The 72,089-nt window shown below is 43.8% G+C and overlaps 3 protein-coding genes and 4 long non-coding RNA genes across 7 annotated transcripts in view; 5 read left to right on the top strand and 2 right to left on the bottom strand.

The window, feature by feature from the left end:
• Nucleotides 1–5,520, top strand: part of LOC106589416 (glutamate dehydrogenase, mitochondrial-like) — a 10,826-nt gene extending 5,306 nt beyond the window's left edge. Inside the window, exons 4-6 of the mRNA XM_014179393.3 lie at nucleotides 3,345–3,413; nucleotides 3,623–3,756; nucleotides 3,920–5,520. The gene's annotated coding sequence lies outside the window, so the exon portion shown is untranslated. The remainder of the gene's footprint in view (nucleotides 1–3,344; nucleotides 3,414–3,622; nucleotides 3,757–3,919) is intronic.
• A 15,478-nt stretch (nucleotides 5,521–20,998) lies between these two features.
• On the bottom strand, nucleotides 20,999–22,514 carry LOC145865547 (uncharacterized). The gene is made up of 2 exons (XR_014383026.1): nucleotides 22,128–22,514; nucleotides 20,999–21,981 (listed from the first exon to the last, which is right to left on the bottom strand). It is a non-coding gene; the product is annotated as an uncharacterized LOC145865547 (long non-coding RNA).
• LOC145865546 (glutamate dehydrogenase, mitochondrial-like) lies at nucleotides 22,475–23,379 on the top strand. The gene is made up of 3 exons (XM_082970464.1): nucleotides 22,475–22,685; nucleotides 22,799–22,861; nucleotides 23,126–23,379. Exons 1-3 carry the CDS (start codon nucleotides 22,482–22,484, stop codon nucleotides 23,243–23,245), a joined length of 387 nt encoding a protein of 128 aa, XP_082826590.1. The 5' UTR covers nucleotides 22,475–22,481; the 3' UTR covers nucleotides 23,246–23,379.
• A 2,237-nt stretch (nucleotides 23,380–25,616) lies between these two features.
• LOC106589419 (uncharacterized) lies at nucleotides 25,617–33,288 on the top strand. Its single transcript, XR_001324841.3, has 3 exons — nucleotides 25,617–31,179; nucleotides 31,389–31,522; nucleotides 31,686–33,288. It is a non-coding gene; the product is annotated as an uncharacterized LOC106589419 (long non-coding RNA).
• Nucleotides 33,289–48,460: 15,172 nt separating this feature from the next.
• Nucleotides 48,461–49,976, bottom strand: LOC145865544 (uncharacterized). Its single transcript, XR_014383024.1, has 2 exons — nucleotides 49,590–49,976; nucleotides 48,461–49,443 (listed from the first exon to the last, which is right to left on the bottom strand). It is a non-coding gene; the product is annotated as an uncharacterized LOC145865544 (long non-coding RNA).
• Nucleotides 49,937–50,839, top strand: LOC145865543 (glutamate dehydrogenase, mitochondrial-like). The gene is made up of 3 exons (XM_082970463.1): nucleotides 49,937–50,147; nucleotides 50,259–50,321; nucleotides 50,586–50,839. Exons 1-3 carry the CDS (start codon nucleotides 49,944–49,946, stop codon nucleotides 50,703–50,705), a joined length of 387 nt encoding a protein of 128 aa, XP_082826589.1. The 5' UTR covers nucleotides 49,937–49,943; the 3' UTR covers nucleotides 50,706–50,839.
• A 2,237-nt stretch (nucleotides 50,840–53,076) lies between these two features.
• LOC145865545 (uncharacterized) lies at nucleotides 53,077–60,756 on the top strand. Its single transcript, XR_014383025.1, has 3 exons — nucleotides 53,077–58,639; nucleotides 58,849–58,982; nucleotides 59,146–60,756. It is a non-coding gene; the product is annotated as an uncharacterized LOC145865545 (long non-coding RNA).
• Nucleotides 60,757–72,089: the final 11,333 nt, after the last annotated feature.

Below are 72,089 nucleotides of genomic sequence, written 5' to 3'. Positions count from 1 at the left end.
AGTTATACTAAAACTAAATCTTTAATAGTGAGAGCTTTGCAATAGCAATGGCTTGTCGACGAATCACCATTTCTAATGATCCGTTGAGGGCGGCGAGACAAAAGTACAAAGGTCTTTTATACCCAAGATACACCCCTTTTAACCTACATGACGAACAACAGATATATAGAATGGGTCACAAGGTTAAGATTTGTATGAAAGATACCTATAATACATAGCAGACATTAGAGGTCGACCGATTAATCAGAATGGCCGATTAATTAGGGCCGATTTCAAGTTTTCATGACAATCGGTAATCGGTATTTTTGGCCACCGATTTGCCGATTTAAAAAAAGAATAATAATTTTACACCTTTATTTAACTAGGCAAGTCAGATTAAGGACACATTCTTATTTTCAATGACGGCCTAGGAACGGGGGTTAACTGCCTTGTTCAGGGGCAGAACAACAGATTTTTACCTTGTCACCTCGGGGATTCGTTTTTGCAACCTTCCGCCAACGCTCTAATCACCTGACTTACATTGCACTCCACGAGGAGCCTGCGTGGCAGGCTGACTACCTGTTACGTGAGGGCGCAAGAAGCCAAGGTAAGTTGCTAGCTAGCATTAAACTTATCTTATAAAAAACCATCAATCTTAACATAATCACTAGTTAACTACACATGGTTGATAATATTACTAGTTTATCTAACATGTCCTGCATTGCATATAATCGATGCGGTGCCTGTTAATTTCTCATCGAATCACAGCCTACTTCGACAAACAGGTGATGATTTAACAAGCGCATTTGCGAATAAAGCACTGTCGTTGCACCAATGTACCTAACCATAAACATCAATGCCTTTCTTTAAAATCAATACACAAGTACAGTATATATTTTTAAGCCTACATATTTAGTTAATATTGCCTGCTAACAGGAATTTCTTATAACTAGGGGAGTTGTGTCACTTCCCTTGCGTTCCGTGCAAGCAGTCAGGGTATATATTGCAGTTTGGGCCGCCTGGCTCATTGCAAACTGTGAAGTCCATTTATTCCTAACAAAGGCCATAATTAATTTGCCAGAATTGTACATAATTATGACATAACATTGAAGGTTGTGCAATGTAACAGGAATATTTAGACTTAGGGATGCCACACGTTAGATAAAATATGGAACGGTTCCGTATTTCACTGAAATAAATAACGTTTAGTTTTCAAAATGATAGTTTCCGGATTCGACCATATTAATGACCAAAGGCTCGTATTTCTGTGTGTTATTATATTATAATTAAGTCTATGATTTGATATTTGATAGAGCAGTCTGACTGAGCGATGGTAGGCAGCAGCAGGCTCGTAAGCATTCATTCAAACAGCCCCTTCGTGCGTTTGCCAGCAGCTCTTAGCAATTCTTCAAGCATTGTGCTGTTTATGACTTCAAGCCTATCAACCCCAGAGATTAGGCTGGTGTAACCGATGTGAAATGGCTAGCTAGTTAGCCGGGTACGCGCTAATAGCGTTTCAAACGTCACCCGCTCTGAGACTTGGGAGTGGTTGTTCCCCTTGCTCTACATGGGTAACACTGTTTCGAGGGTGGCTGTTGTCGATGTGGTCCTGATTCTAGCCCAGGTTGGAGCGAGGAGAGGGACGGAAGCTATACTGTTACACTGGCAATACTAAAGTGCCTATAAGAACATCCAATAGTCAAAGGTATATGAAATACAAATCGTATAGAGAGAAATAGTCCTATAATTCCTATAATAACTACAACCTAAAACTTCTTACCTGGGAATATTGAAGACTCATGTTAAAAGGAACCACCAGCTTTCATATGTTCTTATGTTCTGAGCAAGGAACTTAAACATTAGCGTTTTTACATGGCACACTGCACTTTTACTTTATTCTCCAACACTTTGTTTTTGCATTATTTAAACCAAATTGAACATGTTTCATTATTTATTTGAGGCTAAATTGATAGAATTTATGTATTATATTAAGTTAAAATAAGTGTTAATTCAGTATTGTTGTAATTGTCATTATTACAAATAAATAAATAAAAGAAAAAAAAATACCCATTAATCGTCCGATTAATGGGTATCAGCTTTTTTTGGTCCTACAATAATCGGCATGTTCGTTGAAAAATCATAATCGGTCGACCGCTAGCAGACATTCTCTGCTGTGTCAACAGTTTTCATTGTATAGACCAGTGTCTGGCCCTCCGACTCCAAACTGAAACCATCTCTCTGGTACCATATAGAACAGAAACATTAACTCATGCTCTGGAATGCTCTTTAGGTTTTATCACCCAAAAGACATCGTAAATCTCCTGTCAGTGTTATCTCCCAGAGGCCCATCCTCAGTAGAACACACACAATAGCTATAAGAATACTCTATTCTGTCAAATAAAATAACCATTTGATGTAATAAAAGTATTACAACATAATCTTGCAATTTTCCTCTGACATGCCTCAGGAACCCGGGATTCGTCGGACCAGACAATGTTTTTCCACTCCTCAATTGTCCAGTGTTGGTGATCACGTGCCCACTGGAGCTGCTTCTTGTTTTTAGCTGATAAGAGTGGAACCTGGTGTTGTCATCTGCTGCAATAGCCCATCCATGATGAGTTGTGCATTCCCAGATGCTGTTCTGCACACCACTGTTGTACTTCGCCGTTATATGCCGGTTTGTGGCCCGCCTATTAGCTTGCACAATTCTTGCCATTCTCCTTTGACCTCTGTCATCTACAAGCTGTTTTCGCCCACAGGATTGCCGCTGACTGGATGTTTTTGTTTGTCGCACCATTCTCGGGTAAACCCTAGGCACTGTCGTGCGTGAAAACCCAAAGAGGCCAGATGTTGTTGAGATACGGCGCGCCTGGCACCGACGATCATACCACGCGCAGTCGCTTAGGTCATTAATTTTCCCCATTCTAACGTTCAATCAAACAGTAACTGAATGCCTCGATGCCTGTCTGCCTACTTTATATAGCAAGCCACGGTCACGTGACTCACTGTCTGTAGGAGCGAACCATTATTGTGTATAATGATATAAACAATATGGCTGTATTTAAAATGTGTAAATAGTGTTATTAACTTAATATAATGTATATAATATTGTTTTATGTGTACTGTAGCTCTGTTTACTGTATTTAGTAATAATATGCTATTATAATGTTGTATTAGGGGTTGTGTTGACTGTGACTCTTCCCTCTGAGGCCAGAACAGACAGTAAAATGTGTCCAGTTCTCACTAGGTTGTGTTTATAGAGGAATATGTCAAATTCTAACTAGCAGAGCTGGCTCTGGCCCTCGACCACCTGCACCATCTTGGCATAGTTTACAGAGACCTCAAACCAGAGATGTATTTTGCAGGACGAAGCAAGGGGACAAGATGAGAGGGAAAGTTCCGCTAACAAGGGCAACTACTAGGAGCTTTCAGAGGTAATTTTACATTATTATGCTTTACTTGCTGAGCATATGGACGTTTCTGCTGTCTTCTCTGGGATGTCGAAATAAATTCTGAATGATTTGATAGCTTCCATCACATCATCCACTAAAAGTGAGATTAAAAGACAAATTGACCCAGTACATTTTTTTTCACGTGGCAAACGGATGAAACCACAGACATCAGCTGGAATTTGTATTTACAGCTAAATGCCCTCCTGTTCCCTGATTAAGAGTGGATGACTACTCCACTACCAGTGTCAACTCTTTACTGAACTGAAGCCATGTCTCATGTGCCCTCTCATCCACTGGCTCACTGAATATTTCCTCTCCAAGCACTGTGAGTAGCCCTGTCAATTTTCTCTGCATGTGGAGTCAATCACATACACAAACACAATCACATTATTACACATCAATGAGATTGTAATCCTTGCTTGGACTAACCCATTCTTAGCTCTTTTGTCTAACTGTGTTTTAAGTTATTGTTTTTTTGGTCTTCCCAGTCAAATCTTGTCCTCATTGGAAGAGTTGAGCTCTTCTGCAACACCATCCATCCATGATAAGCTTGTCCTGCACTGGAAGAGTTGAGCTCTTCTGCAACACCATCCATCCATGATAAGCTTGTCCTGCACTGTATCCTCTGAACATCTCAACCCAGGTCCTGCACCGAAGTCAAGCCTCTGAACACCTTAACTCATGCTTCATACCCTCATTCAAATCACTGCTGTGATCTCTTCTCAAAATGGCGTAAGTAGCCCTCTCATTCCCATGACTAATTATATTTGACTATAAATGTCTTTATTAAATGTTTAAGGTAAAAATGTGTCTTTGATGATTTCTGAAATATTCTTTGACGTCTCTGTGCGGTCTGCACCTATACCGTGGGTCTCTCGTCCTCCTAAATATTTCAAGTCTCCAGCCTCCACTGCTGCTAACTTAGGGTAGGCGTAACACTCTAGCGGCCTGCCTCAGCTAGCACACTGCTTGCTTGACTCTCTGGCACAGTGCACATAACATTTGGTAGTTTTTGTGCTTACTTACCCAAGAGCCCTCCAAGTTAAAACTCTCTCCCATTAAGGTTAGGGTAAGGGCTAGGGTTAGGGGATAGTTAGTTGAAATGTTACAGATAGTCCATCTGTAGATGTTCTACAGACTATCCAAATAAAGTGTTACCCATCTATGTAACCAGCATGTTTCCTTCTTACTTTTAGCTACACCGGTTGATGGTTTACACCATTCCGTTGGTCGCTCTCTCGTGGAAAGCCCTGTTCGGTGACACAGAATAGCAGATGCTGTACTATCGCCACTTTCTAGGGGCGCGGTCCAAGAGAATCAAGCATGCTTTGCAAGAAACACTATGCTCATATGCCTCGGACAGTTAACTGTCACACTCTCTGCTCCCCTAGCAGTGCAGTGTTCATGACTCGTGTGCTCTGGCACATTACCAACTTCTGAGAGCCTGCTTTCTGCATCTATCCAGACTGAATCAAGAGACAAACTGTTAGAACCAACAACCCTATGAGTGTTTTTGATGATAAATGCACCACTAGGGATGGAAGCGCTGGCTCACCCTGTCAAGGGTGATGCCCTACGCTTTTTCTCTCCCCTATGCCTGGTACCCCTCACTCTAAGCAGAGTGATGTAACAGGCTTATCCCTCATCTTCGAGCCCCTCGATGACCAGGGGTGCCCTGTTAGCAGAGATCCCTTTTCTGCTTTACATCCAGTCCTGGTAGCCACCGTTATGCAGGGGTCTTCTGACCCTAGCGTACGCAGAGATTTGCCATCCTCACCCAGTAGCCATGGCCCTCTGGGAATGGCCCTTGGGAGGATGAATCTGAATGCGACACTCAAGATCATTGACGATCTGCCTGAATGACTATCACCCCGTAGAAGTCACATCTGTAATCATGAAGTGTTTTAAAAGGCTGGTCATGGCACAAATTGACACCATGGACCCACCGTAATTCGCATACCGCCCCAACAGATTCACAGATGACGCAAACTCAACTGCGCTTCACACTGCTACAACAGGAGTTCCCTGATCCTGGTGTCCTGTATACAACAGGAGTTCCCTGACCCTGGTGTCCTGTATAGAACAGGAGTTCCCTGATCCTGGTGTCCTGTATACAACAGGAGTTCCCTGACCCTGGTGTCCTGTATACAACAGGAGTTCCCTGACCCTGGTGTCCTGTATACAACAGGAGTTCCCTGACCCTGGTGTCCTGTATACAACAGGAGTTCCCTGACCCTGGTGTCCTGTATACAACAGGAGTTCTCTGATCCTGGTGTCCTGTATACAACAGGAGTTCCCTGATCCTGGTGTCCTGTATACAACAGGAGTTCCCTGATCCTGGTGTCCTGTATACAACAGGAGTTCCCTGACCCTGGTGTCCTGTATACAACAGGAGTTCCCTGACCCTGGTGTCCTGTATACAACAGGAGTTCCCAGACCCTGGTGTCCTGTATACAACAGGAGTTCCCTGACCCTGGTGTCCTGTATACAACAGGAGTTCCCTGACCCTGGTGTCCTGTATACAACAAGAGTTCTCTGATCCTGGTGTCCTGTATACAACAGGAGTTCCCTGATCCTGGTGTCCTGTATACAACAGGAGTTCCCTGATCCTGGTGTCCTGTATACAACAGGAGTTCCCTGATCCTGGTGTCCTGTATACAACAAGAGTTCCCTGGCCCTGGTGTCCTGTATACAACAGGAGTTCCCTGGCCCTGGTGTCCTGTATACAACAGGAGTTCCCTGACCCTGGTGTCCTGTATACAACAGGAGTTCCCTGACCCTGGTGTCCTGTATACAACAGGAGTTCCCTGACCCTGGTGCAGAATACTCAGGGTTTCTCTCTCTCCATTTTGACTAATACCATTCAATTCAATAATACAAAAAATTTAAAAGTTGTGTCTAGTAATATGTTATTGACAGGTGCCAGGTATCTCTCCATTTAGAGACATCAATATGAAGCCTGTCTGTCAGTCTGGACTCCATCTTGCAAGTCTCCAAGTGCTGGCTCCGGAGATGCATCTGTGAACACATACACACACAGTCCCTGTTCTATTCCAGTTAGGATGGGTGATATCTGACAAACAAACATATACTATGTTGAACTTTGAACAGGTCAGACTAAACTTACCTAATTCTGGTCTCCCCATCGACGACCATTGGTGAGCAGGCAAGAGGTGAGACTGGAGGTAAGGTCTTTGCCAGCGCCCTATTGATGGGCATGGCAGCATAGATAACCTTCTGGCCCCTGATCAAAGATACTGGTCGTTCACACACAAACACACACACAGAGCACTGATTACATTATCAATGGTGTTTATGATTAGCCTGGTGGAACTAACCTGATCTATTGATAAAATAATTTATATGTTTAAAGATAATAATTCTACCCTGAAACGTAACTAATTAGTACTTAGTTGTTTATGTAGCATGTATAATGAATAATTAAAGTATTAAACATAAGTCCAACTAGGTTAGACTGGGAGAGAGATAAATGTGTGTATGTGTGTGCCGAAGAAAATACCGAGAACAATTACATTGTGTTTGACTCGACCTGGCTAGAACTCTGAGATAGGACAGGGAGTATTTCTCAAGGTTTCTCTAATCTCGGGGGAATGGAACGGACAGCGCTGGGTAGGGATAAACAGTGGTGAGAACTCTGGGGAGAGATACAAACCTACGGTTTGTGTGGATGTACAGTGGGGAGAACAAGTATTTGATACACTGCCAATTTTGCAGGTTTTCCTACTTACAAAGCATGTAGAGGTCTGTAATTTTTATCATAGGTACACTTCAACTGTGAGAGACGGAATCTAAAACAAAAATCCAGAAAATCACATTGTATGATTTTTAAGTAATTCATTTGCATTTTATTGCATGACATAAGTATTTGATTCATCAGAAAATCAGAACTTAATATTTGGTACAGAAACCTTCGTTTGCAATTACAGATTACAATTATCATCCGTTTCCTGTAGTTCTTGACCAGGTTTGTACACACTGCAGCAGGGATTTTGGCCCACTCCTCCATACAGACCTTCTCCAGATCCTTCAGGTTTTGGGGCTGTCGCTAGGCAATACGGACTTTCAGCTCCCTCCAAAGATGTTCTATTGGGTTCAGGTCTGGAGACTGGCTAGGCCACTCCAGGATCTTGAGATGCTTCTTACGGAGCCACTCCTTAGTTGCCCTGGCTGTGTGTTTCGGGTCGTTGTCATGCTGGAAGACCCAGCCACAACCCATCTTCAATGCTCTTACTGAGGGAAGAAGGTTGTTGGCCAAGATCCCGCGATACATGGCCCCATCCATCCTCCCCTCAATACGGTGCAGTCATCCTGTCCTCTTTGCAGAAAAGCATCCCCAAAGAATGATGTTTCCACCTCCATGCTTCACGGTTGGGATGGTGTTCTTGGGGTTGTACTCATCCTTCTTCTTCCTCCAAACACGGCGAGTGGAGTTTAGACCAAAAAGCTCTATTTTGTCTCATCATACCACATGACCTTATCCCATTCGTCCTCTGGATCATCGAGATGGTCATTGGCAAACTTCAGACGGGCCTGGACATGCGCTGGCTTGAGCAGGGGGACCTTGCGTGCGCTGCAGGATTTTAATCCATGACGGAGTAGTGTGTTACTAATGGTTTTCTTTGAGACTGTGGTCCCAGCTCTCTTCAGGTCATTGACCAGGTCCTGCCGTGTAGTTCTGGGCTGATCCCTCACCTTCCTCATGATCATTGATGCCCCACGAGGTGAGATCTTGCATGGAGCCCCAGACCGAGGGTGATTGACCGTCATCTTGAACTTCTTCCATTTTCTAATAATTGCGCCAACAGTTGTTGCCTTCTCACCAAGCTGCTTGCCTATTGTCCTGTAGCCCATCCCAGCCTTGTGCAGGTCTACCATTTTATCCCTGATGTCTTTACACAGCTCTCTGGTCTTGGCCATTGTGGAGAGGTTGGAGGCTGTTTGATTGAGTGTGTGGACAGGTGTCTTTTATACAGGTAACGAGTTCAAACAGGTGCAGTTAATACAGGTAATGAGTGGAGAACAGGAGGGCTTCTTAAAGAAAAACAAACAGGTTTGTGAGAGCCGGAATTCTTACTGGTTGGTAGGTAATCAAATACTTATGTCATGCAATAAAATGCAAATGAATTACTTAAAAATCATACAATTGGATTTTTGTTTTAGATTCCGTCTCTCAAAATTGAAGTGTACCTATGATAAAAATTACAGACCTCTACATGCTTTGTAAGTAGGAAAACCTGCAAAATCGGCAGTGTATCAAATACTTGTTCTCCCCACTGTATGTGCGTAAGTAGGAAGTGAACTATAAAATGGATGTCTTTGTATAATGAACTTCAGAGTACCCTCGTGAATAAACATTTGGACTATTGTAAACTGGGACTCTCGTCTGTTTCATTCAACCAGAATCTTACAAACTCTGGGTTGCAGACTGAGTAGATTAATTGAAGTTTATGAACATTGATAACGAAATTCACATAACATCTATGCATTCACCTTTCTATTTCACTTCAGATGTCATGATATGTGAAGTGAAATAAAATGAGAAACGTAGTTAGACCAGGCTAGATTATGAAGGTAAATTGGAACAAAACTCGAAACTGTTTTGACCTTTGACCAGGTCAAATGTCACCAACCTGATTCAAGTGTCCTCACTGTTCCATTTATAGGAATGCTCACAGAGAGGGCATGTCTGCGTGATGCTGAGGGTTCACTTGCTGGTCTTCTCTATGTTGCATGTTAGACTGCAAACTGGACATCTCTCGAACAGCTGCAGCAGGCAATCCTTGTAAGCAATATACTTCCTCATCTTATGAGGTGGTGTTGACTGGGTGGGCCTGTGACAGGGTGATATAATAGACAGCCAAGTGGTGAATTGCATTTTGTTATAAAGAAAGGACAAAGCTTTTTGATAATGCGCTTTACAACCAAAATGACTACTACTTGTATCTGTTAGGCTGTGTAATTAACCTACTAGTTTATCAAACCGGGTATAACATACATTACCATTGTTGATGAAACTCTCTGTGTCATCAGGACAGTAGCTTGGGTCAAGCTAATTCTCGGTCGTCACTAGTTACCACAGCCACAAAGTCGTAAAGCCTGTCTATTTCTACAATTTCTCTTCTTAAAATGTGATTTTAAACCTACCCCTAATCTTAAACACACTGCTACCCTAATGCCTAACCTTAATTTAAGACCAAAAAGCAAATTGTTGGTTTCATACATTTTTTAGCTATAGACAATTCTGACTTTATAGGTGTGGTAACTAATGGAAATACTAATTCTATGCTTTACAGATGTTGACCGACTGTAAGTTCCAGATTGGATTAGATTCAGGCTGGTGACACCGTTCCGGGTTGTTGCTCCTAGTTCACTGTATCAGTCAGACGCAGGCATAAGTTAGCTACCACCATAGCTGCATCCATTATTTTGTTTTGCACTAAACGATAATATATTTAAGTAATAATATTTCAGTATCTCTGGTTGTACTGACCACTACCGGTCGTTGCAGACCAAGCTAGCGTTACTGCTGCATAATTGGGAGACGACAACCTCCAAGCACCTGTTCTGCATACTAGCTAGGGTCCTTCAGCAGGGCATGTCAACCATAGAACTTTGACTGTGGAGGCATGGCCAATCTGTATAGGGCCCGTGATCCTTTGAATGCTTTGGGGGCTATGAAACGATGGAGCCCCATTCAATGAAGGGAAGCCAAGTGGGCGGAGGGGTGATTTGCACGTGGAGCTTGGCAAAAGGGGGCATGATTTGTTGACATAATTGTAATCCAAACCCAACTTTAATTTATTCTGACACACTGAGGTTCTAAACTCAGTTTTAGACGAGACTGACTTTATGACCAAAATGTTCCCATTTACATTTGTATTTTAGATTTTTTATTATTAGTACTTTTTACCCCCAATTGGTAGACAGTATTGTCCCATCGCTGCAACTCACGTATGGCCTCGGGAGAGGCAAATGTCGAGAGCCATGCGTCCTCTGAATCACAACCCTGCCAAGCCACACTACTTCTTGACACACTGCTCACTTAACCCAGAAGACAGCCACATCAATGAGTCAGAGGAAACACCGTACAACTGGCAACACAAGTCAGTGTGCAAGGAGCCCGCCACAAGGAGTCGCTAGAGTGCGATGGGAGAAGAACATTTCGGCCGGCCAAACCCTCCCCTAACCCAGACGATGCTGGGCCAATTGTGCAACTAAGTAGCTATGGGATGTAGTGGGTCTCCCTGTCGCGGCCGGCTGCGACAGTCCGGGATCAAACCCGGGTCTGTAGTGACGCCTATAGCACTGTGATGCAGTGCCTTACACCACTGCGCCACTCGGGAGGCCCCTTTGTAGTCAATTTTGACATTAGAATAATGTTTGACTCATATCGATGCCACATAAGCCATTTTCAAAGAGTTACTTGCTTTTTAGGGACATAAATATACATATTTTGTCAGTCATAGCAGTGATATTCACCTTTGGTCGTAATGTATATGCTTTAAACCAAATTCTCACTTAGTAAACACAAAATTGTGTTCTAGACAATACTTCAGCATTGAGAGCAAATGTATGCTGAAATGCCAACCTGAGCATTGTTCCCCTTTGTAAGGAGACATGCTTACATGTCCCGGCTTGTAAGTAAGCATTTCATTCTAAAGTCTATACCTGTTTTTTTTCGGCACATGTGACAACCCCAATTTGATTTGATCTGATCCAGAGTGCCAATGCCCCTTCGACACTCACTGTTTGGAAAAACAGTCGATGCGCTTTTGAGAAGTAGTGTGACCTACACAGATAATTCCTTAATAAGGCAGGAAAATTAAGTTGAGTTGACATGTAGAATCAGTGGCGGATTTAGGCATGGCGACATGGGCAGCCACCGAGGGCGGCATGGGGTGCCCGCACAAAAAAATAAAAAATACTAAATACAAAATACACAACAAAAATATATTTGATTTTTTATTCCGAATGGTGACATTTGCGCGATCGGTTTTCGGAGAGGATGCCCTGATTCTAGTTTGTGAGCTAGACAGGCTACTGCCTGGGAAGGTCTCCCACTCAGAAGTACAAGATGGGGAGGGGGCGGAGGTAGGTTGACCTCAGGTCTCCCCACTGGAAGCCCGAGGTAGGGGGAAACGGGGGAATCTATCAAATAGCACACCACTAACTTTGTACAGTACTGATGCAATTAGTAATGCAATTAGTTGTGCAATTTAGTTTGTATGTTTTTTGTTTGAAGTGCAATAATCAGGTTCTCTTCTTTATAAGTGTGTTATTCTATTTGTATGATATAGGATTTGTGCAATTTAGTTGTATTTGTGTGTTTGTCAGCAATAGGGCAATAGTGTAATAATTTGATTTCTCTTTATTTGCATTTATATACTACAATTTATTTATATTTGGCTTTGTTACTTTGTATATATATTTATATAGTTTTAAATGTTATTATTTATTTGTGTTGTTCCAAATGTCTGAATAAAAAGAACAGTTCGTGCAGAATGGGGCTTTGTGTAGAATAACCAGCCTGGCTGCTACCTAGTCATTTGGCTCACAGTCAAATGGTGTACAGTACATGAGAGATGGGTTCGCCAGTCATAGGGGATGTCATGCAGTTCAAATCCTGTCAGACCAGTCTCATTCTAAAAAAGCTAGGTACAGAGGGAGTGTGACTGTGAGGACCAACCAAGTTCTGTCACATCCCAAAGGGTCTGACTGTTAGCTACCCAAACATCACCCAAAGGGTCTGACTGTTAGCTACCCAAACATCACCCAAAGGGTCTGTTAGCTACCCAGAAACCAAATCAGATCATCTGTTTATCATTTACCGTCACTGAACAGACCAACTGGACAGCATTTCTACCCTCAGAATGTTCCAGAGTACCAACTCCACACATGAAAATATACAATAGTGTAATAGTATTGTCACAGGGGTCGTTGAAAGGGGACCAAGGCGCAGCGTGTAAAGTGCTCAGGTTTCTTTTATTAAATGATAACACTTCAACAAAATAACAAAAACGACAGCCAACAGTTCCGTCAGGTACGTAGACAAAACGGAAAACAACTACCCACAAACCCCAAAGGTAAAACAGGCTGCCTAAGTATGGCTTCCAATCAGAGACAACGAAAGACACCTGCCTCTGATTGGAAACCATACCCGGCCAATACCTGGAAAACAAAACAGAAATAGAATACTACAAAAACCCTACCTATAAACAGAAAACCCAAAACCACCCAACACAACCACCTGTCACGCCCTGACCGCTCTACTATGGAAAAGACCTCTTACAATTGTGAGGACGTGACAAGTATACACTGTAGTGTTTTTGCAGACATTACTGTAGTATTCACTGTAGTGTTTTTGCAGACATTACTATAGTATTCACTGTAGTGTTTTTGCAGACATTACTGTGGTATTCACTGTAGTGTTTTTGCAGACATTACTGTGGTATTCACTGTAGTGTTTTTGCAGACATTACTATAGTATTCACTGTAGTGTTTTTGCAGACATTACTATAGTATTCACTGTAGTGTTTTTGCAGACATTACTGTGGTATTCACTGTAGTGTTTTTGCAGACATTACTGTAGTATTCACTGTAGTGTTCTGGCTCGTGATGGCCCAATGACCTATTAAGACACTTCATGTTGGTATTTCCTTCACTTTGGCAGTTACCTGTATGTGTGGTTCACATATTGGTCCTATGATGGAAATAGTTCTGCTGCAGGATAGCACTGACCTGACAGAGAAAGGGTCATATGTCTAGAGAGACAATAGCCCTCTCTCTCCTTTAGACGTCATTCAATCTTGCCCTAAAAACACATAATTGGGTAAGCCTTTGTAGGGGGTCTGTGTTTGTTTACTGTGTACTGACTGTTTGAGTTGGACTACTTCCAGTTCCCATAGCTACTTAGTTGTATCAGGCTCCTAGTGCCAAACACCAGGGTTGTTTAACTCACCGGTGAGAGACAGTGACGATAAGGGGTTGTAAACCGCAGTAGGGATTATTCATCATCAGTGATCAGTGTTTCATCCAACGGTCCCAGTTGTTATTCCAGAGTTTGTATCTGCTCTGTGGGTGTTTCTGGCGATTGAAATTGATCTCATTGGTCGGTCTCTCAGGCCATAACCAGCCGGAGCTCCGGGAGGGGAAAACAATGGTCCTACCCAGGCTGAGGGGTAATCTCAGAGCTAACAGCACTGACAGTGTAAAACTGTTTTTACAGCAGTATCAGGCACCTAATCATACCTAAATAATGTGGGGTGGTACAGAGAAGGACTGCCACCCGCAGTTAGCCAAGATGGTTGTTAGTGCCTGTCCTTCCTGCTGGATCCAAACCCTGTAGATGAGTTGCCCAGCTGGCACAGGTGTACAAAGGTTGGCTCTGTGTGCACGCCCAGAGGTTGGCATGGTGTGTGAATGAATCTTAAGAGAGGGAGGGCCACCCTCCATGATATATTAGGCAGGGAGATAACCTGTGTGTGTGTGTGTGTGTGTGTGTGTGTGTGTGTGTGTGTCTATAAGTGATTGAGACACAGGCATGCATGAATTTGAGCCAATAGACTTGCCATTTGGATTATATGTAATATGCTGTATGATATTTGATTTCACTCTATTTCAATGTAACAGAACGTGTTTGAGTATGAAGTGAGTTAGACCGGCTGGATTCTAACGGAGTAGAAAGGGATGAAGGAGAGGGAAAGGAGAGTGGAGATGTAAGGAGGAGAAAGGGGGAAGGGAGGAGGGCAGTGGAGAATTGAGGGGACCTGTTTTTTCACCACTCTATAGGCTCAGAGGTATTTCTGCTAGATGTCCTGTTCCTTGTCTGACCCTCTGAGCTGTTCTACTAGAGTGTGTGTGTGTGTGTGTGTTACATATTGAAAGCCACAGAAAGAAATCAGAGACACTAACCTTTTCCTCCATCCATTCACCATAAATCCCCCTGGACATAAGAGAAGAGTGGTTGGTTCAGGGAAAATAAATTGGGGAAAAGAGAGATAGCTCTGTGTCTCTGTTCATAAAATGTGCTACACTCTCAGAAATAAAGGTTTAGATTTGTTCTTACAAGGGGTACAAATGCTTGTCACTGTAGTGGTACCATGTAAGGGACGTTCTTTGTACCTTTAATTATAGGTACATTATTGTACCCGTCCAGTTCGTATCTTAAAGTGGCGCTCCAGTCTCCTTTTCACCTCATTTAACACCTGATTTACTTAACAAAAGGCACATCTTAATAGGTCATCCAAGTAGGTTATGACATGGCATTCCTCTTTTGTTCTCTATTGCTCCTCTAGTGTTCATCAAGCAAGGTGGAGTCTGACGACTTCAATTCAGACCAACTCCTTGAATGCCCTACTCCTTGAAGTTTGCAGTTGTCCCCCGCCCCCCAAAAAGTTTTTTAATTCAATCGTAAAACATTTTTTTAACCTTTAGTGTTTGTACTTGACTATATTTACACTTGAGGTATAACTTTTCAACAGGAAAAAAGTTACCAAATCACTGGAGGACGTCTTTAAAAAAAGAGCCAAGTGCACCTTGGGGGACAAGATAGTACAGGTACAAAAGAGTACATTTAGTTTGCTCTTTTTAAGTGGCAGAAATGCTAATTGAAAAAGTTTTAGGGGTGTTGTTTTAACACTAAGGTGTAAAGCCTTATTTAGATATTTCCCAGGGAGTCTTTGAAGTGAATTTTAGAGTTACCAGTACCACTCGTGTTTGCTAGTGACAGAGACATGGTAGTTACATTCAATGGCTTCCAATCCTGTAGCCTTCTGCAAGTGTGGGTGGCAGGTAGCCTAGTAGTTAAGAGCTTCGGGCCAGTAACTAAAAGGTCTCTGGTTTGAATCCTGAGCTGACTGGATGAAAAAATCTGTGGTTGTGCCCTTGAGCAAGACACATAACCCTAATTGCTAATAATGGCTGATGCATGGCCGTGACCCAACTCACTGAGTGGGATATGAAGAAAAAAATTAAAAACGCATATCCAATTCACATGTGTATAATACACACTTGTACATGTGTGAAATAGGAATGATGTAAACACCCAATGATATTATAAGTGAGTGCCTAAGTGAATATTGTCATTGAAATTAAACACTGTGACAATATATTATATAAATCGTAAGGCCACACTTTAACAGCCTAGTTTTATACTAACACAGTGGTCTGAAACTCCTGGTTTGCAGGCCATATCAGGCAAGTCACATTATGCTGGCTTGCAAAATAATACAGTGCCTTCGGAAAGTATTCAGACCCCTTGACTTTTTCCACATTTTGTTATGTTACAGCCTTATTCTGAAATGGATTAAATAAAAGCAATACTCAGCAATCTACACACAATACCCTATAATGATAAAGCGAAAACAGGTTTTTAGAATGTAATTTTTTTTTTTTAAATAAACAGAAACCTCAGGGAGGTTACCAAGAACCCGATAGTCACTCTGACAGAACTCCAAAGTTCCTCTGTGGAGATGTTAGAACCTTCCAGAAGGACAACCATCTCTGTAGCACTCCACCATTCAGGCCTTTATGGTAGAGTGGCCAGACAGAAGCCACTCCTCTGTGGAAGGCACATGACAGCCTGCTTGGAGTTTGCCAAAAGGCACCTAAAGACTCTCAGACCATGAGAAACAAGATTCTCTGGTCTGATGAAACCAAGATTGAACTCTTTGGCCAGAATGCCAAGCGTCACAGTCTGGAGGAAACCTGGCACCATCCCTACGGTGAAGCATGGTGGTGGCAGCATCATGCTGTGGGGATGTTTTTCAGCAGCATGAACTAGGAGACTAGTCACGATCGAGGGAAAGATGAACAGAGGAAAGTACAGAGAGCTCCTTAATGAAAACCTGCTACAGAGCACTCAGGACCTGACAGGGGCGAAGTTTCACCTGCCAACAGGACAACGACCCTAAGCACCCAGCCAAGACAACGCAGTAGTGGCTTCGGGACAAGTCTCTGAATGTCCTTGAGTGGCCCAGCCAGAGCCCAGACTTGAACTCAATCGAACATCTCTGGAGAGACCTGAAAATAGCTGTGCAGTAATGCTCCCCATCCAACCTGACAGAGTTTGGGAGGATCTGCAGAGAAGAATGGGAGAAACTCCCCAAATACAGGTGTGCCAAGCTTGTGGCGTCATACCCAAGAAGACTCGAGGCTGTAATCACTGCTAAAGGTGCTTCAACAAAGTACTGAGTGAAGGGTCTGAATACTAATGTGATGTGAAATAAAAAAACGTTTTTGCTTTGTCATTATAGGGTATTGTGTGTAGGTTAATATTTTTTTGAATCAATTTTAGAATAAATCTGTAACCTAACAAAATGTGTAAAAAGTCAAGGGGTCTGAATACTTTCCGAAGGCACTGTATGTAATTGGAATCCAGCCAGTTCAGATAGTCAAAAATGTGCGCTTTTAATCACCTGCATCCTACATTTAAAAGGACTGCCAAGGTAGGAAGAAACTATAAATGAAACCATCTCAACTGGAACAACCATCTCAGTAACATTGTCCAACTACAAACAGATTGGATTAGCTTTGAAAAATGTGTTATTTATCTTTGTGTAGCATAAGATCAATCAATCAATCAATGTACATATGCAAAAACACATATTGAATCTACCTGTGTCATAGCATGCTGGGAAATATGATAATGATCGGTGTGACATTTGAGTGTGATGGTTGTACATTTTTAAACAAAATATTGGGGACAAAAATGTACCATTATACTAAATCATAGCCTTTTTGTGAGAGTGTAGACAGCGCGTGCGTGTGTGTGTAGGGGCGTGTCTGCGCATGTATGTGTGTGTGTGTGTGTGTGTGTGTGTGTGTGTGTGTGTGTGTGTGTGTGTGTAACCTGATTGTGACTGTACTATAGATCTCTACAAACGGTCAAACGATCCATCGACGACCATTGGTGAGCAGGCAAGAGGTGAGACTGGAGGTAAGGTCTTTGCCAGCGCCCTATTGATGGGCATGGCAGCATAGATAACCTTCTGGCCCCTGATCAAAGATACTGGTCGTTCACACACAAACACACACACAGAGCACTGATTACATTATCAATGGTGTTTATGATTAGCCTGGTGGAACCAACCTGATCTATGCGTTCACCTTTCTATTTCACTTCAGATATCATGATATGTGAAGTGAAATAAAATGGGAAACTTAGCAATCAGGCTGGTTAGACCAGGCTAGATTATGGAGGTAAATTAGAACAAAACTCAAAACTGTTTTGACCTTTGACCAGGTCAAATGTCACTAACCTGATTCAAGTGTCCTCCCTGTTCCATTTATAGGAATGCTCACAGAGAGGGCATGTCTGATGCTGAGGGTCCTCTTGCTGGTCTTCTCTATATTGCATGTTTGGCTGCAAACTAGACATCACTCGAACAACAGCAGGAGGCAATCCTCATAACATTGTACTTCCTCATCTTATGAGGTGGGGTTGACTGTGACAGGGTGATAGAATAGACAGCCAAGTGATGAACTGCATTTTGTTATAAAGAAAGGACAAAGCTTTTTGATAATGCACTTCACAACCAAAATGACTACTGCTTGTATCTGTTAGGCTGTGTAATTAACCAACTAGTTTATCAAACCGGGTATAACATACATTACCATTGTTGATGAAACTCTCTGTGTAATCAGGGCAGTAACTAGGGTCAAGCTAATTCTAGGTTGTCACTAGTTACCACAGCCAGAAAGTCATAAAGCCTGCCTATTTCTACAATTTCTCTTCTTGATTAGGGCTAGGCCCCTATTTTCTCCACTTCCTGTCTGACTGACATGCCCAAAGTAAACTGCCTGTTAGTAAGTTTGTAGAAATGTTTTTAAAAAATGCATGAGACTATAACACAATTCCCATGCTCTTCCATTTCAACGTATAGGGACGATGTTAAATCCGGCTCCCAGATTGCAATTTCTATGGCTTCCACTAGATGTCAACAGTCTTGGTTCAAGGTTTCAGTCTTGTTTCTTCCCAAAGGAGGAAGAATTTGGAGTTTTGGAACCGGGAGTAACAGTTGGAAATCAGTCTGTGGGCGCACGATGAAGAGGACTCGCACTTGCTAATTTTACTTTTCTATTGAACATACTTCTTTCTGTATGAAATATTATAGTTTAGTTACATTTTAGGGTACCTGAGGCTTAAATAGAAACATAGTTTGACTTGTTTTAACAAAGTTTAGCGGTAGCTTTTTGGATTCCTTTGTCTGCATGTTGAACGAGTGGATTACTCAAATCGATGGCGCCAACTAAACTGAGTTTTTGTGATATAAAGAAGGATTTTATCTAACAAAATGACCATGCATGTTGTAGCTGGGACCCTTTTGGATTGCAAACAGGAAGATTTTCAAAAAGTACGTTTTTAACAAGAATTTAACCGATATAAGATACTTGTATGTACCAAAATGTTTAATATCCATCATGTTTATGATTATTTATTTGAATTGCGCGCCCTACAATTTCACAGGAAGTTGTCGACAGGTGTCCCGCTAGCGGGTTGCCTATCCCAGAGAGGTTTTATAATGTGATTTTAAACCTAACCTTAATCTTAAAACACACTGCTAACCTAATCCCAAACCTTAATTCAATTTATAAAAAATGTTCATACATTTTTAAGCTATAGACAATTCTGACTTTATAGGTGTGGTAACAAATGAAACCCTAAGTCTATGCTTTACAGAGGTTGACTGACTGTAAACTCCAGATTGGATTAGATTCAGGCTGGTGACACCGTTACGGGTTGTTGCTCCTAGTTCGCTGTATCAGTCAGACTCAGACATAAGTAGCTGCATACATTATTTTGTTTTGCACTAAACGATAAAGACAACACTTGTATGAGCTATGAACTAACTTGGAAATCTGACTTGTAGGCTAACGTTAGCTAGCCTGCCTCACTTTATAAAAATAGGGTTACCTCCATAACCAGCAATAACGTTATTTAACGGCGTTAGCTAAGTTATACCAGAAGTCATTATATTTCAGGATCTCTGGTTGTACTGACCACTACCGGTCGTTGCAGACCAAGCTAACATTACTGCTGCATAATTGGGAGACGACGACCTCCAAGCACCTGTTCTGCATACTAGCTAGGGTCCTTCAGCAGGGCATGTCAACCATAGAACTTTGGCTGTGGAGGCATGGTCAATCTGTATAGGGCTTGTGATCCTTTGAATGCTTTGGGGGCTATGAAACAATGGAGCCCCATTCAATGAAGGGAAGCCAAGTGGGCGAAGGGGTGATTTGCACGCGGAGCTTGGCAAAATGGGGCATGATTTGTTGACATAATTGTAATCCAAACCCAACTTTAATTTACTCTGACACACTGAGGTTCTAAACTCAGTTTTAGACGAGACTGACTTTATGACCAAAATGTTCCCATTTACATTTTAACCGCCAATTGGTAGTTAAAGTCTTGTCCCATCGCTGTAACTCCCATACGGACTCGGGAGAGGCAAAGGTCAAGAGCCATGTGTCCTCTGAAACACGACCCTGCCAAGCCACACCAATGTGTCAGAGGAAACACCATACAACCCCAGTCAGTGTGCATGTGCCCGCCACAAAGAGTCGCTAGAGTGCGATGAGAGAAGAACATTTAGGCCGGCCAAATCCTCACCTAACCCAGACGACGCTGGGCCAATTGTGCGCTGCCTCATGGGTCTCCCGGTCATGGCCGGCTGTGACAGCCCAGGATCGAACCCAGGTTTGTAGTGACACCTATAGCACTGCGATGCAGTGCCTTACACCACTGCGCCACTCAGGAGGCCCCTTTGTAGTCAAAATGTTTCTGACTCATATCGATGCCACATAAGCTGTTTTCAATGAGTTACTTGCTTTTTAGGGACTGTCACTCTTTAATCAAATGGTTTCCCGGCTTGTAGGTAAGCATTTCACTCTAAAGTCTGTTTTTTTGGCACGTGACAACCACAATTTGATTTGATCTGATCCAGAGTGCCAGTGCCCCTTCTACACTCACTGTTTGGAAAAACAGTCGATGCGTTTTTGAGAAGTAGTGTGACCTACACAGATAATTCCTTAATAAGGCAGCAAAATGTGCAGACTGTGCAAGGTGTGTGTAGACTTTCACTAGCGACTGGAAAAAGAGTAATCCAGGGACTCACCTCTCAGGCAGGGGGACACTCATTTTTCTCTGTTCTCCATTTTACTGTAGTGTTTTTGTGGACTGGAGTCTGCAGAAACACTACAGTGAATACTGTAGTATTTACTGCAGTATACTATAGTATAAATACTGTGTAAAAAAGAGTAGTGTGTGTATATATACACTATATTAATTACTGTAGTGTTTTTGTGGACTGTGGTATACCGTAGTTTTTACTGTTGTCGTTTTGGGGACATTACTGTAGTATTTACGAAAGTGTTTTTGTTGCATTATCTTTGACATAGAAGTGGGAAGCCTTCTCCTTGAGGAAACATACTGCAGAAATACTAAAAGAGCAAATGTTCCATAACCTGTAGTTAGGTAGGTAGGTAGGTCTGAGTTCTGAACATCGGGGCAGGGTACTGTATATATAGTACGTCCTGACTCCTGACACTTTTTAAATCAAACTTTATTAGAATTGCGTTTCAACAATCTTGATACATTTTAGAGCACACATTTTGAAACAAAATATAACACATATTGCTGGGGAAATTCACAGGGACCACCACCTTTTGCTTTAAGCGCCTTTATCATTGGGAAAGTGCTAAACTATAACCAAAGCAAGATCATGATGATTGTGAGCACTTACGAATGCATTTTTCATACAAGCTCAATTAAAAACACAAACATTAACAGGTAGAAGATACAACATTAAAATTATAAGGTGAGAGGAACAGCAAGCTATAGCATAATTGTTCATCAAATTATACATCCTGTAAAATAATGTTTCTGTTCTGATCTGCCCTGGAATGTTCAGTGCTACCCCTTACCTCCTCCCACCTCTTCCTTTATTTCCCCCTTTATGTCTTCCTTTTTTATGTCCTCGCTCTCTCTTTTCCTCTGCTCTCCTCTTTCCTCCTCCTTCTCCCCAATGTCTAGCGCTGCCATTTTCTCCTCGACAGGCTCACTCTCCTCGACACGTTCTGTCTTCTTGACACTCTTTCTCACTCTCTCGCGCAGGGCTGGGAAATCATTTGGGAATATCTTTAACGTCTCACTATTATCCTGCACCATGATTGTCCCAGTAGTATAATACACATTTATAGTGCCTGCCTTCGTTTTCAGTTGTTTGAAATATTCCTTAGATCTTCTTTCCCACTGTTTTCCCTCAGGATAGTGTTTCAGTATTTCCTCTTCCCATGTAGGACAATTTGCTGTGTAGAAAATGAGGTTGCACGGAGCCTTTTTTTTTTCATCACGATATAAAGTCTCTGGATTTTTCTGCAGAAATCTTTTTTTAAATTCTTTCTTTTCTTTTTCATCTGTCATCCCCTCAGGGTAGGGGATGAGGGGGGGCAAATTGTTCAGTTGTTCTACCTCTGCCATTTCTAGGTGCGGCAACTAGATTTCCTTTGACTGTTTGTTTACTACCACCTGTAATAAAGATGAATGTTAATTTATTTGTGATCTAGGTCACTCATTAAGAACATATTCTCTTTAAAAAATAGCCCCAGTTAAATATTAGGAGCAGGGCCCTATCTTTCCTTGAATAATATTGGAAGTCTTTAATCTGTACTCACTCTGGAGCTATGTGTCCGCTTTCTGATCTCGTCTGTCTGTAGAAGATCTGTGTTCGTTCAGTTCTGAAGCCTTTTCCTCTTCCTTTAACAATCTTGGTGTAGCAGGAGATACAGTACTGTGGTCCTCTCTTGGAAATTGTCTCCGTGTTTTCAGAGTTGTAAGGACAACTGAAAAGATGACCGCGAAAGAAGTGTAACTGGTGATATTTCCGCTGGTCATCCCCATATATACAGTAGGTTAATTTAAGGTGACGTGCCAGATAGAAAGATACGCCTTTCTGACGTTCAGGTTTTGAATAAAAGAAAACGATACTAATCTGAAATGTGTGAGTGAACACAGATTAAACTTCAGGGATGAATGTTGATCGACTGGATATACTTGAAAATACGATGGTTGCCAATGATCAGGTTACATTGCTACATTGCCATCTAACTATTTCTCTCTCTATCCCTCGCTCTCTCTCAGTGTCCGTTCAGGAGAGTTTGGAGAGGAAGTTTGGAAAGCAGGGAGGACCGATCCCTGTTGTCCCAACCGCTGACTTCCAGGCCAGAGTCGCTGTGAGTACCCACACACACACACACACACACACACACACAACTTATGTGGTGTGGAAATCATGAAGTGTGTTGGCAGTTTGATAACACATATTTCCTTCCTCTCTCCACTCCAGGGTGCTTCTGAGAAGGACATTGTTCACTCTGGGCTGGCCTACACCATGGAGAGATCTGCCAGGGTAAGAGTGTGAGCGTGCGTACATGTATGCGTGTGTGTGTGTCTGCGTGTGTTTGTGAGGTTAGTGCCGATGAGTCAGATCCTAGAATTTAATCATATGTTCTCTATGAGACAGACTGTGACAATGCCCCAACCCTGGCCTGGGGCACCTCTCAATCACACCACCATGTGTATGTTAGTGTGTGTGACTGGTTTTGCCAGTGTGACTGGTTTTGCCAGTGTAACTGGTATCTAACTAGTGTTTGTGTGTTTTGTTCCCCTGCAGCAAATCATGCGTACGGCCAGTAAGTACAACCTGGGTCTGGACCTGCGGACGGCTGCGTACGTCAACGCCATCGAGAAGGTGTTCAAGGTCTACAACGAGGCCGGCATCACCGTCACATAATCACCCTATCGAAGTCAGACCCCTCCCATACTGCCCTGCTATTGGTTCCACCGCTTCTGGTCCATGAGACGGCTTGAAACTGGCTAACTAATGCGGCAAGGCGCTAACCAGTGAAGGCTCCTCTGAGGAGGAAGGTGAGGACCATCCTACTCAGTGAATTTCAGAAAATTACATTTAAAAAGTTATCCTTTTTAGATAAAACTATACTAAATATATTCACGTCACCAAATACCTGATTATAACAGAAGTCGCAATAACACCTTCTAGGGTAGCACCACGGTATAGCCGGAGGGCAGCTATTTTCCTTCCTCCTCTGCTTACATTGAATTCAATACAAAACCTATGTGGCTCGTGCACCGAGGTTCCAGTCGTCCACCGCAGGAACCTCGGTCTGACTCTGATGCCAAGGCGCCAGAACCGGCTGGTACCCCAGTTAGTGGAGGAATGGCGAAGCGAGTTCTGTGCCATCTCAGCCCAGGGCACGAACTCCGCCCACTCCCCCAGCCGGTCCTGGCAATAGGATTGCAGAAACCTGCCCACATCCTGGTTCACTCTCTCCACCTGCCCATTACTCTCGGGGTGAAACCCTGAAGTAAGGCTGATCGAGACCCCCAGACATTCCATGAATGCCTTCCAGAACCTAGACGTGAACTGGGGACCCCAATCAGACACTATATCCTCAGGCACCCCGTAGTGCCGGAAGACATGTGTAAACAAGGCCTCCGCATTCTGTAGGGCCGTAGGGAGACCGGCAGAGGGAGGAGACGACAGGACTTAGAGAAACAATCCACAACGAAGAGGATCGCGGTGTTACCCTGTGAGAGTGGAAGATCAGTCAGAAAATCTACCGACAGGTGTGACCAAGGCCGCTGTGGAACGGGTAAGGGGTGTAGCTTACCTCTGGGCAGGTGCCTAGGAGCCTTACACTTGGCGCACACCGAGCAGGAGGAAACATAAACCCTCAAGTCCTTAGCCAAGGTAGGCCACCAGTACCTCCCGCTCAAACAGCGCACTGTCCGACCGATCCCAGGATGACCAGAGGAGGGTGACGTGTGGGCCCAATAGATCAACCGGTCACGAACAGCAGACGAGACGTACAGACGCCCAGCGGGACACAGGACGGGAGCGGTCTCTGCAAGTAATGCCTGTTCAATGTCCGTGTCCTGCTCCCACACTACCAGCGCCACCAGGCAGGAGGCGGGGAGTATGGGAGTGGGATCCATGTGCCGCTCCTCTGTGTCATACAGCCGGGACAATGCGTCTGCCTTCACGTTCTGGGAGCCTCGTCTGTAGGAAAGGGTAAACACAAAACGGGTGAAAAACATGGCCCACCTTGCCTGGCGGGGGTTCAGTCTCCTCGACGCTCGGATGTACTGCAGATTGCAGTGGTCAGTCCAGATGAGAAAAGGGTGTCTAGCCCCCTCAAGCCAATGTCTCCACGCCTTCAAGGCCTAGAAGACAGCCAACAGCTCCTGATCTCCCATGTCATAGTTTCGCTCAGCCGGGCTGAGCTTCCTCGAGAAGAAGGCAAAGGGGCGGATGGGCCAGAGCCGAGGTAAACAGAGCCCTCAGGTGACTAAAAGCCCTGTCTGCCTCCGCTGACCACTGCAAGCATACCGGGCCCCCCTTCAGCAGTGAGGTAATGGGAGCCGCTACCTGACCAAAACCCCGGATAAACCTCCGGTAGTAGTTGGCAAATCCTAAGAACCGCTGCACCTCCTTTACCGTGGTGGGAGTTGGCCAATAACGCACGGCTGAAATGCGGTCACTCTCCATCTCCACCCTGAGGTGGAAATGCGATACCCTAGGAAGGAGACGGATTGAAAGAACAGGCATTTCTCAGCCTTGACGTACAGGTCATGCTCCAACAGGCGACCAAGCACCCTGCGCACCAGGGACACATGCTCGGCGCGTGTAGCGGAGTATATCAAAATGTCATCAATATACACCACTACACCCTGCCCGTGCAGGTCCCTGAAAATCTTGTCAACAAAGGCTTGGAAGACTGATGGCGCATTCATCAACCCGGACGGCATGATGAGGTACTCATAGTGCCCTGAGGTGGTACTGAAAGCCGTCTTCCACTCGTCTCCCTCCCGGATACGCACGAGGTTGTAAGCGCTCCTGAGATCTAGTTTGGTGAAGAAGCGCGCCCTGTGCATTGACTCAATCGCTGTGGCTATGAGCGGTAGCGGGTAACTATACCTCACATTGATCTGATTCAGACCCCGATAGTCAATACACGGGCGCAGACCTCCCTCCTTATTCTTCACATAAAAGAAACTCGAGGATGCGGGTGAAGTGGAGGACCGAGTATACCCCTGACGCAGGGATTCAGAGACATATGTTTCCATAGCCTCTGTCTCCGCCTGTGAGAGGGGATACACGTGACTCCTGGGAAGTGCAGCGTCTACCAGGAGATTTATCGCACAATCGCCCTGTCGATGGGGTGGTAATTGAGTCGCCTCCTTTTTGGAGAAGGCGAGAGCCAAATCGACATATTCAGGGGGATTGCACACGGTGGAGATCTGGTCTGGACTCACCACCGTAGTAGCACCGTAAGAGCCCTCTGTGGCCAAGAAACAGTGGGGTTGTGACAAGCTAACCAGGGTAGGCCCAGCACCACGGGAAACACAGGAGAGTCAATAAGGAAGAGACTAATTCTCTCCTTGTGACCCCCCTGCGTCACCATGCCCAAAGGAGCGGTGACCTCCCTAATCAACCCTGACCCTTAATAATGGTTGACTATCTAAGGCGTGAACGGGGAAGGGTACAGCCACGGGAACAATGAGGATCCCTAAACTATGGGCTAACGCTCTATCAATAAAATTCCCAGCCGCGCCTCAATCAACGAGCGCCTTATGTTGGGAATGCGGGGAAAACTCAGGGAAAGTGACATACACAAACATATGTGCAACAGAGGACTCTGGGTGAGAATGGTGCTGGCTCACCTGGGGTGCTGCCAGAGTGCCCTGCCTGTTGCCTTGATCCCCAAAGGAACCAACCCGACACCAACCGGCAGTATGACCTCTGCGGCCACAGATGGTGCATGAGCTGGAACCCCCTCCGGTCTCCCTGCGCACCGCCCCTCCCAGCTCCATGGGTATCCCAGAGGGGGTGCGGGAGGATGGAACCACCAGACCCCGATCTGAACGTCCACGGGTAGCCAGCAGGTTGTCCAGCCAGATGGACAGGTCCACCAGCTGGTCGAACGTGAGAGTGTAGTCTCTGCAGGCCAACTCCCGACGGACGTCCTTGCACAGACTGCAGCGGTAATGGTCGATCAGGGCCCTGTCGTTCCATCCCACGACGGCAGCCAGGGTCCTAAACTCCAGGGCGAACTCCTGGGCGCTCCTCGTCTCCTGCCTCAGATGGAAGAGGCGTTCACCCGCCGCTCTACCCTGGTCCGACTGGTCCAACGCCGCATCTCCCTCTCTCCACACGGCGTTGGCCCACTCCAGGGCTTTCTCGGTGAGGCACGAGACGAGGGCGGACACCCTCTCATGGCCCAACGAGCCAGGTGGACGGTGGCCAGGTATAGGTCCAGTAGTAAAAGGAACCTCTGGCAGTTCTCAGCCTTTCCATCATATTCCTGGGGCAAGGAGAGACGAATCCCACTGGGACCAGGAGGAAGAGGGGCGCTCATGGGAGACCCCGGTTGTGCTGGTGGAGGCGCTGGAAGAACTCCCTGTCTCTCCCAGCGGTCCATTGTCTGGACAACGTGGTCCATGGCGGTGCCTAGATGGTGGAGCATTGCTGCGTGCTCCCGGACGCGCTCCTCCACCCCTATTCCAAGGGTTACCTGCTCCTGCTGACTCCATAGTTTCGGTCAGTAATTCTGTAGTGAGGTGTGTACTGGCGGCAGAGAAGTCAGGCGCAGGAGAGCGAAAACTGATTTACAACCGTGTCGTTTAATATCCATAAACCACTGTCAACAGAACAATACAATAAATGGGTAAAACAAAACCCGGTAAATACCAGCATACCATGCATTAGCATTACAAGAAACACTTACCGTCAAGGACATGGGGGGGAACAGAGGGTTAAATACACAACATGTAATTGATGGAATTGGAATCAGGTGTGATGGAAGACAAGACAAAACCAATGGAAAATGAAAAGTGGATCAGCGATGGCTAGAAGGTTGGTGACTTCGACCGCCGAATGTCGCCCGAACAAGGAGAGGGACCAACTTCGGCGGAAGTCGTGACAAGATAACGCTAACGACAATGTAGTGAATTTTTTGTTGAAGAAGCCCTTTCATTGCCCACATCAGATTCTGTATATTCAAACTGTGCAACACAACTAGAAGGTTGGATAAACAGGGATACTGCATTTTTGTGCATGTAAGAGTTGGCTTTTAGGGGGCATGTTGCTTCAATGATTGCCACCAGCCTGTACCATTGACACCAGGCAGGATGGGGCCATGGACTGCTTACGCCAAGTCCTGACTCTCGGCATGATGCCTGTGGCTGGTTCATTTCTTAAATGAGGAGAGACAAACTCATCACACAAGTCAGAGTTATACTAAAACTAAATCTTTAATAGTGAGAGCTTTGCAATAGCAATGGCTTGTCGACGAATCACCATTTCTAATGATCCGTTGAGGGCGGCGAGACAAAAGTACAAAGGTCTTTTATACCCAAGATACACCCCTTTTAACCTACATGACGAACAACAGATATATAGAATGGGTCACAAGGTTAAGATTTGTATGAAAGATACCTATAATACATAGCAGACATTAGAGGTCGACCGATTAATCAGAATGGCCGATTAATTAGGGCCGATTTCAAGTTTTCATGACAATCGGTAATCGGTATTTTTGGCCACCGATTTGCCGATTTAAAAAAAGAATAATAATTTTACACCTTTATTTAACTAGGCAAGTCAGATTAAGGACACATTCTTATTTTCAATGACGGCCTAGGAACGGGGGTTAACTGCCTTGTTCAGGGGCAGAACAACAGATTTTTACCTTGTCACCTCGGGGATTCGTTTTTGCAACCTTCCGCCAACGCTCTAATCACCTGACTTACATTGCACTCCACGAGGAGCCTGCGTGGCAGGCTGACTACCTGTTACGTGAGGGCAGCAAGAAGCCAAGGTAAGTTGCTAGCTAGCATTAAACTTATCTTATAAAAAACCATCAATCTTAACATAATCACTAGTTAACTACACATGGTTGATAATATTACTAGTTTATCTAACATGTCCTGCATTGCATATAATCGATGCGGTGCCTGTTAATTTCTCATCGAATCACAGCCTACTTCGACAAACAGGTGATGATTTAACAAGCGCATTTGCGAATAAAGCACTGTCGTTGCACCAATGTACCTAACCATAAACATCAATGCCTTTCTTTAAAATCAATACACAAGTACAGTATATATTTTTAAGCCTACATATTTAGTTAATATTGCCTGCTAACAGGAATTTCTTATAACTAGGGGAGTTGTGTCACTTCCCTTGCGTTCCGTGCAAGCAGTCAGGGTATATATTGCAGTTTGGGCCGCCTGGCTCATTGCAAACTGTGAAGTCCATTTATTCCTAACAAAGGCCATAATTAATTTGCCAGAATTGTACATAATTATGACATAACATTGAAGGTTGTGCAATGTAACAGGAATATTTAGACTTAGGGATGCCACACGTTAGATAAAATATGGAACGGTTCCGTATTTCACTGAAATAAATAACGTTTAGTTTTCAAAATGATAGTTTCCGGATTCGACCATATTAATGACCAAAGGCTCGTATTTCTGTGTGTTATTATATTATAATTAAGTCTATGATTTGATATTTGATAGAGCAGTCTGACTGAGCGATGGTAGGCAGCAGCAGGCTCGTAAGCATTCATTCAAACAGCCCCTTCGTGCGTTTGCCAGCAGCTCTTAGCAATTCTTCAAGCATTGTGCTGTTTATGACTTCAAGCCTATCAACCCCAGAGATTAGGCTGGTGTAACCGATGTGAAATGGCTAGCTAGTTAGCCGGGTACGCGCTAATAGCGTTTCAAACGTCACCCGCTCTGAGACTTGGGAGTGGTTGTTCCCCTTGCTCTACATGGGTAACACTGTTTCGAGGGTGGCTGTTGTCGATGTGGTCCTGATTCTAGCCCAGGTTGGAGCGAGGAGAGGGACGGAAGCTATACTGTTACACTGGCAATACTAAAGTGCCTATAAGAACATCCAATAGTCAAAGGTATATGAAATACAAATCGTATAGAGAGAAATAGTCCTATAATTCCTATAATAACTACAACCTAAAACTTCTTACCTGGGAATATTGAAGACTCATGTTAAAAGGAACCACCAGCTTTCATATGTTCTTATGTTCTGAGCAAGGAACTTAAACATTAGCGTTTTTACATGGCACACTGCACTTTTACTTTATTCTCCAACACTTTGTTTTTGCATTATTTAAACCAAATTGAACATGTTTCATTATTTATTTGAGGCTAAATTGATAGAATTTATGTATTATATTAAGTTAAAATAAGTGTTAATTCAGTATTGTTGTAATTGTCATTATTACAAATAAATAAATAAAAGAAAAAAAAATACCCATTAATCGTCCGATTAATGGGTATCAGCTTTTTTTGGTCCTACAATAATCGGCATGTTCGTTGAAAAATCATAATCGGTCGACCGCTAGCAGACATTCTCTGCTGTGTCAACAGTTTTCATTGTATAGACCAGTGTCTGGCCCTCCGACTCCAAACTGAAACCATCTCTCTGGTACCATATAGAACAGAAACATTAACTCATGCTCTGGAATGCTCTTTAGGTTTTATCACCCAAAAGACATCGTAAATCTCCTGTCAGTGTTATCTCCCAGAGGCCCATCCTCAGTAGAACACACACAATAGCTATAAGAATACTCTATTCTGTCAAATAAAATAACCATTTGATGTAATAAAAGTATTACAACATAATCTTGCAATTTTCCTCTGACATGCCTCAGGAACCCGGGATTCGTCGGACCAGACAATGTTTTTCCACTCCTCAATTGTCCAGTGTTGGTGATCACGTGCCCACTGGAGCCGCTTCTTGTTTTTAGCTGATAAGAGTGGAACCTGGTGTTGTCATCTGCTGCAATAGCCCATCCATGATGAGTTGTGCATTCCCAGATGCTGTTCTGCACACCACTGTTGTACTTCGCCGTTATATGCCGGTTTGTGGCCCGCCTATTAGCTTGCACAATTCTTGCCATTCTCCTTTGACCTCTGTCATCTACAAGCTGTTTTCGCCCACAGGATTGCCGCTGACTGGATGTTTTTGTTTGTCGCACCATTCTCGGGTAAACCCTAGGCACTGTCGTGCGTGAAAACCCAAAGAGGCCAGATGTTGTTGAGATACGGCGCGCCTGGCACCGACGATCATACCACGCGCAGTCGCTTAGGTCATTAATTTTCCCCATTCTAACGTTCAATCAAACAGTAACTGAATGCCTCGATGCCTGTCTGCCTACTTTATATAGCAAGCCACGGTCACGTGACTCACTGTCTGTAGGAGCGAACCATTATTGTGTATAATGATATAAACAATATGGCTGTATTTAAAATGTGTAAATAGTGTTATTAACTTAATATAATGTATATAATATTGTTTTATGTGTACTGTAGCTCTGTTTACTGTATTTAGTAATAATATGCTATTATAATGTTGTATTAGGGGTTGTGTTGACTGTGACTCTTCCCTCTGAGGCCAGAACAGACAGTAAAATGTGTCCAGTTCTCACTAGGTTGTGTTTATAGAGGAATATGTCAAATTCTAACTAGCAGAGCTGGCTCTGGCCCTCGACCACCTGCACCATCTTGGCATAGTTTACAGAGACCTCAAACCAGAGATGTATTTTGCAGGACGAAGCAAGGGGACAAGATGAGAGGGAAAGTTCCGCTAACAAGGGCAACTACTAGGAGCTTTCAGAGGTAATTTTACATTATTATGCTTTACTTGCTGAGCATATGGACGTTTCTGCTGTCTTCTCTGGGATGTCGAAATAAATTCTGAATGATTTGATAGCTTCCATCACATCATCCACTAAAAGTGAGATTAAAAGACAAGTTGACCCAGTACATTTTTTTTCACGTGGCAAACGGATGAAACCACAGACATCAGCTGGAATTTGTATTTACAGCTAAATGCCCTCCTGTTCCCTGATTAAGAGTGGATGACTACTCCACTACCAGTGTCAACTCTTTACTGAACTGAAGCCATGTCTCATGTGCCCTCTCATCCACTGGCTCACTGAATATTTCCTCTCCAAGCACTGTGAGTAGCCCTGTCAATTTTCTCTGCATGTGGAGTCAATCACATACACAAACACAATCACATTATTACACATCAATGAGATTGTAATCCTTGCTTGGACTAACCCATTCTTAGCTCTTTTGTCTAACTGTGTTTTAAGTTATTGTTTTTTTGGTCTTCCCAGTCAAATCTTGTCCTCATTGGAAGAGTTGAGCTCTTCTGCAACACCATCCATCCATGATAAGCTTGTCCTGCACTGGAAGAGTTGAGCTCTTCTGCAACACCATCCATCCATGATAAGCTTGTCCTGCACTGTATCCTCTGAACATCTCAACCCAGGTCCTGCACCGAAGTCAAGCCTCTGAACACCTTAACTCATGCTTCATACCCTCATTCAAATCACTGCTGTGATCTCTTCTCAAAATGGCGTAAGTAGCCCTCTCATTCCCATGACTAATTATATTTGACTATAAATGTCTTTATTAAATGTTTAAGGTAAAAATGTGTCTTTGATGATTTCTGAAATATTCTTTGACGTCTCTGTGCGGTCTGCACCTATACCGTGGGTCTCTCGTCCTCCTAAATATTTCAAGTCTCCAGCCTCCACTGCTGCTAACTTAGGGTAGGCGTAACACTCTAGCGGCCTGCCTCAGCTAGCACACTGCTTGCTTGACTCTCTGGCACAGTGCACATAACATTTGGTAGTTTTTGTGCTTACTTACCCAAGAGCCCTCCAAGTTAAAACTCTCTCCCATTAAGGTTAGGGTAAGGGCTAGGGTTAGGGGATAGTTAGTTGAAATGTTACAGATAGTCTGTAGAACATCTACAGATGGACTATCCAAATAAAGTGTTACCCATCTATGTAACCAGCATGTTTCCTTCTTACTTTTAGCTACACCGGTTGATGGTTTACACCATTCCGTTGGTCGCTCTCTCGTGGAAAGCCCTGTTCGGTGACACAGAATAGCAGATGCTGTACTATCGCCACTTTCTAGGGGCGCGGTCCAAGAGAATCAAGCATGCTTTGCAAGAAACACTATGCTCATATGCCTCGGACAGTTAACTGTCACACTCTCTGCTCCCCTAGCAGTGCAGTGTTCATGACTCGTGTGCTCTGGCACATTACCAACTTCTGAGAGCCTGCTTTCTGCATCTATCCAGACTGAATCAAGAGACAAACTGTTAGAACCAACAACCCTATGAGTGTTTTTGATGATAAATGCACCACTAGGGATGGAAGCGCTGGCTCACCCTGTCAAGGGTGATGCCCTACGCTTTTTCTCTCCCCTATGCCTGGTACCCCTCACTCTAAGCAGAGTGATGTAACAGGCTTATCCCTCATCTTCGAGCCCCTCGATGACCAGGGGTGCCCTGTTAGCAGAGATCCCTTTTCTGCTTTACATCCAGTCCTGGTAGCCACCGTTATGCAGGGGTCTTCTGACCCTAGCGTACGCAGAGATTTGCCATCCTCACCCAGTAGCCATGGCCCTCTGGGAATGGCCCTTGGGAGGATGAATCTGAATGCGACACTCAAGATCATTGACGATCTGCCTGAATGACTATCACCCCGTAGAAGTCACATCTGTAATCATGAAGTGTTTTAAAAGGCTGGTCATGGCACAAATTGACACCATGGACCCACCGTAATTCGCATACCGCCCCAACAGATTCACAGATGACGCAAACTCAACTGCGCTTCACACTGCTACAACAGGAGTTCCCTGATCCTGGTGTCCTGTATACAACAGGAGTTCCCTGACCCTGGTGTCCTGTATAGAACAGGAGTTCCCTGATCCTGGTGTCCTGTATACAACAGGAGTTCCCTGACCCTGGTGTCCTGTATAGAACAGGAGTTCCCTGATCCTGGTGTCCTGTATACAACAGGAGTTCCCTGACCCTGGTGTCCTGTATACAACAGGAGTTCCCTGACCCTGGTGTCCTGTATACAACAGGAGTTCCCTGACCCTGGTGTCCTGTATACAACAGGAGTTCTCTGATCCTGGTGTCCTGTATACAACAGGAGTTCCCTGATCCTGGTGTCCTGTATACAACAGGAGTTCCCTGATCCTGGTGTCCTGTATACAACAGGAGTTCCCTGACCCTGGTGTCCTGTATACAACAGGAGTTCCCTGACCCTGGTGTCCTGTATACAACAGGAGTTCCCTGACCCTGGTGTCCTGTATACAACAGGAGTTCCCTGACCCTGGTGCAGAATACTCAGGGTTTCTCTCTCTCCATTTTGACTAATACCATTCAATTCAATAATACAAAAAATTAAAAAGTTGTGTCTAGTAATATGTTATTGACAGGTGCCAGGTATCTCTCCATTTAGAGACATCAATATGAAGCCTGTCTGTCAGTCTGGACTCCATCTTGCAAGTCTCCAAGTGCTGGCTCCGGAGATGCATCTGTGAACACATACACACACAGTCCCTGTTCTATTCCAGTTAGGATGGGTGATATCTGACAAACAAACATATACTATGTTGAACTTTGAACAGGTCAGACTAAACTTACCTAATTCTGGTCTCCCCATCGACGACCATTGGTGAGCAGGCAAGAGGTGAGACTGGAGGTAAGGTCTTTGCCAGCGCCCTATTGATGGGCATGGCAGCATAGATAACCTTCTGGCCCCTGATCAAAGATACTGGTCGTTCACACACAAACACACACACAGAGCACTGATTACATTATCAATGGTGTTTATGATTAGCCTGGTGGAACTAACCTGATCTATTGATAAAATAATTTATATGTTTAAAGATAATAATTCTACCCTGAAACGTAACTAATTAGTACTTAGTTGTTTATGTAGCATGTATAATTAATAATTAAAGTATTAAACATAAGTCCAACTAGGTTAGACTGGGAGAGAGATAAATGTGTGTATGTGTGTGCCGAAGAAAATACCGAGAACAATTACATTGTGTTTGACTCGACCTGGCTAGAACTCTGAGATAGGACAGGGAGTATTTCTCAAGGTTTCTCTAATCTCGGGGGAATGGAACGGACAGCGCTGGGTAGGGATAAACAGTGGTGAGAACTCTGGGGAGAGATACAAACCTACGGTTTGTGTGGATGTACAGTGGGGAGAACAAGTATTTGATACACTGCCAATTTTGCAGGTTTTCCTACTTACAAAGCATGTAGAGGTCTGTAATTTTTATCATAGGTACACTTCAACTGTGAGAGACGGAATCTAAAACAAAAATCCAGAAAATCACATTGTATGATTTTTAAGTAATTCATTTGCATTTTATTGCATGACATAAGTATTTGATTCATCAGAAAATCAGAACTTAATATTTGGTACAGAAACCTTCGTTTGCAATTACAGATTACAATTATCATCCGTTTCCTGTAGTTCTTGACCAGGTTTGCACACACTGCAGCAGGGATTTTGGCCCACTCCTCCATACAGACCTTCTCCAGATCCTTCAGGTTTTGGGGCTGTCGCTAGGCAATACGGACTTTCAGCTCCCTCCAAAGATGTTCTATTGGGTTCAGGTCTGGAGACTGGCTAGGCCACTCCAGGATCTTGAGATGCTTCTTACGGAGCCACTCCTTAGTTGCCCTGGCTGTGTGTTTCGGGTCGTTGTCATGCTGGAAGACCCAGCCACAACCCATCTTCAATGCTCTTACTGAGGGAAGAAGGTTGTTGGCCAAGATCCCGCGATACATGGCCCCATCCATCCTCCCCTCAATACGGTGCAGTCATCCTGTCCTCTTTGCAGAAAAGCATCCCCAAAGAATGATGTTTCCACCTCCATGCTTCACGGTTGGGATGGTGTTCTTGGGGTTGTACTCATCCTTCTTCTTCCTCCAAACACGGCGAGTGGAGTTTAGACCAAAAAGCTCTATTTTGTCTCATCATACCACATGACCTTATCCCATTCGTCCTCTGGATCATCGAGATGGTCATTGGCAAACTTCAGACGGGCCTGGACATGCGCTGGCTTGAGCAGGGGGACCTTGCGTGCGCTGCAGGATTTTAATCCATGACGGAGTAGTGTGTTACTAATGGTTTTCTTTGAGACTGTGGTCCCAGCTCTCTTCAGGTCATTGACCAGGTCCTGCCGTGTAGTTCTGGGCTGATCCCTCACCTTCCTCATGATCATTGATGCCCCACGAGGTGAGATCTTGCATGGAGCCCCAGACCGAGGGTGATTGACCGTCATCTTGAACTTCTTCCATTTTCTAATAATTGCGCCAACATTTTTTGCCTTCTCACCAAGCTGCTTGCCTATTGTCCTGTAGCCCATCCCAGCCTTGTGCAGGTCTACCATTTTATCCCTGATGTCTTTACACAGCTCTCTGGTCTTGGCCATTGTGGAGAGGTTGGAGGCTGTTTGATTGAGTGTGTGGACAGGTGTCTTTTATACAGGTAACGAGTTCAAACAGGTGCAGTTAATACAGGTAATGAGTGGAGAACAGGAGGGCTTCTTAAAGAAAAACAAACAGGTTTGTGAGAGCCGGAATTCTTACTGGTTGGTAGGTAATCAAATACTTATGTCATGCAATAAAATGCAAATGAATTACTTAAAAATCATACAATTGGATTTTTGTTTTAGATTCCGTCTCTCAAAGTTGAAGTGTGTACCTATGATAAAAATTACAGACCTCTACATGCTTTGTAAGTAGGAAAACCTGCAAAATCGGCAGTGTATCAAATACTTGTTCTCCCCACTGTATGTGCGTAAGTAGGAAGTGAACTATAAAATGGATGTCTTTGTATAATGAACTTCAGAGTACCCTCGTGAATAAACATTTGGACTATTGTAAACTGGGACTCTCGTCTGTTTCATTCAACCAGAATCTTACAAACTCTGGGTTGCAGACTGAGTAGATTAATTGAAGTTTATGAACATTGATAACGAAATTCACATAACATCTATGCATTCACCTTTCTATTTCACTTCAGATGTCATGATATGTGAAGTGAAATAAAATGAGAAACGTAGTTAGACCAGGCTAGATTATGAAGGTAAATTGGAACAAAACTCGAAACTGTTTTGACCTTTGACCAGGTCAAATGTCACCAACCTGATTCAAGTGTCCTCCCTGTTCCATTTATAGGAATGCTCACAGAGAGGGCATGTCTGCGTGATGCTGAGGGTTCACTTGCTGGTCTTCTCTATGTTGCATGTTAGACTGCAAACTGGACATCTCTCGAACAGCTGCAGCAGGCAATCCTTGTAAGCAATATACTTCCTCATCTTATGAGGTGGTGTTGACTGGGTGGGCCTGTGACAGGGTGATATAATAGACAGCCAAGTGGTGAATTGCATTTTGTTATAAAGAAAGGACAAAGCTTTTTGATAATGCGCTTTACAACCAAAATGACTACTACTTGTATCTGTTAGGCTGTGTAATTAACCTACTAGTTTATCAAACCGGGTATAACATACATTACCATTGTTGATGAAACTCTCTGTGTCATCAGGACAGTAGCTTGGGTCAAGCTAATTCTCGGTCGTCACTAGTTACCACAGCCACAAAGTCGTAAAGCCTGTCTATTTCTACAATTTCTCTTCTTAAAATGTGATTTTAAACCTACCCCTAATCTTAAACACACTGCTACCCTAATGCCTAACCTTAATTTAAGACCAAAAAGCAAATTGTTGGTTTCATACATTTTTTAGCTATAGACAATTCTGACTTTATAGGTGTGGTAACTAATGGAAATACTAATTCTATGCTTTACAGATGTTGACCGACTGTAAGTTCCAGATTGGATTAGATTCAGGCTGGTGACACCGTTCCGGGTTGTTGCTCCTAGTTCACTGTATCAGTCAGACGCAGACATAAGTTAGCTACCACCATAGCTGCATCCATTATTTTGTTTTGCACTAAACGATAATATATTTAAGTAATAATATTTCAGTATCTCTGGTTGTACTGACCACTACCGGTCGTTGCAGACCAAGCTAGCGTTACTGCTGCATAATTGGGAGACGACAACCTCCAAGCACCTGTTCTGCATACTAGCTAGGGTCCTTCAGCAGGGCATGTCAACCATAGAACTTTGACTGTGGAGGCATGGCCAATCTGTATAGGGCCCGTGATCCTTTGAATGCTTTGGGGGCTATGAAACGATGGAGCCCCATTCAATGAAGGGAAGCCAAGTGGGCGGAGGGGTGATTTGCACGTGGAGCTTGGCAAAAGGGGGCATGATTTGTTGACATAATTGTAATCCAAACCCAACTTTAATTTATTCTGACACACTGAGGTTCTAAACTCAGTTTTAGACGAGACTGACTTTATGACCAAAATGTTCCCATTTACATTTGTATTTTTGATTTTTTATTATTAGTACTTTTTACCCCCAATTGGTAGACAGTATTGTCCCATCGCTGCAACTCACGTATGGCCTCGGGAGAGGCAAATGTCGAGAGCCATGCGTCCTCTGAATCACAACCCTGCCAAGCCACACTACTTCTTGACACACTGCTCACTTAACCCAGAAGACAGCCACATCAATGAGTCAGAGGAAACACCGTACAACTGGCAACACAAGTCAGTGTGCAAGGAGCCCGCCACAAGGAGTCGCTAGAGTGCGATGGGAGAAGAACATTTCGGCCGGCCAAACCCTCCCCTAACCCAGACGATGCTGGGCCAATTGTGCAACTAAGTAGCTATGGGATGTAGTGGGTCTCCCTGTCGCGGCCGGCTGCGACAGTCCGGGATCAAACCCGGGTCTGTAGTGACGCCTATAGCACTGTGATGCAGTGCCTTACACCACTGCGCCACTCGGGAGGCCCCTTTGTAGTCAATTTTGACATTAGAATAATGTTTGACTCATATCGATGCCACATAAGCCATTTTCAAAGAGTTACTTGCTTTTTAGGGACATAAATATACATATTTTGTCAGTCATAGCAGTGATATTCACCTTTGGTCGTAATGTATATGCTTTAAACCAAATTCTCACTTAGTAAACACAAAATTGTGTTCTAGACAATACTTCAGCATTGAGAGCAAATGTATGCTGAAATGCCAACCTGAGCATTGTTCCCCTTTGTAAGGAGACATGCTTACATGTCCCGGCTTGTAAGTAAGCATTTCATTCTAAAGTCTATACCTGTTTTTTTTCGGCACATGTGACAACCCCAATTTGATTTGATCTGATCCAGAGTGCCAATGCCCCTTCGACACTCACTGTTTGGAAAAACAGTCGATGCGCTTTTGAGAAGTAGTGTGACCTACACAGATAATTCCTTAATAAGGCAGGAAAATTAAGTTGAGTTGACATGTAGAATCAGTGGCGGATTTAGGCATGGCGACATGGGCAGCCACCGAGGGCGGCATGGGGTGCCCGCACAAAAAAATAAAAAATACTAAATACAAAATACACAACAAAAATATATTTTATTTTTTATTCCGAATGGTGACATTTGCGCGATCGGTTTTCGGAGAGGATGCCCTGATTCTAGTTTGTGAGCTAGACAGGCTACTGCCTGGGAAGGTCTCCCACTCAGAAGTACAAGATGGGGAGGGGGCGGAGGTAGGTTGACCTCAGGTCTCCCCACTGGAAGCCCGAGGTAGGGGGAAACGGGGGAATCTATCAAATAGCACACCACTAACTTTGTACAGTACTGATGCAATTAGTAATGCAATTAGTTGTGCAATTTAGTTTGTATGTTTTTTGTTTGAAGTGCAATAATCAGGTTCTCTTCTTTATAAGTGTGTTATTCTATTTGTATGATATAGGATTTGTGCAATTTAGTTGTATTTGTGTGTTTGTCAGCAATAGGGCAATAGTGTAATAATTTGATTTCACTTTATTTGCATTTATATACTACAATTTATTTATATTTGGCTTTGTTACTTTGTATATATATTTATATAGTTTTAAATGTTATTATTTATTTGTGTTGTTCCAAATGTCTGAATAAAAAGAACAGTTCGTGCAGAATGGGGCTTTGTGTAGAATAACCAGCCTGGCTGCTACCTAGTCATTTGGCTCACAGTCAAATGGTGTACAGTACATGAGAGATGGGTTCGCCAGTCATAGGGGATGTCATGCAGTTCAAATCCTGTCAGACCAGTCTCATTCTAAAAAAGCTAGGTACAGAGGGAGTGTGACTGTGAGGACCAACCAAGTTCTGTCACATCCCAAAGGGTCTGACTGTTAGCTACCCAAACATCACCCAAAGGGTCTGACTGTTAGCTACCCAAACATCACCCAAAGGGTCTGTTAGCTACCCAGAAACCAAATCAGATCATCTGTTTATCATTTACCGTCACTGAACAGACCAACTGGACAGCATTTCTACCCTCAGAATGTTCCAGAGTACCAACTCCACACATGAAAATATACAATAGTGTAATAGTATTGTCACAGGGGTCGTTGAAAGGGGACCAAGGCGCAGCGTGTAAAGTGCTCAGGTTTCTTTTATTAAATGATAACACTTCAACAAAATAACAAAAACGACAGCCAACAGTTCCGTCAGGTACGTAGACAAAACGGAAAACAACTACCCACAAACCCCAAAGGTAAAACAGGCTGCCTAAGTATGGCTTCCAATCAGAGACAACGAAAGACACCTGCCTCTGATTGGAAACCATACCCGGCCAATACCTGGAAAACAAAACAGAAATAGAATACTACAAAAACCCTACCTATAAACAGAAAACCCAAAACCACCCAACACAACCACCTGTCACGCCCTGACCGCTTTACTATGGAAAAGACCTCTTACAATTGTGAGGACGTGACAAGTATACACTGTAGTGTTTTTGCAGACATTACTGTAGTATTCACTGTAGTGTTTTTGCAGACATTACTATAGTATTCACTGTAGTGTTTTTGCAGACATTACTGTGGTATTCACTGTAGTGTTTTTGCAGACATTACTGTGGTATTCACTGTAGTGTTTTTGCAGACATTACTGTGGTATTCACTGTAGTGTTTTTGCAGACATTACTGTGGTATTCACTGTAGTGTTTTTGCAGACATTACTGTGGTATTCACTGTAGTGTTTTTGCAGACATTACTGTAGTATTCACTGTAGTGTTCTGGCTCGTGATGGCCCAATGACCTATTAAGACACTTCATGTTGGTATTTCCTTCACTTTGGCAGTTACCTGTATGTGTGGTTCACATATTGGTCCTATGATGGAAATAGTTCTGCTGCAGGATAGCACTGACCTGACAGAGAAAGGGTCATATGTCTAGAGAGACAATAGCCCTCTCTCTCCTTTAGACGTCATTCAATCTTGCCCTAAAAACACATAATTGGGTAAGCCTTTGTAGGGGGTCTGTGTTTGTTTACTGTGTACTGACTGTTTGAGTTGGACTACTTCCAGTTCCCATAGCTACTTAGTTGTATCAGGCTCCTAGTGCCAAACACCAGGGTTGTTTAACTCACCGGTGAGAGACAGTGACGATAAGGGGTTGTAAACCGCAGTAGGGATTATTCATCATCAGTGATCAGTGTTTCATCCAACGGTCCCAGTTGTTATTCCAGAGTTTGTATCTGCTCTGTGGGTGTTTCTGGCGATTGAAATTGATCTCATTGGTCGGTCTCTCAGGCCATAACCAGCCGGAGCTCCGGGAGGGGAAAACAATGGTCCTACCCAGGCTGAGGGGTAATCTCAGAGCTAACAGCACTGACAGTGTAAAACTGTTTTTACAGCAGTATCAGGCACCTAATCATACCTAAATAATGTGGGGTGGTACAGAGAAGGACTGCCACCCGCAGTTAGCCAAGATGGTTGTTAGTGCCTGTCCTTCCTGCTGGATCCAAACCCTGTAGATGAGTTGCCCAGCTGGCACAGGTGTACAAAGGTTGGCTCTGTGTGCACGCCCAGAGGTTGGCATGGTGTGTGAATGAATCTTAAGAGAGGGAGGGCCACCCTCCATGATATATTAGGCAGGGAGATAACCTGTGTGTGTGTGTGTGTGTGTGTGTGTGTGTGTGTGTGTGTCTATAAGTGATTGAGACACAGGCATGCATGAATTTGAGCCAATAGACTTGCCATTTGGATTATATGTAATATGCTGTATGATATTTGATTTCACTCTATTTCAATGTAACAGAACGTGTTTGAGTATGAAGTGAGTTAGACCGGCTGGATTCTAACGGAGTAGAAAGGGATGAAGGAGAGGGAAAGGAGAGTGGAGATGTAAGGAGGAGAAAGGGGGAAGGGAGGAGGGCAGTGGAGAATTGAGGGGACCTGTTTTTTCACCACTCTATAGGCTCAGAGGTATTTCTGCTAGATGTCCTGTTCCTTGTCTGACCCTCTGAGCTGTTCTACTAGAGTGTGTGTGTGTGTGTGTGTTACATATTGAAAGCCACAGAAAGAAATCAGAGACACTAACCTTTTCCTCCATCCATTCACCATAAATCCCCCTGGACATAAGAGAAGAGTGGTTGGTTCAGGGAAAATAAATTGGGGAAAAGAGAGATAGCTCTGTGTCTCTGTTCATAAAATGTGCTACACTCTCAGAAATAAAGGTTTAGATTTGTTCTTACAAGGGGTACAAATGCTTGTCACTGTAGTGGTACCATGTAAGGGACGTTCTTTGTACCTTTAATTATAGGTACATTATTGTACCCGTCCAGTTCGTATCTTAAAGTGGCGCTCCAGTCTCCTTTTCACCTCATTTAACACCTGATTTACTTAACAAAAGGCACATCTTAATAGGTCATCCAAGTAGGTTATGACATGGCATTCCTCTTTTGTTCTCTATTGCTCCTCTAGTGTTCATCAAGCAAGGTGGAGTCTGACGACTTCAATTCAGACCAACTCCTTGAATGCCCTACTCCTTGAAGTTTGCAGTTGTCCCCCGCCCCCCAAAAAGTTTTTTAATTCAATCGTAAAACATTTTTTTAACCTTTAGTGTTTGTACTTGACTATATTTACACTTGAGGTATAACTTTTCAACAGGAAAAAAGTTACCAAATCACTGGAGGACGTCTTTAAAAAAAGAGCCAAGTGCACCTTGGGGGACAAGATAGTACAGGTACAAAAGAGTACATTTAGTTTGCTCTTTTTAAGTGGCAGAAATGCTAATTGAAAAAGTTTTAGGGGTGTTGTTTTAACACTAAGGTGTAAAGCCTTATTTAGATATTTCCCAGGGAGTCTTTGAAGTGAATTTTAGAGTTACCAGTACCACTCGTGTTTGCTAGTGACAGAGACATGGTAGTTACATTCAATGGCTTCCAATCCTGTAGCCTTCTGCAAGTGTGGGTGGCAGGTAGCCTAGTAGTTAAGAGCTTCGGGCCAGTAACTAAAAGGTCTCTGGTTTGAATCCTGAGCTGACTGGATGAAAAAATCTGTGGTTGTGCCCTTGAGCAAGACACATAACCCTAATTGCTAATAATGGCTGATGCATGGCCGTGACCCAACTCACTGAGTGGGATATGAAGAAAAAAATTAAAAACGCATATCCAATTCACATGTGTATAATACACACTTGTACATGTGTGAAATAGGAATGATGTAAACACCCAATGATATTATAAGTGAGTGCCTAAGTGAATATTGTCATTGAAATTAAACACTGTGACAATATATTATATAAATCGTAAGGCCACACTTTAACAGCCTAGTTTTATACTAACACAGTGGTCTGAAACTCCTGGTTTGCAGGCCATATCAGGCAAGTCACATTATGCTGGCTTGCAAAATAATACAGTGCCTTCGGAAAGTATTCAGACCCCTTGACTTTTTCCACATTTTGTTATGTTACAGCCTTATTCTGAAATGGATTAAATAAAAGCAATACTCAGCAATCTACACACAATACCCTATAATGATAAAGCGAAAACAGGTTTTTAGAATGTAATTTTTTTTTTTTAAATAAACAGAAACCTCAGGGAGGTTACCAAGAACCCGATAGTCACTCTGACAGAACTCCAAAGTTCCTCTGTGGAGATGTTAGAACCTTCCAGAAGGACAACCATCTCTGTAGCACTCCACCATTCAGGCCTTTATGGTAGAGTGGCCAGACAGAAGCCACTCCTCTGTGGAAGGCACATGACAGCCTGCTTGGAGTTTGCCAAAAGGCACCTAAAGACTCTCAGACCATGAGAAACAAGATTCTCTGGTCTGATGAAACCAAGATTGAACTCTTTGGCCAGAATGCCAAGCGTCACAGTCTGGAGGAAACCTGGCACCATCCCTACGGTGAAGCATGGTGGTGGCAGCATCATGCTGTGGGGATGTTTTTCAGCAGCATGAACTAGGAGACTAGTCACGATCGAGGGAAAGATGAACAGAGGAAAGTACAGAGAGCTCCTTAATGAAAACCTGCTACAGAGCACTCAGGACCTGACAGGGGCGAAGTTTCACCTGCCAACAGGACAACGACCCTAAGCACCCAGCCAAGACAACGCAGTAGTGGCTTCGGGACAAGTCTCTGAATGTCCTTGAGTGGCCCAGCCAGAGCCCAGACTTGAACTCAATCGAACATCTCTGGAGAGACCTGAAAATAGCTGTGCAGTAATGCTCCCCATCCAACCTGACAGAGTTTGGGAGGATCTGCAGAGAAGAATGGGAGAAACTCCCCAAATACAGGTGTGCCAAGCTTGTGGCGTCATACCCAAGAAGACTCGAGGCTGTAATCACTGCTAAAGGTGCTTCAACAAAGTACTGAGTGAAGGGTCTGAATACTAATGTGATGTGAAATAAAAAAACGTTTTTGCTTTGTCATTATAGGGTATTGTGTGTAGGTTAATATTTTTTTGAATCAATTTTAGAATAAATCTGTAACCTAACAAAATGTGTAAAAAGTCAAGGGGTCTGAATACTTTCCGAAGGCACTGTATGTAATTGGAATCCAGCCAGTTCAGATAGTCAAAAATGTGCGCTTTTAATCACCTGCATCCTACATTTAAAAGGACTGCCAAGGTAGGAAGAAACTATAAATGAAACCATCTCAACTGGAACAACCATCTCAGTAACATTGTCCAACTACAAACAGATTGGATTAGCTTTGAAAAATGTGTTATTTATCTTTGTGTAGCATAAGATCAATCAATCAATCAATGTACATATGCAAAAACACATATTGAATCTACCTGTGTCATAGCATGCTGGGAAATATGATAATGATCGGTGTGACATTTGAGTGTGATGGTTGTACATTTTTAAACAAAATATTGGGGACAAAAATGTACCATTATACTAAATCATAGCCTTTTTGTGAGAGTGTAGACAGCGCGTGCGTGTGTGTGTAGGGGCGTGTCTGCGCATGTATGTGTGTGTGTGTGTGTGTGTGTGTGTGTGTGTGTGTGTGTGTGTGTGTGTGTAACCTGATTGTGACTGTACTATAGATCTCTACAAACGGTCAAACGATCCATCGACGACCATTGGTGAGCAGGCAAGAGGTGAGACTGGAGGTAAGGTCTTTGCCAGCGCCCTATTGATGGGCATGGCAGCATAGATAACCTTCTGGCCCCTGATCAAAGATACTGGTCGTTCACACACAAACACACACACAGAGCACTGATTACATTATCAATGGTGTTTATGATTAGCCTGGTGGAACCAACCTGATCTATGCGTTCACCTTTCTATTTCACTTCAGATATCATGATATGTGAAGTGAAATAAAATGGGAAACTTAGCAATCAGGCTGGTTAGACCAGGCTAGATTATGGAGGTAAATTAGAACAAAACTCAAAACTGTTTTGACCTTTGACCAGGTCAAATGTCACTAACCTGATTCAAGTGTCCTCCCTGTTCCATTTATAGGAATGCTCACAGAGAGGGCATGTCTGATGCTGAGGGTCCTCTTGCTGGTCTTCTCTATATTGCATGTTTGGCTGCAAACTAGACATCACTCGAACAACAGCAGGAGGCAATCCTCATAACATTGTACTTCCTCATCTTATGAGGTGGGGTTGACTGTGACAGGGTGATAGAATAGACAGCCAAGTGATGAACTGCATTTTGTTATAAAGAAAGGACAAAGCTTTTTGATAATGCACTTCACAACCAAAATGACTACTGCTTGTATCTGTTAGGCTGTGTAATTAACCAACTAGTTTATCAAACCGGGTATAACATACATTACCATTGTTGATGAAACTCTCTGTGTAATCAGGGCAGTAACTAGGGTCAAGCTAATTCTAGGTTGTCACTAGTTACCACAGCCAGAAAGTCATAAAGCCTGCCTATTTCTACAATTTCTCTTCTTGATTAGGGCTAGGCCCCTATTTTCTCCACTTCCTGTCTGACTGACATGCCCAAAGTAAACTGCCTGTTAGTAAGTTTGTAGAAATGTTTTTAAAAAATGCATGAGACTATAACACAATTCCCATGCTCTTCCATTTCAACGTATAGGGACGATGTTAAATCCGGCTCCCAGATTGCAATTTCTATGGCTTCCACTAGATGTCAACAGTCTTGGTTCAAGGTTTCAGTCTTGTTTCTTCCCAAAGGAGGAAGAATTTGGAGTTTTGGAACCGGGAGTAACAGTTGGAAATCAGTCTGTGGGCGCACGATGAAGAGGACTCGCACTTGCTAATTTTACTTTTCTATTGAACATACTTCTTTCTGTATGAAATATTATAGTTTAGTTACATTTTAGGGTACCTGAGGCTTAAATAGAAACATAGTTTGACTTGTTTTAACAAAGTTTAGCGGTAGCTTTTTGGATTCCTTTGTCTGCATGTTGAACGAGTGGATTACTCAAATCGATGGCGCCAACTAAACTGAGTTTTTGTGATATAAAGAAGGATTTTATCTAACAAAATGACCATGCATGTTGTAGCTGGGACCCTTTTGGATTGCAAACAGGAAGATTTTCAAAAAGTACGTTTTTAACAAGAATTTAACCGATATAAGATACTTGTATGTACCAAAATGTTTAATATCCATCATGTTTATGATTATTTATTTGAATTGCGCGCCCTACAATTTCACAGGAAGTTGTCGACAGGTGTCCCGCTAGCGGGTTGCCTATCCCAGAGAGGTTTTATAATGTGATTTTAAACCTAACCTTAATCTTAAAACACACTGCTAACCTAATCCCAAACCTTAATTCAATTTATAAAAAATGTTCATACATTTTTAAGCTATAGACAATTCTGACTTTATAGGTGTGGTAACAAATGAAACCCTAAGTCTATGCTTTACAGAGGTTGACTGACTGTAAACTCCAGATTGGATTAGATTCAGGCTGGTGACACCGTTACGGGTTGTTGCTCCTAGTTCGCTGTATCAGTCAGACTCAGACATAAGTAGCTGCATACATTATTTTGTTTTGCACTAAACGATAAAGACAACACTTGTATGAGCTATGAACTAACTTGGAAATCTGACTTGTAGGCTAACGTTAGCTAGCCTGCCTCACTTTATAAAAATAGGGTTACCTCCATAACCAGCAATAACGTTATTTAACGGCGTTAGCTAAGTTATACCAGAAGTCATTATATTTCAGGATCTCTGGTTGTACTGACCACTACCGGTCGTTGCAGACCAAGCTAACATTACTGCTGCATAATTGGGAGACGACGACCTCCAAGCACCTGTTCTGCATACTAGCTAGGGTCCTTCAGCAGGGCATGTCAACCATAGAACTTTGGCTGTGGAGGCATGGTCAATCTGTATAGGGCTTGTGATCCTTTGAATGCTTTGGGGGCTATGAAACAATGGAGCCCCATTCAATGAAGGGAAGCCAAGTGGGCGAAGGGGTGATTTGCACGCGGAGCTTGGCAAAATGGGGCATGATTTGTTGACATAATTGTAATCCAAACCCAACTTTAATTTACTCTGACACACTGAGGTTCTAAACTCAGTTTTAGACGAGACTGACTTTATGACCAAAATGTTCCCATTTACATTTTAACCGCCAATTGGTAGTTAAAGTCTTGTCCCATCGCTGTAACTCCCATACGGACTCGGGAGAGGCAAAGGTCAAGAGCCATGTGTCCTCTGAAACACGACCCTGCCAAGCCACACCAATGTGTCAGAGGAAACACCATACAACCCCAGTCAGTGTGCATGTGCCCGCCACAAAGAGTCGCTAGAGTGCGATGAGAGAAGAACATTTAGGCCGGCCAAATCCTCACCTAACCCAGACGACGCTGGGCCAATTGTGCGCTGCCTCATGGGTCTCCCGGTCATGGCCGGCTGTGACAGCCCAGGATCGAACCCAGGTTTGTAGTGACACCTATAGCACTGCGATGCAGTGCCTTACACCACTGCGCCACTCAGGAGGCCCCTTTGTAGTCAAAATGTTTCTGACTCATATCGATGCCACATAAGCTGTTTTCAATGAGTTACTTGCTTTTTAGGGACTGTCACTCTTTAATCAAATGGTTTCCCGGCTTGTAGGTAAGCATTTCACTCTAAAGTCTGTTTTTTTGGCACGTGACAACCACAATTTGATTTGATCTGATCCAGAGTGCCAGTGCCCCTTCTACACTCACTGTTTGGAAAAACAGTCGATGCGTTTTTGAGAAGTAGTGTGACCTACACAGATAATTCCTTAATAAGGCAGCAAAATGTGCAGACTGTGCAAGGTGTGTGTAGACTTTCACTAGCGACTGGAAAAAGAGTAATCCAGGGACTCACCTCTCAGGCAGGGGGACACTCATTTTTCTCTGTTCTCCATTTTACTGTAGTGTTTTTGTGGACTGGAGTCTGCAGAAACACTACAGTGAATACTGTAGTATTTACTGCAGTATACTATAGTATAAATACTGTGTAAAAAAGAGTAGTGTGTGTATATATACACTATATTAATTACTGTAGTGTTTTTGTGGACTGTGGTATACCGTAGTTTTTACTGTTGTCGTTTTGGGGACATTACTGTAGTATTTACGAAAGTGTTTTTGTTGCATTATCTTTGACATAGAAGTGGGAAGCCTTCTCCTTGAGGAAACATACTGCAGAAATACTAAAAGAGCAAATGTTCCATAACCTGTAGTTAGGTAGGTAGGTAGGTCTGAGTTCTGAACATCGGGGCAGGGTACTGTATATATAGTACGTCCTGACTCCTGACACTTTTTAAATCAAACTTTATTAGAATTGCGTTTCAACAATCTTGATACATTTTAGAGCACACATTTTGAAACAAAATATAACACATATTGCTGGGGAAATTCACAGGGACCACCACCTTTTGCTTTAAGCGCCTTTATCATTGGGAAAGTGCTAAACTATAACCAAAGCAAGATCATGATGATTGTGAGCACTTACGAATGCATTTTTCATACAAGCTCAATTAAAAACACAAACATTAACAGGTAGAAGATACAACATTAAAATTATAAGGTGAGAGGAACAGCAAGCTATAGCATAATTGTTCATCAAATTATACATCCTGTAAAATAATGTTTCTGTTCTGATCTGCCCTGGAATGTTCAGTGCTACCCCTTACCTCCTCCCACCTCTTCCTTTATTTCCCCCTTTATGTCTTCCTTTTTTATGTCCTCGCTCTCTCTTTTCCTCTGCTCTCCTCTTTCCTCCTCCTTCTCCCCAATGTCTAGCGCTGCCATTTTCTCCTCGACAGGCTCACTCTCCTCGACACGTTCTGTCTTCTTGACACTCTTTCTCACTCTCTCGCGCAGGGCTGGGAAATCATTTGGGAATATCTTTAACGTCTCACTATTATCCTGCACCATGATTGTCCCAGTAGTATAATACACATTTATAGTGCCTGCCTTCGTTTTCAGTTGTTTGAAATATTCCTTAGATCTTCTTTCCCACTGTTTTCCCTCAGGATAGTGTTTCAGTATTTCCTCTTCCCATGTAGGACAATTTGCTGTGTAGAAAATGAGGTTGCACGGAGCCTTTTTTTTTTCATCACGATATAAAGTCTCTGGATTTTTCTGCAGAAATCTTTTTTTAAATTCTTTCTTTTCTTTTTCATCTGTCATCCCCTCAGGGTAGGGGATGAGGGGGGGCAAATTGTTCAGTTGTTCTACCTCTGCCATTTCTAGGTGCGGCAACTAGATTTCCTTTGACTGTTTGTTTACTACCACCTGTAATAAAGATGAATGTTAATTTATTTGTGATCTAGGTCACTCATTAAGAACATATTCTCTTTAAAAAATAGCCCCAGTTAAATATTAGGAGCAGGGCCCTATCTTTCCTTGAATAATATTGGAAGTCTTTAATCTGTACTCACTCTGGAGCTATGTGTCCGCTTTCTGATCTCGTCTGTCTGTAGAAGATCTGTGTTCGTTCAGTTCTGAAGCCTTTTCCTCTTCCTTTAACAATCTTGGTGTAGCAGGAGATACAGTACTGTGGTCCTCTCTTGGAAATTGTCTCCGTGTTTTCAGAGTTGTAAGGACAACTGAAAAGATGACCGCGAAAGAAGTGTAACTGGTGATATTTCCGCTGGTCATCCCCATATATACAGTAGGTTAATTTAAGGTGACGTGCCAGATAGAAAGATACGCCTTTCTGACGTTCAGGTTTTGAATAAAAGAAAACGATACTAATCTGAAATGTGTGAGTGAACACAGATTAAACTTCAGGGATGAATGTTGATCGACTGGATATACTTGAAAATACGATGGTTGCCAATGATCAGGTTACATTGCTACATTGCCATCTAACTATTTCTCTCTCTATCCCTCGCTCTCTCTCAGTGTCCGTTCAGGAGAGTTTGGAGAGGAAGTTTGGAAAGCAGGGAGGACCGATCCCTGTTGTCCCAACCGCTGACTTCCAGGCCAGAGTCGCTGTGAGTACCCACACACACACACACACACACACACACAACTTATGTGGTGTGGAAATCATGAAGTGTGTTGGCAGTTTGATAACACATATTTCCTTCCTCTCTCCACTCCAGGGTGCTTCTGAGAAGGACATTGTTCACTCTGGGCTGGCCTACACCATGGAGAGATCTGCCAGGGTAAGAGTGTGAGCGTGCGTACATGTATGCGTGTGTGTGTGTCTGCGTGTGTTTGTGAGGTTAGTGCCGATGAGTCAGATCCTAGAATTTAATCATATGTTCTCTATGAGACAGACTGTGACAATGCCCCAACCCTGGCCTGGGGCACCTCTCAATCACACCACCATGTGTATGTTAGTGTGTGTGACTGGTTTTGCCAGTGTGACTGGTTTTGCCAGTGTAACTGGTATCTAACTAGTGTTTGTGTGTTTTGTTCCCCTGCAGCAAATCATGCGTACGGCCAGTAAGTACAACCTGGGTCTGGACCTGCGGACGGCTGCGTACGTCAACGCCATCGAGAAGGTGTTCAAGGTCTACAACGAGGCCGGCATCACCGTCACATAATCACCCTATCGAAGTCAGACCCCTCCCATACTGCCCTGCTATTGGTTCCACCGCTTCTGGTCCATGAGACGGCTTGAAACTGGCTAACTAATGCGGCAAGGCGCTAACCAGTGAAGGCTCCTCTGAGGAGGAAGGTGAGGACCATCCTACTCAGTGAATTTCAGAAAATTACATTTAAAAAGTTATCCTTTTTAGATAAAACTATACTAAATATATTCACGTCACCAAATACCTGATTATAACAGAAGTCGCAATAACACCTTCTAGGGTAGCACCACGGTATAGCCGGAGGGCAGCTATTTTCCTTCCTCCTCTGCTTACATTGAATTCAATACAAAACCTATGTGGCTCGTGCACCGAGGTTCCAGTCGTCCACCGCAGGAACCTCGGTCTGACTCTGATGCCAAGGCGCCAGAACCGGCTGGTACCCCAGTTAGTGGAGGAATGGCGAAGCGAGTTCTGTGCCATCTCAGCCCAGGGCACGAACTCCGCCCACTCCCCCAGCCGGTCCTGGCAATAGGATTGCAGAAACCTGCCCACATCCTGGTTCACTCTCTCCACCTGCCCATTACTCTCGGGGTGAAACCCTGAAGTAAGGCTGATCGAGACCCCCAGACATTCCATGAATGCCTTCCAGAACCTAGACGTGAACTGGGGACCCCAATCAGACACTATATCCTCAGGCACCCCGTAGTGCCGGAAGACATGTGTAAACAAGGCCTCCGCATTCTGTAGGGCCGTAGGGAGACCGGCAGAGGGAGGAGACGACAGGACTTAGAGAAACAATCCACAACGAAGAGGATCGCGGTGTTACCCTGTGAGAGTGGAAGATCAGTCAGAAAATCTACCGACAGGTGTGACCAAGGCCGCTGTGGAACGGGTAAGGGGTGTAGCTTACCTCTGGGCAGGTGCCTAGGAGCCTTACACTTGGCGCACACCGAGCAGGAGGAAACATAAACCCTCAAGTCCTTAGCCAAGGTAGGCCACCAGTACCTCCCGCTCAAACAGCGCACTGTCCGACCGATCCCAGGATGACCAGAGGAGGGTGACGTGTGGGCCCAATAGATCAACCGGTCACGAACAGCAGACGAGACGTACAGACGCCCAGCGGGACACAGGACGGGAGCGGTCTCTGCAAGTAATGCCTGTTCAATGTCCGTGTCCTGCTCCCACACTACCAGCGCCACCAGGCAGGAGGCGGGGAGTATGGGAGTGGGATCCATGTGCCGCTCCTCTGTGTCATACAGCCGGGACAATGCGTCTGCCTTCACGTTCTGGGAGCCTCGTCTGTAGGAAAGGGTAAACACAAAACGGGTGAAAAACATGGCCCACCTTGCCTGGCGGGGGTTCAGTCTCCTCGACGCTCGGATGTACTGCAGATTGCAGTGGTCAGTCCAGATGAGAAAAGGGTGTCTAGCCCCCTCAAGCCAATGTCTCCACGCCTTCAAGGCCTAGAAGACAGCCAACAGCTCCTGATCTCCCATGTCATAGTTTCGCTCAGCCGGGCTGAGCTTCCTCGAGAAGAAGGCAAAGGGGCGGATGGGCCAGAGCCGAGGTAAACAGAGCCCTCAGGTGACTAAAAGCCCTGTCTGCCTCCGCTGACCACTGCAAGCATACCGGGCCCCCCTTCAGCAGTGAGGTAATGGGAGCCGCTACCTGACCAAAACCCCGGATAAACCTCCGGTAGTAGTTGGCAAATCCTAAGAACCGCTGCACCTCCTTTACCGTGGTGGGAGTTGGCCAATAACGCACGGCTGAAATGCGGTCACTCTCCATCTCCACCCTGAGGTGGAAATGCGATACCCTAGGAAGGAGACGGATTGAAAGAACAGGCATTTCTCAGCCTTGACGTACAGGTCATGCTCCAACAGGCGACCAAGCACCCTGCGCACCAGGGACACATGCTCGGCGCGTGTAGCGGAGTATATCAAAATGTCATCAATATACACCACTACACCCTGCCCGTGCAGGTCCCTGAAAATCTTGTCAACAAAGGCTTGGAAGACTGATGGCGCATTCATCAACCCGGACGGCATGATGAGGTACTCATAGTGCCCTGAGGTGGTACTGAAAGCCGTCTTCCACTCGTCTCCCTCCCGGATACGCACGAGGTTGTAAGCGCTCCTGAGATCTAGTTTGGTGAAGAAGCGCGCCCTGTGCATTGACTCAATCGCTGTGGCTATGAGCGGTAGCGGGTAACTATACCTCACATTGATCTGATTCAGACCCCGATAGTCAATACACGGGCGCAGACCTCCCTCCTTATTCTTCACATAAAAGAAACTCGAGGATGCGGGTGAAGTGGAGGACCGAGTATACCCCTGACGCAGGGATTCAGAGACATATGTTTCCATAGCCTCTGTCTCCGCCTGTGAGAGGGGATACACGTGACTCCTGGGAAGTGCAGCGTCTACCAGGAGATTTATCGCACAATCGCCCTGTCGATGGGGTGGTAATTGAGTCGCCTCCTTTTTGGAGAAGGCGAGAGCCAAATCGACATATTCAGGGGGATTGCACACGGTGGAGATCTGGTCTGGACTCACCACCGTAGTAGCACCGTAAGAGCCCTCTGTGGCCAAGAAACAGTGGGGTTGTGACAAGCTAACCAGGGTAGGCCCAGCACCACGGGAAACACAGGAGAGTCAATAAGGAAGAGACTAATTCTCTCCTTGTGACCCCCCTGCGTCACCATGCCCAAAGGAGCGGTGACCTCCCTAATCAACCCTGACCCTTAATAATGGTTGACTATCTAAGGCGTGAACGGGGAAGGGTACAGCCACGGGAACAATGAGGATCCCTAAACTATGGGCTAACGCTCTATCAATAAAATTCCCAGCCGCGCCTCAATCAACGAGCGCCTTATGTTGGGAATGCGGGGAAAACTCAGGGAAAGTGACATACACAAACATATGTGCAACAGAGGACTCTGGGTGAGAATGGTGCTGGCTCACCTGGGGTGCTGCCAGAGTGCCCTGCCTGTTGCCTTGATCCCCAAAGGAACCAACCCGACACCAACCGGCAGTATGACCTCTGCGGCCACAGATGGTGCATGAGCTGGAACCCCCTCCGGTCTCCCTGCGCACCGCCCCTCCCAGCTCCATGGGTATCCCAGAGGGGGTGCGGGAGGATGGAACCACCAGACCCCGATCTGAACGTCCACGGGTAGCCAGCAGGTTGTCCAGCCAGATGGACAGGTCCACCAGCTGGTCGAACGTGAGAGTGTAGTCTCTGCAGGCCAACTCCCGACGGACGTCCTTGCACAGACTGCAGCGGTAATGGTCGATCAGGGCCCTGTCGTTCCATCCCACGACGGCAGCCAGGGTCCTAAACTCCAGGGCGAACTCCTGGGCGCTCCTCGTCTCCTGCCTCAGATGGAAGAGGCGTTCACCCGCCGCTCTACCCTGGTCCGACTGGTCCAACGCCGCATCTCCCTCTCTCCACACGGCGTTGGCCCACTCCAGGGCTTTCTCGGTGAGGCACGAGACGAGGGCGGACACCCTCTCATGGCCCAACGAGCCAGGTGGACGGTGGCCAGGTATAGGTCCAGTAGTAAAAGGAACCTCTGGCAGTTCTCAGCCTTTCCATCATATTCCTGGGGCAAGGAGAGACGAATCCCACTGGGACCAGGAGGAAGAGGGGCGCTCATGGGAGACCCCGGTTGTGCTGGTGGAGGCGCTGGAAGAACTCCCTGTCTCTCCCAGCGGTCCATTGTCTGGACAACGTGGTCCATGGCGGTGCCTAGATGGTGGAGCATTGCTGCGTGCTCCCGGACGCGCTCCTCCACCCCTATTCCAAGGGTTACCTGCTCCTGCTGACTCCATAGTTTCGGTCAGTAATTCTGTAGTGAGGTGTGTACTGGCGGCAGAGAAGTCAGGCGCAGGAGAGCGAAAACTGATTTACAACCGTGTCGTTTAATATCCATAAACCACTGTCAACAGAACAATACAATAAATGGGTAAAACAAAACCCGGTAAATACCAGCATACCATGCATTAGCATTACAAGAAACACTTACCGTCAAGGACATGGGGGGGAACAGAGGGTTAAATACACAACATGTAATTGATGGAATTGGAATCAGGTGTGATGGAAGACAAGACAAAACCAATGGAAAATGAAAAGTGGATCAGCGATGGCTAGAAGGTTGGTGACTTCGACCGCCGAATGTCGCCCGAACAAGGAGAGGGACCAACTTCGGCGGAAGTCGTGACAAGATAACGCTAACGACAATGTAGTGAATTTTTTGTTGAAGAAGCCCTTTCATTGCCCACATCAGATTCTGTATATTCAAACTGTGCAACACAACTAGAAGGTTGGATAAACAGGGATACTGCATTTTTGTGCATGTAAGAGTTGGCTTTTAGGGGGCATGTTGCTTCAATGATTGCCACCAGCCTGTACCATTGACACCAGGCAGGATGGGGCCATGGACTGCTTACGCCAAGTCCTGACTCTCGGCATGATGCCTGTGGCTGGTTCATTTCTTAAATGAGGAGAGACAAACTCATCACACAAGTCAGAGTTATACTAAAACTAAATCTTTAATAGTGAGAGCTTTGCAATAGCAATGGCTTGTCGACGAATCACCATTTCTAATGATCCGTTGAGGGCGGCGAGACAAAAGTACAAAGGTCTTTTATACCCAAGATACACCCCTTTTAACCTACATGACGAACAACAGATATATAGAATGGGTCACAAGGTTAAGATTTGTATGAAAGATACCTATAATACATAGCAGACATTAGAGGTCGACCGATTAATCAGAATGGCCGATTAATTAGGGCCGATTTCAAGTTTTCATGACAATCGGTAATCGGTATTTTTGGCCACCGATTTGCCGATTTAAAAAAAGAATAATAATTTTACACCTTTATTTAACTAGGCAAGTCAGATTAAGGACACATTCTTATTTTCAATGACGGCCTAGGAACGGGGGTTAACTGCCTTGTTCAGGGGCAGAACAACAGATTTTTACCTTGTCACCTCGGGGATTCGTTTTTGCAACCTTCCGCCAACGCTCTAATCACCTGACTTACATTGCACTCCACGAGGAGCCTGCGTGGCAGGCTGACTACCTGTTACGTGAGGGCAGCAAGAAGCCAAGGTAAGTTGCTAGCTAGCATTAAACTTATCTTATAAAAAACCATCAATCTTAACATAATCACTAGTTAACTACACATGGTTGATAATATTACTAGTTTATCTAACATGTCCTGCATTGCATATAATCGATGCGGTGCCTGTTAATTTCTCATCGAATCACAGCCTACTTCGACAAACAGGTGATGATTTAACAAGCGCATTTGCGAATAAAGCACTGTCGTTGCACCAATGTACCTAACCATAAACATCAATGCCTTTCTTTAAAATCAATACACAAGTACAGTATATATTTTTAAGCCTACATATTTAGTTAATATTGCCTGCTAACAGGAATTTCTTATAACTAGGGGAGTTGTGTCACTTCCCTTGCGTTCCGTGCAAGCAGTCAGGGTATATATTGCAGTTTGGGCCGCCTGGCTCATTGCAAACTGTGAAGTCCATTTATTCCTAACAAAGGCCATAATTAATTTGCCAGAATTGTACATAATTATGACATAACATTGAAGGTTGTGCAATGTAACAGGAATATTTAGACTTAGGGATGCCACACGTTAGATAAAATATGGAACGGTTCCGTATTTCACTGAAATAAATAACGTTTAGTTTTCAAAATGATAGTTTCCGGATTCGACCATATTAATGACCAAAGGCTCGTATTTCTGTGTGTTATTATATTATAATTAAGTCTATGATTTGATATTTGATAGAGCAGTCTGACTGAGCGATGGTAGGCAGCAGCAGGCTCGTAAGCATTCATTCAAACAGCCCCTTCGTGCGTTTGCCAGCAGCTCTTAGCAATTCTTCAAGCATTGTGCTGTTTATGACTTCAAGCCTATCAACCCCAGAGATTAGGCTGGTGTAACCGATGTGAAATGGCTAGCTAGTTAGCCGGGTACGCGCTAATAGCGTTTCAAACGTCACCCGCTCTGAGACTTGGGAGTGGTTGTTCCCCTTGCTCTACATGGGTAACACTGTTTCGAGGGTGGCTGTTGTCGATGTGGTCCTGATTCTAGCCCAGGTTGGAGCGAGGAGAGGGACGGAAGCTATACTGTTACACTGGCAATACTAAAGTGCCTATAAGAACATCCAATAGTCAAAGGTATATGAAATACAAATCGTATAGAGAGAAATAGTCCTATAATTCCTATAATAACTACAACCTAAAACTTCTTACCTGGGAATATTGAAGACTCATGTTAAAAGGAACCACCAGCTTTCATATGTTCTTATGTTCTGAGCAAGGAACTTAAACATTAGCGTTTTTACATGGCACACTGCACTTTTACTTTATTCTCCAACACTTTGTTTTTGCATTATTTAAACCAAATTGAACATGTTTCATTATTTATTTGAGGCTAAATTGATAGAATTTATGTATTATATTAAGTTAAAATAAGTGTTAATTCAGTATTGTTGTAATTGTCATTATTACAAATAAATAAATAAAAGAAAAAAAAATACCCATTAATCGTCCGATTAATGGGTATCAGCTTTTTTTGGTCCTACAATAATCGGCATGTTCGTTGAAAAATCATAATCGGTCGACCGCTAGCAGACATTCTCTGCTGTGTCAACAGTTTTCATTGTATAGACCAGTGTCTGGCCCTCCGACTCCAAACTGAAACCATCTCTCTGGTACCATATAGAACAGAAACATTAACTCATGCTCTGGAATGCTCTTTAGGTTTTATCACCCAAAAGACATCGTAAATCTCCTGTCAGTGTTATCTCCCAGAGGCCCATCCTCAGTAGAACACACACAATAGCTATAAGAATACTCTATTCTGTCAAATAAAATAACCATTTGATGTAATAAAAGTATTACAACATAATCTTGCAATTTTCCTCTGACATGCCTCAGGAACCCGGGATTCGTCGGACCAGACAATGTTTTTCCACTCCTCAATTGTCCAGTGTTGGTGATCACGTGCCCACTGGAGCCGCTTCTTGTTTTTAGCTGATAAGAGTGGAACCTGGTGTTGTCATCTGCTGCAATAGCCCATCCATGATGAGTTGTGCATTCCCAGATGCTGTTCTGCACACCACTGTTGTACTTCGCCGTTATATGCCGGTTTGTGGCCCGCCTATTAGCTTGCACAATTCTTGCCATTCTCCTTTGACCTCTGTCATCTACAAGCTGTTTTCGCCCACAGGATTGCCGCTGACTGGATGTTTTTGTTTGTCGCACCATTCTCGGGTAAACCCTAGGCACTGTCGTGCGTGAAAACCCAAAGAGGCCAGATGTTGTTGAGATACGGCGCGCCTGGCACCGACGATCATACCACGCGCAGTCGCTTAGGTCATTAATTTTCCCCATTCTAACGTTCAATCAAACAGTAACTGAATGCCTCGATGCCTGTCTGCCTACTTTATATAGCAAGCCACGGTCACGTGACTCACTGTCTGTAGGAGCGAACCATTATTGTGTATAATGATATAAACAATATGGCTGTATTTAAAATGTGTAAATAGTGTTATTAACTTAATATAATGTATATAATATTGTTTTATGTGTACTGTAGCTCTGTTTACTGTATTTAGTAATAATATGCTATTATAATGTTGTATTAGGGGTTGTGTTGACTGTGACTCTTCCCTCTGAGGCCAGAACAGACAGTAAAATGTGTCCAGTTCTCACTAGGTTGTGTTTATAGAGGAATATGTCAAATTCTAACTAGCAGAGCTGGCTCTGGCCCTCGACCACCTGCACCATCTTGGCATAGTTTACAGAGACCTCAAACCAGAGATGTATTTTGCAGGACGAAGCAAGGGGACAAGATGAGAGGGAAAGTTCCGCTAACAAGGGCAACTACTAGGAGCTTTCAGAGGTAATTTTACATTATTATGCTTTACTTGCTGAGCATATGGACGTTTCTGCTGTCTTCTCTGGGATGTCGAAATAAATTCTGAATGATTTGATAGCTTCCATCACATCATCCACTAAAAGTGAGATTAAAAGACAAGTTGACCCAGTACATTTTTTTTCACGTGGCAAACGGATGAAACCACAGACATCAGCTGGAATTTGTATTTACAGCTAAATGCCCTCCTGTTCCCTGATTAAGAGTGGATGACTACTCCACTACCAGTGTCAACTCTTTACTGAACTGAAGCCATGTCTCATGTGCCCTCTCATCCACTGGCTCACTGAATATTTCCTCTCCAAGCACTGTGAGTAGCCCTGTCAATTTTCTCTGCATGTGGAGTCAATCACATACACAAACACAATCACATTATTACACATCAATGAGATTGTAATCCTTGCTTGGACTAACCCATTCTTAGCTCTTTTGTCTAACTGTGTTTTAAGTTATTGTTTTTTTGGTCTTCCCAGTCAAATCTTGTCCTCATTGGAAGAGTTGAGCTCTTCTGCAACACCATCCATCCATGATAAGCTTGTCCTGCACTGGAAGAGTTGAGCTCTTCTGCAACACCATCCATCCATGATAAGCTTGTCCTGCACTGTATCCTCTGAACATCTCAACCCAGGTCCTGCACCGAAGTCAAGCCTCTGAACACCTTAACTCATGCTTCATACCCTCATTCAAATCACTGCTGTGATCTCTTCTCAAAATGGCGTAAGTAGCCCTCTCATTCCCATGACTAATTATATTTGACTATAAATGTCTTTATTAAATGTTTAAGGTAAAAATGTGTCTTTGATGATTTCTGAAATATTCTTTGACGTCTCTGTGCGGTCTGCACCTATACCGTGGGTCTCTCGTCCTCCTAAATATTTCAAGTCTCCAGCCTCCACTGCTGCTAACTTAGGGTAGGCGTAACACTCTAGCGGCCTGCCTCAGCTAGCACACTGCTTGCTTGACTCTCTGGCACAGTGCACATAACATTTGGTAGTTTTTGTGCTTACTTACCCAAGAGCCCTCCAAGTTAAAACTCTCTCCCATTAAGGTTAGGGTAAGGGCTAGGGTTAGGGGATAGTTAGTTGAAATGTTACAGATAGTCTGTAGAACATCTACAGATGGACTATCCAAATAAAGTGTTACCCATCTATGTAACCAGCATGTTTCCTTCTTACTTTTAGCTACACCGGTTGATGGTTTACACCATTCCGTTGGTCGCTCTCTCGTGGAAAGCCCTGTTCGGTGACACAGAATAGCAGATGCTGTACTATCGCCACTTTCTAGGGGCGCGGTCCAAGAGAATCAAGCATGCTTTGCAAGAAACACTATGCTCATATGCCTCGGACAGTTAACTGTCACACTCTCTGCTCCCCTAGCAGTGCAGTGTTCATGACTCGTGTGCTCTGGCACATTACCAACTTCTGAGAGCCTGCTTTCTGCATCTATCCAGACTGAATCAAGAGACAAACTGTTAGAACCAACAACCCTATGAGTGTTTTTGATGATAAATGCACCACTAGGGATGGAAGCGCTGGCTCACCCTGTCAAGGGTGATGCCCTACGCTTTTTCTCTCCCCTATGCCTGGTACCCCTCACTCTAAGCAGAGTGATGTAACAGGCTTATCCCTCATCTTCGAGCCCCTCGATGACCAGGGGTGCCCTGTTAGCAGAGATCCCTTTTCTGCTTTACATCCAGTCCTGGTAGCCACCGTTATGCAGGGGTCTTCTGACCCTAGCGTACGCAGAGATTTGCCATCCTCACCCAGTAGCCATGGCCCTCTGGGAATGGCCCTTGGGAGGATGAATCTGAATGCGACACTCAAGATCATTGACGATCTGCCTGAATGACTATCACCCCGTAGAAGTCACATCTGTAATCATGAAGTGTTTTAAAAGGCTGGTCATGGCACAAATTGACACCATGGACCCACCGTAATTCGCATACCGCCCCAACAGATTCACAGATGACGCAAACTCAACTGCGCTTCACACTGCTACAACAGGAGTTCCCTGATCCTGGTGTCCTGTATACAACAGGAGTTCCCTGACCCTGGTGTCCTGTATAGAACAGGAGTTCCCTGATCCTGGTGTCCTGTATACAACAGGAGTTCCCTGACCCTGGTGTCCTGTATACAACAGGAGTTCCCTGACCCTGGTGTCCTGTATACAACAGGAGTTCCCTGACCCTGGTGTCCTGTATACAACAGGAGTTCTCTGATCCTGGTGTCCTGTATACAACAGGAGTTCCCTGATCCTGGTGTCCTGTATACAACAGGAGTTCCCTGATCCTGGTGTCCTGTATACAACAGGAGTTCCCTGACCCTGGTGTCCTGTATACAACAGGAGTTCCCTGACCCTGGTGTCCTGTATACAACAGGAGTTCCCTGACCCTGGTGTCCTGTATACAACAGGAGTTCCCTGACCCTGGTGCAGAATACTCAGGGTTTCTCTCTCTCCATTTTGACTAATACCATTCAATTCAATAATACAAAAAATTAAAAAGTTGTGTCTAGTAATATGTTATTGACAGGTGCCAGGTATCTCTCCATTTAGAGACATCAATATGAAGCCTGTCTGTCAGTCTGGACTCCATCTTGCAAGTCTCCAAGTGCTGGCTCCGGAGATGCATCTGTGAACACATACACACACAGTCCCTGTTCTATTCCAGTTAGGATGGGTGATATCTGACAAACAAACATATACTATGTTGAACTTTGAACAGGTCAGACTAAACTTACCTAATTCTGGTCTCCCCATCGACGACCATTGGTGAGCAGGCAAGAGGTGAGACTGGAGGTAAGGTCTTTGCCAGCGCCCTATTGATGGGCATGGCAGCATAGATAACCTTCTGGCCCCTGATCAAAGATACTGGTCGTTCACACACAAACACACACACAGAGCACTGATTACATTATCAATGGTGTTTATGATTAGCCTGGTGGAACTAACCTGATCTATTGATAAAATAATTTATATGTTTAAAGATAATAATTCTACCCTGAAACGTAACTAATTAGTACTTAGTTGTTTATGTAGCATGTATAATGAATAATTAAAGTATTAAACATAAGTCCAACTAGGTTAGACTGGGAGAGAGATAAATGTGTGTATGTGTGTGCCGAAGAAAATACCGAGAACAATTACATTGTGTTTGACTCGACCTGGCTAGAACTCTGAGATAGGACAGGGAGTATTTCTCAAGGTTTCTCTAATCTCGGGGGAATGGAACGGACAGCGCTGGGTAGGGATAAACAGTGGTGAGAACTCTGGGGAGAGATACAAACCTACGGTTTGTGTGGATGTACAGTGGGGAGAACAAGTATTTGATACACTGCCAATTTTGCAGGTTTTCCTACTTACAAAGCATGTAGAGGTCTGTAATTTTTATCATAGGTACACTTCAACTGTGAGAGACGGAATCTAAAACAAAAATCCAGAAAATCACATTGTATGATTTTTAAGTAATTCATTTGCATTTTATTGCATGACATAAGTATTTGATTCATCAGAAAATCAGAACTTAATATTTGGTACAGAAACCTTCGTTTGCAATTACAGATTACAATTATCATCCGTTTCCTGTAGTTCTTGACCAGGTTTGCACACACTGCAGCAGGGATTTTGGCCCACTCCTCCATACAGACCTTCTCCAGATCCTTCAGGTTTTGGGGCTGTCGCTAGGCAATACGGACTTTCAGCTCCCTCCAAAGATGTTCTATTGGGTTCAGGTCTGGAGACTGGCTAGGCCACTCCAGGATCTTGAGATGCTTCTTACGGAGCCACTCCTTAGTTGCCCTGGCTGTGTGTTTCGGGTCGTTGTCATGCTGGAAGACCCAGCCACAACCCATCTTCAATGCTCTTACTGAGGGAAGAAGGTTGTTGGCCAAGATCCCGCGATACATGGCCCCATCCATCCTCCCCTCAATACGGTGCAGTCATCCTGTCCTCTTTGCAGAAAAGCATCCCCAAAGAATGATGTTTCCACCTCCATGCTTCACGGTTGGGATGGTGTTCTTGGGGTTGTACTCATCCTTCTTCTTCCTCCAAACACGGCGAGTGGAGTTTAGACCAAAAAGCTCTATTTTGTCTCATCATACCACATGACCTTATCCCATTCGTCCTCTGGATCATCGAGATGGTCATTGGCAAACTTCAGACGGGCCTGGACATGCGCTGGCTTGAGCAGGGGGACCTTGCGTGCGCTGCAGGATTTTAATCCATGACGGAGTAGTGTGTTACTAATGGTTTTCTTTGAGACTGTGGTCCCAGCTCTCTTCAGGTCATTGACCAGGTCCTGCCGTGTAGTTCTGGGCTGATCCCTCACCTTCCTCATGATCATTGATGCCCCACGAGGTGAGATCTTGCATGGAGCCCCAGACCGAGGGTGATTGACCGTCATCTTGAACTTCTTCCATTTTCTAATAATTGCGCCAACATTTTTTGCCTTCTCACCAAGCTGCTTGCCTATTGTCCTGTAGCCCATCCCAGCCTTGTGCAGGTCTACCATTTTATCCCTGATGTCTTTACACAGCTCTCTGGTCTTGGCCATTGTGGAGAGGTTGGAGGCTGTTTGATTGAGTGTGTGGACAGGTGTCTTTTATACAGGTAACGAGTTCAAACAGGTGCAGTTAATACAGGTAATGAGTGGAGAACAGGAGGGCTTCTTAAAGAAAAACAAACAGGTTTGTGAGAGCCGGAATTCTTACTGGTTGGTAGGTAATCAAATACTTATGTCATGCAATAAAATGCAAATGAATTACTTAAAAATCATACAATTGGATTTTTGTTTTAGATTCCGTCTCTCAAAGTTGAAGTGTGTACCTATGATAAAAATTACAGACCTCTACATGCTTTGTAAGTAGGAAAACCTGCAAAATCGGCAGTGTATCAAATACTTGTTCTCCCCACTGTATGTGCGTAAGTAGGAAGTGAACTATAAAATGGATGTCTTTGTATAATGAACTTCAGAGTACCCTCGTGAATAAACATTTGGACTATTGTAAACTGGGACTCTCGTCTGTTTCATTCAACCAGAATCTTACAAACTCTGGGTTGCAGACTGAGTAGATTAATTGAAGTTTATGAACATTGATAACGAAATTCACATAACATCTATGCATTCACCTTTCTATTTCACTTCAGATGTCATGATATGTGAAGTGAAATAAAATGAGAAACGTAGTTAGACCAGGCTAGATTATGAAGGTAAATTGGAACAAAACTCGAAACTGTTTTGACCTTTGACCAGGTCAAATGTCACCAACCTGATTCAAGTGTCCTCCCTGTTCCATTTATAGGAATGCTCACAGAGAGGGCATGTCTGCGTGATGCTGAGGGTTCACTTGCTGGTCTTCTCTATGTTGCATGTTAGACTGCAAACTGGACATCTCTCGAACAGCTGCAGCAGGCAATCCTTGTAAGCAATATACTTCCTCATCTTATGAGGTGGTGTTGACTGGGTGGGCCTGTGACAGGGTGATATAATAGACAGCCAAGTGGTGAATTGCATTTTGTTATAAAGAAAGGACAAAGCTTTTTGATAATGCGCTTTACAACCAAAATGACTACTACTTGTATCTGTTAGGCTGTGTAATTAACCTACTAGTTTATCAAACCGGGTATAACATACATTACCATTGTTGATGAAACTCTCTGTGTCATCAGGACAGTAGCTTGGGTCAAGCTAATTCTCGGTCGTCACTAGTTACCACAGCCACAAAGTCGTAAAGCCTGTCTATTTCTACAATTTCTCTTCTTAAAATGTGATTTTAAACCTACCCCTAATCTTAAACACACTGCTACCCTAATGCCTAACCTTAATTTAAGACCAAAAAGCAAATTGTTGGTTTCATACATTTTTTAGCTATAGACAATTCTGACTTTATAGGTGTGGTAACTAATGGAAATACTAATTCTATGCTTTACAGATGTTGACCGACTGTAAGTTCCAGATTGGATTAGATTCAGGCTGGTGACACCGTTCCGGGTTGTTGCTCCTAGTTCACTGTATCAGTCAGACGCAGACATAAGTTAGCTACCACCATAGCTGCATCCATTATTTTGTTTTGCACTAAACGATAATATATTTAAGTAATAATATTTCAGTATCTCTGGTTGTACTGACCACTACCGGTCGTTGCAGACCAAGCTAGCGTTACTGCTGCATAATTGGGAGACGACAACCTCCAAGCACCTGTTCTGCATACTAGCTAGGGTCCTTCAGCAGGGCATGTCAACCATAGAACTTTGACTGTGGAGGCATGGCCAATCTGTATAGGGCCCGTGATCCTTTGAATGCTTTGGGGGCTATGAAACGATGGAGCCCCATTCAATGAAGGGAAGCCAAGTGGGCGGAGGGGTGATTTGCACGTGGAGCTTGGCAAAAGGGGGCATGATTTGTTGACATAATTGTAATCCAAACCCAACTTTAATTTATTCTGACACACTGAGGTTCTAAACTCAGTTTTAGACGAGACTGACTTTATGACCAAAATGTTCCCATTTACATTTGTATTTTTGATTTTTTATTATTAGTACTTTTTACCCCCAATTGGTAGACAGTATTGTCCCATCGCTGCAACTCACGTATGGCCTCGGGAGAGGCAAATGTCGAGAGCCATGCGTCCTCTGAATCACAACCCTGCCAAGCCACACTACTTCTTGACACACTGCTCACTTAACCCAGAAGACAGCCACATCAATGAGTCAGAGGAAACACCGTACAACTGGCAACACAAGTCAGTGTGCAAGGAGCCCGCCACAAGGAGTCGCTAGAGTGCGATGGGAGAAGAACATTTCGGCCGGCCAAACCCTCCCCTAACCCAGACGATGCTGGGCCAATTGTGCAACTAAGTAGCTATGGGATGTAGTGGGTCTCCCTGTCGCGGCCGGCTGCGACAGTCCGGGATCAAACCCGGGTCTGTAGTGACGCCTATAGCACTGTGATGCAGTGCCTTACACCACTGCGCCACTCGGGAGGCCCCTTTGTAGTCAATTTTGACATTAGAATAATGTTTGACTCATATCGATGCCACATAAGCCATTTTCAAAGAGTTACTTGCTTTTTAGGGACATAAATATACATATTTTGTCAGTCATAGCAGTGATATTCACCTTTGGTCGTAATGTATATGCTTTAAACCAAATTCTCACTTAGTAAACACAAAATTGTGTTCTAGACAATACTTCAGCATTGAGAGCAAATGTATGCTGAAATGCCAACCTGAGCATTGTTCCCCTTTGTAAGGAGACATGCTTACATGTCCCGGCTTGTAAGTAAGCATTTCATTCTAAAGTCTATACCTGTTTTTTTTCGGCACATGTGACAACCCCAATTTGATTTGATCTGATCCAGAGTGCCAATGCCCCTTCGACACTCACTGTTTGGAAAAACAGTCGATGCGCTTTTGAGAAGTAGTGTGACCTACACAGATAATTCCTTAATAAGGCAGGAAAATTAAGTTGAGTTGACATGTAGAATCAGTGGCGGATTTAGGCATGGCGACATGGGCAGCCACCGAGGGCGGCATGGGGTGCCCGCACAAAAAAATAAAAAATACTAAATACAAAATACACAACAAAAATATATTTTATTTTTTATTCCGAATGGTGACATTTGCGCGATCGGTTTTCGGAGAGGATGCCCTGATTCTAGTTTGTGAGCTAGACAGGCTACTGCCTGGGAAGGTCTCCCACTCAGAAGTACAAGATGGGGAGGGGGCGGAGGTAGGTTGACCTCAGGTCTCCCCACTGGAAGCCCGAGGTAGGGGGAAACGGGGGAATCTATCAAATAGCACACCACTAACTTTGTACAGTACTGATGCAATTAGTAATGCAATTAGTTGTGCAATTTAGTTTGTATGTTTTTTGTTTGAAGTGCAATAATCAGGTTCTCTTCTTTATAAGTGTGTTATTCTATTTGTATGATATAGGATTTGTGCAATTTAGTTGTATTTGTGTGTTTGTCAGCAATAGGGCAATAGTGTAATAATTTGATTTCACTTTATTTGCATTTATATACTACAATTTATTTATATTTGGCTTTGTTACTTTGTATATATATTTATATAGTTTTAAATGTTATTATTTATTTGTGTTGTTCCAAATGTCTGAATAAAAAGAACAGTTCGTGCAGAATGGGGCTTTGTGTAGAATAACCAGCCTGGCTGCTACCTAGTCATTTGGCTCACAGTCAAATGGTGTACAGTACATGAGAGATGGGTTCGCCAGTCATAGGGGATGTCATGCAGTTCAAATCCTGTCAGACCAGTCTCATTCTAAAAAAGCTAGGTACAGAGGGAGTGTGACTGTGAGGACCAACCAAGTTCTGTCACATCCCAAAGGGTCTGACTGTTAGCTACCCAAACATCACCCAAAGGGTCTGACTGTTAGCTACCCAAACATCACCCAAAGGGTCTGTTAGCTACCCAGAAACCAAATCAGATCATCTGTTTATCATTTACCGTCACTGAACAGACCAACTGGACAGCATTTCTACCCTCAGAATGTTCCAGAGTACCAACTCCACACATGAAAATATACAATAGTGTAATAGTATTGTCACAGGGGTCGTTGAAAGGGGACCAAGGCGCAGCGTGTAAAGTGCTCAGGTTTCTTTTATTAAATGATAACACTTCAACAAAATAACAAAAACGACAGCCAACAGTTCCGTCAGGTACGTAGACAAAACGGAAAACAACTACCCACAAACCCCAAAGGTAAAACAGGCTGCCTAAGTATGGCTTCCAATCAGAGACAACGAAAGACACCTGCCTCTGATTGGAAACCATACCCGGCCAATACCTGGAAAACAAAACAGAAATAGAATACTACAAAAACCCTACCTATAAACAGAAAACCCAAAACCACCCAACACAACCACCTGTCACGCCCTGACCGCTTTACTATGGAAAAGACCTCTTACAATTGTGAGGACGTGACAAGTATACACTGTAGTGTTTTTGCAGACATTACTGTAGTATTCACTGTAGTGTTTTTGCAGACATTACTATAGTATTCACTGTAGTGTTTTTGCAGACATTACTATAGTATTCACTGTAGTGTTTTTGCAGACATTACTATAGTATTCACTGTAGTGTTTTTGCAGACATTACTGTGGTATTCACTGTAGTGTTTTTGCAGACATTACTGTAGTATTCACTGTAGTGTTCTGGCTCGTGATGGCCCAATGACCTATTAAGACACTTCATGTTGGTATTTCCTTCACTTTGGCAGTTACCTGTATGTGTGGTTCACATATTGGTCCTATGATGGAAATAGTTCTGCTGCAGGATAGCACTGACCTGACAGAGAAAGGGTCATATGTCTAGAGAGACAATAGCCCTCTCTCTCCTTTAGACGTCATTCAATCTTGCCCTAAAAACACATAATTGGGTAAGCCTTTGTAGGGGGTCTGTGTTTGTTTACTGTGTACTGACTGTTTGAGTTGGACTACTTCCAGTTCCCATAGCTACTTAGTTGTATCAGGCTCCTAGTGCCAAACACCAGGGTTGTTTAACTCACCGGTGAGAGACAGTGACGATAAGGGGTTGTAAACCGCAGTAGGGATTATTCATCATCAGTGATCAGTGTTTCATCCAACGGTCCCAGTTGTTATTCCAGAGTTTGTATCTGCTCTGTGGGTGTTTCTGGCGATTGAAATTGATCTCATTGGTCGGTCTCTCAGGCCATAACCAGCCGGAGCTCCGGGAGGGGAAAACAATGGTCCTACCCAGGCTGAGGGGTAATCTCAGAGCTAACAGCACTGACAGTGTAAAACTGTTTTTACAGCCGTATCAGGCACCTAATCATACCTAAATAATGTGGGGTGGTACAGAGAAGGACTGCCACCCGCAGTTAGCCAAGATGGTTGTTAGTGCCTGTCCTTCCTGCTGGATCCAAACCCTGTAGATGAGTTGCCCAGCTGGCACAGGTGTACAAAGGTTGGCTCTGTGTGCACGCCCAGAGGTTGGCATGGTGTGTGAATGAATCTTAAGAGAGGGAGGGCCACCCTCCATGATATATTAGGCAGGGAGATAACCTGTGTGTGTGTGTGTGTGTGTGTGTGTGTGTGTGTGTGTGTGTGTGTGTGTGTGTGTGTGTGTGTGTGTCTATAAGTGATTGAGACACAGGCATGCATGAATTTGAGCCAATAGACTTGCCATTTGGATTATATGTAATATGCTGTATGAGATTTGATTTCACTCTATTTCAATGTAACAGAACGTGTTTGAGTATGAAGTGAGTTAGACCGGCTGGATTCTAACGGAGTAGAAAGGGATGAAGGAGAGGGAAAGGAGAGTGGAGATGTAAGGAGGAGAAAGGGGGAAGGGAGGAGGGCAGTGGAGAATTGAGGGGACCTGTTTTTTCACCACTCTATAGGCTCAGAGGTATTTCTGCTAGATGTCCTGTTCCTTGTCTGACCCTCTGAGCTGTTCCACTAGAGTGTGTGTGTGTGTGTGTGTTACATATTGAAAGCCACAGAAAGAAATCAGAGACACTAACCTTTTCCTCCATCCATTCACCATAAATCCCCCTGGACATAAGAGAAGAGTGGTTGGTTCAGGGAAAATAAATTGGGGAAAAGAGAGATAGCTCTGTGTCTCTGTTCATAAAATGTGCTACACTCTCAGAAATAAAGGTTTAGATTTGTTCTTACAAGGGGTACAAATGCTTGTCACTGTAGTGGTACCATGTAAGGGACGTTCTTTGTACCTTTAATTATAGGTACATTATTGTACCCGTCCAGTTCGTATCTTAAAGTGGCGCTCCAGTCTCCTTTTCACCTCATTTAACACCTGATTTACTTAACAAAAGGCACATCTTAATAGGTCATCCAAGTAGGTTATGACATGGCATTCCTCTTTTGTTCTCTATTGCTCCTCTAGTGTTCATCAAGCAAGGTGGAGTCTGACGACTTCAATTCAGACCAACTCCTTGAATGCCCTACTCCTTGAAGTTTGCAGTTGTCCCCCGCCCCCCAAAAAGTTTTTTAATTCAATCGTAAAACATTTTTTTAACCTTTAGTGTTTGTACTTGACTATATTTACACTTGAGGTATAACTTTTCAACAGGAAAAAAGTTACCAAATCACTGGAGGACGTCTTTAAAAAAAGAGCCAAGTGCACCTTGGGGGACAAGATAGTACAGGTACAAAAGAGTACATTTAGTTTGCTCTTTTTAAGTGGCAGAAATGCTAATTGAAAAAGTTTTAGGGGTGTTGTTTTAACACTAAGGTGTAAAGCCTTATTTAGATATTTCCCAGGGAGTCTTTGAAGTGAATTTTAGAGTTACCAGTACCACTCGTGTTTGCTAGTGACAGAGACATGGTAGTTACATTCAATGGCTTCCAATCCTGTAGCCTTCTGCAAGTGTGGGTGGCAGGTAGCCTAGTAGTTAAGAGCTTCGGGCCAGTAACTAAAAGGTCTCTGGTTTGAATCCTGAGCTGACTGGATGAAAAATCTGTGGTTGTGCCCTTGAGCAAGACACATAACCCTAATTGCTAATAATGGCTGATGCATGGCCGTGACCCAACTCACTGAGTGGGATATGAAGAAAAAAATTAAAAACGCATATCCAATTCACATGTGTATAATACACACTTGTACATGTGTGAAATAGGAATGATGTAAACACCCAATGATATTATAAGTGAGTGCCTAAGTGAATATTGTCATTGAAATTAAACACTGTGACAATATATTATATAAATCGTAAGGCCACACTTTAACAGCCTAGTTTTATACTAACACAGTGGTCTGAAACTCCTGGTTTGCAGGCCATATCAGGCAAGTCACATTATGCTGGCTTGCAAAATAATACAGTGCCTTCGGAAACTATTCAGACCCCTTGACTTTTTCCACATTTTGTTATGTTACAGCCTTATTCTGAAATGGATTAAATAAAAGCAATACTCAGCAATCTACACACAATACCCTATAATGATAAAGCGAAAACAGGTTTTTAGAATGTAATTTTTTTTTTTTAAATAAACAGAAACCTCAGGGAGGTTACCAAGAACCCGATAGTCACTCTGACAGAACTCCAAAGTTCCTCTGTGGAGATGTTAGAACCTTCCAGAAGGACAACCATCTCTGTAGCACTCCACCATTCAGGCCTTTATGGTAGAGTGGCCAGACAGAAGCCACTCCTCTGTGGAAGGCACATGACAGCCTGCTTGGAGTTTGCCAAAAGGCACCTAAAGACTCTCAGACCATGAGAAACAACATTCTCTGGTCTGATGAAACCAAGATTGAACTCTTTGGCCAGAATGCCAAGCGTCACAGTCTGGAGGAAACCTGGCACCATCCCTACGGTGAAGCATGCTGGTGGCAGCATCATGCTGTGGGGATGTTTTTCAGCAGCATGAACTAGGAGACTAGTCACGATCGAGGGAAAGATGAACAGAGGAAAGTACAGAGAGCTCCTTAATGAAAACCTGCTACAGAGCACTCAGGACCTGACAGGGGCGAAGTTTCACCTGCCAACAGGACAACGACCCTAAGCACCCAGCCAAGACAACGCAGTAGTGGCTTCGGGACAAGTCTCTGAATGTCCTTGAGTGGCCCAGCCAGAGCCCAGACTTGAACTCAATCGAACATCTCTGGAGAGACCTGAAAATAGCTGTGCAGTAATGCTCCCCATCCAACCTGACAGAGTTTGGGAGGATCTGCAGAGAAGAATGGGAGAAACTCCCCAAATACAGGTGTGCCAAGCTTGTGGCGTCATACCCAAGAAGACTCGAGGCTGTAATCACTGCTAAAGGTGCTTCAACAAAGTACTGAGTGAAGGGTCTGAATACTAATGTGATGTGAAATAAAAAAACGTTTTTGCTTTGTCATTATAGGGTATTGTGTGTAGGTTAATATTTTTTTGAATCAATTTTAGAATAAATCTGTAACCTAACAAAATGTGTAAAAAGTCAAGGGGTCTGAATACTTTCCGAAGGCACTGTATGTAATTGGAATCCAGCCAGTTCAGATAGTCAAAAATGTGCGCTTTTAATCACCTGCATCCTACATTTAAAAGGACTGCCAAGGTAGGAAGAAACTATAAATGAAACCATCTCAACTGGAACAACCATCTCAGTAACATTGTCCAACTACAAACAGATTGGATTAGCTTTGAAAAATGTGTTATTTATCTTTGTGTAGCATAAGATCAATCAATCAATCAATGTACATATGCAAAAACACATATTGAATCTACCTGTGTCATAGCATGCTGGGAAATATGATAATGATCGGTGTGACATTTGAGTGTGATGGTTGTACATTTTTAAACAAAATATTGGGGACAAAAATGTACCATTATACTAAATCATAGCCTTTTTGTGAGAGTGTAGACAGCGCGTGCGTGTGTGTGTAGGGGCGTGTCTGCGCATGTATGTGTGTGTGTGTGTGTGTGTGTGTGTGTGTGT

The sequence above is a fragment of the Salmo salar genome, chromosome 28 (assembly GCF_965601325.2).
Source record: "Salmo salar chromosome 28, fSalSal1, whole genome shotgun sequence".
NCBI lineage: Eukaryota > Metazoa > Chordata > Actinopteri > Salmoniformes > Salmonidae > Salmo > Salmo salar.
Note: the sequence above shows the minus strand (reverse complement) of the source record. Positions and strands in the feature narration are given on the sequence as shown.

Coding starts and splice junctions, on each gene's coding strand:
- LOC145865543 (XM_082970463.1), top strand. CDS start 49,944: ATGAATGTTGATCGACTGGATATACTTGAAAATACGATGGTTGCCAAT. Junction 50,148..50,258: donor ACTTCCAGGCCAGAGTCGCT/GTGAGTACCCAC, acceptor TCTCCACTCCAG/GGTGCTTCTGAGAAGGACAT. Junction 50,322..50,585: donor CCATGGAGAGATCTGCCAGG/GTAAGAGTGTGA, acceptor GTTCCCCTGCAG/CAAATCATGCGTACGGCCAG.
- LOC145865546 (XM_082970464.1), top strand. CDS start 22,482: ATGAATGTTGATCGACTGGATATACTTGAAAATACGATGGTTGCCAAT. Junction 22,686..22,798: donor ACTTCCAGGCCAGAGTCGCT/GTGAGTACCCAC, acceptor TCTCCACTCCAG/GGTGCTTCTGAGAAGGACAT. Junction 22,862..23,125: donor CCATGGAGAGATCTGCCAGG/GTAAGAGTGTGA, acceptor GTTCCCCTGCAG/CAAATCATGCGTACGGCCAG.